Genomic DNA, 72,089 nt, shown 5'->3' on the forward strand with positions numbered 1-72,089 from the left:
AGGGCATGCCGAAGTGATGGTCGGACTAATTGATGTGAATGATAACGTCCCCGGGGTAGAGCTGATGTCCGTATCCAGGATTGTCTCCGATGCGCAGCCTGGGACCGTGATAGCAGCAATCCGAGTAAGGGATCCTGATTCTGGTAAAAATGGGCAAGTTCAGTGTGAAGTTGATATCAATATTCCATTCCAGCTTCAGGGGTCTTTCAGCAACAATTATGAATTGGTTAGAAATGATATTTTGGATCGTGAAACACGTCAATTTGTACTGGAGCAAAGGGCCTCCCTCTCTTGCAACAAATATTGGCGTCAGTTTCTGATGTAAATCTTAATGCGCCGAGATTTACATAGTCCTCATATAATGCGTTTCCGATGGAGAAAAATAACCCTGGTGCTTCTATATTTGCCGTTACCACTGGATCAGAATGGAGAAGTGTCGTATTCTATGCTGGCAAATCAGGTGCAAATCCAAATATGTGTCTGCGTCTTCTTATATCACAATTAAATCAAAGAGTGCGAATATTTATACGCTGCGTTTCTTTGACTATGAACAACTGAAAAATTTCGCGCTTAATGTCCAATCCCAGGATGCTGTATTTCCTCCAGTGAGCAATACTGCCATCTTGAAAGTTATTATCTTAGACCAAAATGATAATGCTCCGATTATTGTTTCACACTTAGTGTGGAACAGTTCATCAGCCATTGTGGCTTTGCGCCAGTCACTTTATCCAGGATACTTGATCACCAAGGGAATCGCAACTGATGCTGATTCTGGCCAGAACAGGCGGTTTTCCTACCAAATGTTGCAGGCCACTGGTCCCAGTCTCTTTAATGTGGGAATACTCTCTGGAGAAATAAGAACAGTCGACGTTTTAAGACCAAGACGCCACCACACAAAGAGTGGTCATAATGGCGAAGAACAATGGAAAGCCGAGCCTTTCCAACACGGCGGACTCTTGTTTTCGATCTTGGCTAACGTTACTGAAAAACCCTCCGTACGAAATCAGCAAACGAGAGATCCTGATTAATTTTCGGATCGGAATGTTTATTTAATCAACATTTTTGGGTCAACTTCCTTTATATTTCTTGCAACCATCATTTTTCTGGACGTGTTGAAGTGCAAACTGGACAGGAATATCAATAATTACCATCCCACAAGTTGTTGTTGCTGCAGACGGAGGAATCCGAATGATGCCCTTAATCGGAGACCTGCCCAAAAATGTTTAAATTATACTGGGGTTGAGCAGGCGCTTCCCATTTCTGAAACTTACCAGTACACTGTCTGCTTATCTCCAGAATGATCCAAAAATTATTTCTTGTTTTTAAAATACTGCGAAGCAACTTTGCCTCTCAATGATTTGACTGTTCGTGACACTAGCGTGAGAAAATGAGTCAGAGTAAATTATATACTCGGGGTGATTGACAATGATTTACCGTTGTGAGGAATTGATCTATTGTGCACTGCAATTCAAATTCCTCTATCCAGATAAACCCCACCCAGATATGTGTAGATAGTAATAGCCTATTTGCTCAATGCTAGTCTACTGAATACCCTCAGTAGAACATATTTCATTCGTGTTCACATAAAAACCTGGCTGTTTCGTGGTTTTAATTTCTGTTTTGCTGAAGTTCGTACCCCGTTTGAACCAATATTTCCCCCAATGACCTTAAATGTAATCGATCACTGAGCTAAAATATTTTTTTCAAAAACGATGCCCCATTAAAATATTCGGTTTTCGATTTGAATATGGTGTGAAGTTTGCAGTTTTTTAATATCACCCTCTTGATAATATATTTTATTCCTAGAAGACTTAAATTGCCTTTGCATGGAATGAGTTGAAGTAAAAAAAATGATTCAATCAATCGTGATCTTTGCTTCTGCCAATACATAATGTCCTGGGCGTTTGGTGAAATCAGTGCTTAAAACAATAGCAGCTGGTTGTGTTTTCTTGATCGACCAGCATGCAACATAAGCAAACCCTTTTTGAGCTGCAATGAACGGATGACTCTTGGAAAGTTCGTACAAACAAAACGTCTTTCTGGAGGCATTTGGAAGAAGTGTTAAAAATGTTTCAATGCCGCATGACCTTGTCATAGGGAATATCATGTATCCAAACTTGGCAATTATAGAACTTTTCTCGTCAGTTGTCGAAAGAGGTTAACCGGATAAATACACCATTAAAGAGAAATTATTGGGGGAATTAGAATAAAATAGGAGTTCAATTTGCAATGTTCAATTAGTAAACATTTGTAATTAGCAAGGGATCTCATTTCATATTATTTATAAATACCGGGCAAAACCAAGGTGTAATTAGCCAAGCCAAACCGAATGTAGTAAAGAATTCTTCAATTAATTTCAAATTCCTCTTAGAAACCCTTGCAAGCTATTTAGCCATGATCTCCATCCACGGCGTCCAACTTAAGGCCCTAGCCCACGGGCCGCCCCGAACTCTGGCAATGCAGCTCTCAAGCCCCAAGCAACTCTGTCCTGTTTGTGGTTATATTTTTTATTATTTGAAGTTTTTGTGCCTGAAACTTTTTGAATAGCTGTTTTTGACTCTTGTCCCATTGGTCCATAAACCTGAACCACAACACAAAGATGTGTTAGTATTAGTAACTTGGATATAAACAAAGTAATGGAAAATGGAATAAACCTTCATATGTAAACCTGAAAGCACCCATGAGGCACAGTAAGACAAGAACATCGACGCCCCTGAACAATGAACATAATATGACAATATGAAGCATTTAGAACATTTCTGATAGAAAGGAAAAAATCAACTGATGAAGATGAAAAATGTCACAGAAAACTCCAATTTAATTTTTCCATTAAATATTATTTTAATTGTCCAGTTAACTTCCACACGCTCGGAGAAAGTACAGTGCTTTTAATTATGTTTCTTTTATGATGCTTTTATATAATTTTAACCTGTTTATATGGCCTGGTTTCAAATAGGAAGATGCATATATATGAAAAGACGAACATGATAGCATTGGCTGTTCCAATGAACCTGTCCCATGCAGTCGTGACGGAACTAGGCATCAAGAGCCCAAGTTCTCCTCCCCGCAATGGTCAGCCATTCAACCTCCAGTGATCAAATTGAATTCAGGTGGCCACAGTGACCAAGCGGTACATTGCTTTCATTCATTCTCGTGATGCCGGTATGGCTGGCAAGGACTCCATTTATTCCCCTTTCTTGGTTGTCCCTGGTGGGCCTTCCTATGGAACCACTGGAATCTTTGCGGTGAATGTGCGCAAACAATGCTTTCTTTGTAGCGATTTAATAAAACTAAAAGGCTTGCTAGGCCACTGCAGAGAGTAGTTAAGAATCAACACATTGCTTTGGAAGTGAAGTTGAATATGTGCCAAACTGGTTGAGGACTGCAATATTTCTACCCTGAAGTCCTTTAATTGTTGGACATTAGTTGTACAAGGACACTGTTGTTCTTTATATTAAATGATGGATCATCCTACACCATCTTTTCACAGGACCCTCTCAAAAATGGTCGTGCATCTTGAAAAAACTCATGTGCGAGAACTCTTGGGTCCCTGTCCTTCGCAGCAGGCTTGGTGTTAGCCCTACCCACGTGCATGGCACTACATTTGTTTACATTAAATTACATCTGTGAGATGCAGGGCAATTCCGTCATCGCACCCAAATAAGCTGGAAGTCTCTTTTATTCATCAAAGGTCCTAGCACTAGCATGGATGTTTGTATTTTCTGCTCGGGGCGTTGGCAGAGTCCTCATTCTCCAAGTATCTAAATTAACTCCAGGCATGGTGTCGAAGGATTGGAGGACTGCTAAAGTTGGGTCATTGTTTTTAAAGGGAGCGAGGGATAGACCGAGTAATTACAGGCCAGTCAGTCTAATCTCGGTGGTGGGCAAATTATTGGAATCAATTTTGAGGGATTGGATAAAGCATCACTTAGAAAGGCACGAAGTAATGAAGGATAGTCAGCATGGATTTGTTAAGGCGAGGTTGTGTCTGACTAAATTGATTGCATTTTTTGAGGAGGTAGCAAGGAGGGTCGATGAGGGTAGTGCATTTGGTGCAGTCTACATGGATTTTAGGAAGGCTTTTGACAAGGTCTCACATGGCAGACTGCTCAAAAAAGTACAAGCCCATGGGATCCAAGGGAGAGTGGCAAGTTGGATCGAAAATTGGCTCAGTGGCAGGAAGCAAAGGGTAATGGTGGACGTGCGTTTTTGTGACTGGAAGGTTGTTTCCAGTGGGGTTCTGTAGGGCTCAGTACTAGGTCCCTTGCTGTTTGTGATATATATTAATGGTTTGGGCTTAAATGTGCAGGGCATAATTAAAAAGTTTGCAGATGATATAAAAATTGGCCGTGTGGTTGATAGTGAGGAGGAAAGCTATATACTGCAAGAAGGATTACATGGACTGGTCAGGTGGGCAGAAAAGTGGCAAATGGAATTCAATCCGGAGAAGTGTAATATAATGCATTTTGGGGAGGGCAAGGGAATACACAATAAATGGCAGGATACTGAAAGGTGTAGAGGAAGTGAGGGACCTTGGGTGCATGTTCACAGATCCCTGAAGGTAGCAGGACAGGTAGATAAGGTGGTTAAGAAGGCATATGGAATACTTTCCTTTATTAGCCGAGGCATAGACTATAAGAGCAGGGACGGTATGCTGGAACTATATAAAACACTGGTTAGGCCACAGCTCGCGTACTTTCTACAGTTCTGGTCACTACATTACAGGAAGGATATAATTGCACTAGAGAGGGTAGAGAGGCGATTTACGAGGATGTTGGCAGGACTGGAGAAATTTAGCTATCAGGAAAGATTAGATAGGCTGGGCTGCTCTCTTTGGAATAGAGGAAGCTGAGGAGGGATTTAATTGAGGTGTACAAAATTATGTGGGACCTAGATAGAGTGGATAGTAAGGACCTATTTCCCTTAGCAGTGAGGTCAATAACCAGACGACATAGAATTAAAGTGATTGGTAGAAGGATTAGAGGGTAGTTGAAGAAAGATTTTTTCTCCCAGGGGCGGTAGGGGTCTGGAACTCACTGCCTGAAAGGGTGTTAGAGGCAGAAACCCCCAGCTGATTTAAAAGTACCCGGATGTGCTCCTGAAGTGCTGTGACCTACAAGGCTATGCACCAAGTGCTGGAAAGTGGGATTAGGCTGAGTGGCTCATTTCCGGCCGGCAATGCGCCGAATGGCCTCCTTCTGTGCCCTAAATTTTCTATGATTCCATAAGTTTCCAACAATGCCAGAATGTACCAAAGAGCCGTTGGAGACTTGGAAAAAAATGTCCGACAGGCTTTTACGATGGAATTCACATGGCATTACATAGAACCTACAAAACAGAAGCAGGCTTTTCGGCCTAACTGGCATTTGCCGGTGTTTATACTTCACTCAAGCCTCCTCCCACTCTAATTACCTCTTCCCATCCTTCCAACGTATCCAACTTGTTCCCTTCTCCCTCATTCATGCATCAGGCCTCCCTTTAAATGCATCAGTGTTATCTACTTCAAGCATTATATGTGGCAGAGAATTCCATATTCTCTCCACTCCCTGTGTTAAGAAATTCCTCTTAAGTACATTATTTGATGTGTTATTAGCTGTCTGATATTCATGCTCCCTTGTTGTGGATTCACCCACAAGTAGCAACAGTTTCTCCACATCCACCTTTCATTATTAAAAAAAACTCCATCAGTTCTCCTCGTGGTCTTCTCTATCCCAGCGAAAATACACTAATAATTTATTGTAAAAATGCTCAATCTTTCCTGATAAGTGGATCCTCTCTATTCTGGGAGCATCCTTACAAATCGGTCCGTCTCTTGCTCCAGTGTGCCTATATCCTTTTTGTAGTGTGGAGACTAGAAGTGCACTCAATACTCCAAGTATGGTCTGACCAAGGTTTTATATGAAATTAAGAATACTGCTCTGTTTTTGTATTATGTTCCTCTGGAAACGAACGCCAGTTCTTGCAGTGTTTGCATTTGTTATGTCTTTATCAGTTAGTACTGCTACTTTCAGCGATTTATGTATCTGTATTCCCTTTTTTCCTGTACTGCATTTAGTTTCTTACTTCCCAGGAAATAAGTGGTGCCTTTATTTTCCTACCAAAATGAACAACTTAAATACTTTACTATATTGAATTTTCTTTGCATTGATCTGCCCACTCTGCAAGTGTTTATGTCTTCTTGTATTTTGATGTACTCGTTCACATTATTAGCTATACATTCCAGTTTTGCTATCATCCGCGAATTTCAACCCTATACCTCCAATTGCTGAGTCCAAAACATTGATGTATATAGTGAACAACAGTGGTACCAGCAAGTTTCCTGTGAGACACTACTTCACAATTTCTGCCAATACATGAAATTTCGCTTAACTCCGAGCTTCTGTACATTGTGTTTGGAGCTATCTTTCAATGCATTCGGCTACCTGTCCCCAGACGCCACATGCCCTGATATTTGTCACGAATCTCTTATGTGGCACCTGATCAAAGGCCTTCTGAAAGCCTATGCATACCACATGCTTGCATTGCTCCCGTCTACTTTTTCTGTTATTTCTTCAAATAATCCAGTAGGGTACGTTTAATTTGACATTCCTTTTAGGGACTCATGGTGAATGTTTTTTGTTATATTTTATATCTCTAGATGTTTCATTACTTGATTTTTCGTAAACATTCTAGTACCTTTCCTACCATTGACTTTAAGTTGACTGGTCTATATTTCGCTGGATTAGTTCTAGCTCCCTTTTGGAAGATAGGAATGTCATTCGTTGTCCACCAGGCCGCTGACACTATTCTTTTTCCCATTGATTTTCCTAATACATGAATACTAGTGCATACGCTACCTTATCCCTATTTACTTTGAATATCCCAATGCTATCCATTTGAATCCAGGGATTTCTCCTCCTTAAATTGGCTATTTTGTCATGTTAAATCTATAGAGTGCTGTACCTCCTCGTCCTGATTCTTACGATCCTCCCGCGAGTCAGGTCGGGTTTTGACTTCGAATTTATAGTGTGACATTAGTGTGGCTGCCAAACAAAACTGTTTGATGGATGCTAGTTTTGACGTATAAATGTACCGCCGGGTTAAAATTTTACTGCACTATTGGTTGAACACCATTTCGAGAAAAAAATTGTCTCCTGCTCCAAATTTCAAACTGAATCCATGATAAGGTGTTACAGCTAACTATTACGCAATTGTTGGCTTGATCACGACCTAGCCAAATTTTCTCTCTGTCGGCAAACGGTGCTCATTAGTCAAACTACGACTGCAAGTTCTGAATATCTCAGTGGGGGTATTTGGTTTCTCATGGAAAAAAATAAGTTTGTCATTATTTCAGTAAGTGAAATCCACAAACATGTTATTTTCAGTTGCTGCACATGTTCATCTATAAGCATATTAACATTATTTTTGTAATAAATAATTCTCTGCAATGCAACAATGTGAGGAAAGTAAACGTATTGCATATAATGCTAACTAAAATAACAGCAAATACTCGAAAGGAATAAGCAAACATTATGCCTGAAGATTATGTATTGACACGCCCTGGTTATACAAACACATTAGCTCGTTGGAAATATTGTCTCATTTATTTATTACTGGCCTGATCATTTTTGAACTCTGATTATGTAAGCTATACACCTCAACCACTGCATTTCAAACAATGAGATAACAATTCATCTAGTCGCTATGCGTGCCCCAAGATTTTCCATGTTCTCTTTTTCCAGCACCAGCTTTACCGAACGGGAAAACACTGATCGCTGCACATAGCAAGCAGAGGAATTCTTATGACCATATCGAAGTTACACACGGAATGAACGCAATTCCAAGTTGCAGCGCATGACATATGCACAGATTTTACGCACGTTAACTTATACGGAGAATCATGATATTGTAAATAAATTACTAACAGGTAACCTCACGAACATCATCCACAAAATATAACTTTACTCTTAACGGATTTCTTTCTGTGATGATCCTCCACTACTGCAGAATGTGATGTATGATATAAAAATATTGTGATTAATGCTGTGGTTATTTTGTCATGCGTAATTAAAGGCTGTCATAAAAAAATCAACTAATAGTTATTTGCCGGCAAGGAAAATGCAAGCAATATAATAAGAAATAGCAAAGCATTCCACAGACAATTCCATAACAAAAGAAAATCAGGCTAGGGATGGGGCCATTAAGGGATACAGACCATAAATTCACAGGTACTGACAGCGAAATGGGACAAATATTAAATAATTATTTTGCCTCAGTATTTACCAGGGAGACTAACATGGCGGGCATGATATTAGAAGAAGAGCTCAAAAAACATATAAACATTTAAGCTAGGAAGGGGAGATATAACTGATAGACTAATCAAATTTAGAGAGGTTAAAACCCCTGGTCGGGATGGATTTTATCCATGCATATTAAAAGAAGTTAGCCAAGAGATAGCAGAGGCGCCATTACATGCATATAAAAAATCATTAGAAAAGAGCATATTGCCAGAGGACAGGCGGACAGCTAATGTGATTCCAATATTTAAAAAAAGGAGATAGAACAAGTCCATGGAACTATAGACCAGTCAGCTTAACCTCGGTGGTAAGAAATGTGATGGAATTGTTAAACAAAGATGTAATAGAAAAACATCTAGAAACCGAAAATATAATAAAGAATAGTGAGCACAGATTTCAAAAAGGAAGGTCATGCTTCACGAAGCTTATTTAATTATGTGAAGAAGTAACAGAAAGACTAGACAAGGGTAATGTAGTTGATGTAATATATTTCGATTTTCAAAAGCCCTTCGATAAGGTACCTCGTAGCAGACTCATGGCTAACGTCAGAGCATGTGGAATCAGGGGACAAGTAGCAGAATGGATAGTAGCTGGCTACAAAACAGAGAGTAAAGGTTTAGAGTAGTTACTTGGACTGGCAAAAGTTGGGAAGTGGTGCTCCACAAGGATCGTTGCTGGGACCACTGTTGTTCACCATTTACATAAACGATTTGGACTCGGGAATCGGATGTACAATTTCAAAATTTGCGGACAACACCAAATTGTGGAGTATAGTTGACACTGAGGATGCCTGCGATAAGATACAGCAAGACATTAATAAACTTGCAGAATGGACGAGTAATTGACAAATGAATTTCAATACATATAAGTGTGAAGTGGCACATTTTGATAGGAAGAATAAGGAGGCTAAATGCTCCTTGCAGAATAAGCGTCTAAATGGGGTAGAAGAGCAAAGGGTTCTTGGGGTGCAGATACACACATGACTAAAAGTAGCAATGCAGGATAATAAGGCCATAAACAAGCAAATAGAGCACTGGGGTTCATTACTAGAGGGATTGAAAAGAAAGGAAGTTATGCTAAACTTGTATGGAACCTCGGTTAGACCACAATTGGAGTACTGTGAACAGTTCTGGTCTGCATATTATAAAAAAATGATATAGAGACACTAGAGAAGATGCAAAAAGGATTCACAAGGATGATACCAGAAATGTGAAGTTATACCTGCCAGGAAAGATTGAACAGGCTGGGGCTCTTTTCTTTGGAAAAGAGAAGATTGAGGGGCGACGTAATAGCGTAGGCATAGGGAAGCTGTTTCCACTTGAGGGGGAGAGCAGAACTAGGGACCATAAATATAAGATAGTCACTAATATATCCAATAGGGAATTCAGGAGAAACTTCTTTACCCAGGGAATGGTTAGAATGTGGAACTCGCTACCACAAGGAGTAGTTGGGGCCACTAGAATTGATGCATTTAAGGGGAACCTAGATAAACGTATGAGGGAGAAAGGAATGGAAGGATATGTTGATGGGGTTAGATAAATAAGGTTGGAAGGGCTCTTGTGGGAATGTAAACACCGACATGGACCTTTTGGGACCAATGGCCTGTTTACGTGCTGTCCCATTCTATGTAATTCTATGTAAAATGTGAAAAGAAGTGAGCCTAAGTAAATGTATGAATGCTTATTATTTCTGTATTAGCAGAGATGCCAGCAAGGCAAATATCTGCAAGCGCAAAGATGAAAAAATGTAACTGCAAGTATATGCAGTTGCATCTCGCTGTTCCCAATCTGTACAAAGATTCTCGTTCATCTGCTCTTAAACTGTGTAATATTGAAAACTTCAAAGATGGAATATGGACTTCACATGATTCTCAGCACCAAAGGCCAAATGTATCAGAACTGCCAAGTGGAGCTTTAACTTGAACAGAGGCTTGCCATACGTTGGTCCTTGTCTGTGTTGATAATCATGATGTGGAGATGCCGGTGATGGACTGGGGTTGACAATTGTAAACAATTTTACAACACCAAGTTATAGTCCAGCAATTTTATTTTAAACATTTACCTGAGGAAGGAGGAAGTCTCCGAAAGCTTGTGAATTTTAAATAAAATTGCTGGACTATAACTTGGTGTTGTAAAATTGTTTACATGTGTTGATAATAAGCATTATTTGGATGCCCAGGTATATATTTCAAAATGATTCAACAGATTCATCATTGTAGGTAAGCAAAGGTGAACTGTATAAAATGTTGCCAAACCAGCACTGTAAATATCACATGAGAGTCTCAAGCCGAGAATATTGGAAGTCACATCATTGTACATGCCAAAGCCATGGAAACTCTGATCTGCTTTCCGTTGTTTGTTGTTGATTGCGTATTATTGACGTATTACAAGATAACACATACTGCTGATCACTGAAATATTGTCAGAAGCAATGAAGATCTACGGGCTGACAATCAGCAACTAGAAAATTAAGGCTCTGTACCAGCCATTCTTAGGAAAATATACACAGCCCAGAGCACCTATCAATCGCATGGATCTGACTAATATCATTCAATTCACCGACCTGGAAAAGGTGCTTGCTAACAACGCGCTCATCTATCAGGAAATACAAGGACGCATTGAATGTCTGAGTATGACAGCAAAGCAAGATGGTGCCACAGGCCTACATGAAGGAATCTGACACCTTCCACCTGCATTATCTGTGATCAATATTATTCAAAAACTGACGTGTCAAAACATCCCTATGCGGAGTCCCGTCAGGAAGCAATAGAACAGACATGATGGTCATGCTCATCAAAGCACCGTTTCGATGAATGGATCATGAATGGAGGCCTGTGACCAGCGGTATGCCTCAGGGATCGGTGCTGGGTCCGCTGTTATTTGTTATTTATATTAATGATTTGGATGAGAATTTAGGAGGCATGGTTAGTAAGTTTGCAGATGACACCAAGATTGGTGGCATTGTGGACAGTGAAGAAGGTTATCTAGGATTGCAACGAGATCTTGATCAATTGGGCCAGTGGGCCGATGAATGGCAGATGGAGTTTAATTTAGATAAATGTGAGGTGATGCATTTTGGTAGATCGAATTGGGCCAGGACCTACTCCGTTAATGGTAGGGCGTTGGGGAGAGTTATAGAACAAAGAGATCTGGGAGTACAGGTTCATAGCTCCTTGCAAGTGGTGTCACAGGTGGATAGGGTGGTGAAGAAGGCATTCGGCATGCTTGGTTTCATTGATCAGAACATTGAATACAGGAGTTGGGATGTCTTGTTGAAGTTGTACAAGACATTAGTAAGGCCACACTTGGAATACTGTGTACAGTTCTGGTCAACCTGTTATAGAGAGGATATTATTAAACTAGAAAGAGTGCAGAAAAAATTTACTAGGATGCTACCGGGACTTGATGGTTTGACTTATAGGGAGAGGTTGGATAGACTGAGACTTTTTTCCCTGGAGAGTAGGAGGTTAAGGGGTGATCTTACAGAAGTCTATAAAATAATGAGGGGCATAGATAAGGTAGATAGTCAAAATCTTTTCCCAAAGGTAGGGGAGTCTATAACGAGGGGACATAGATTTAAGGTGAGAGGGGAGAGATACAAAAGGGTCCAGACGGGCAATTTTTTCACTCAAAGGGTGGTGAGTGTCTGGAACGAGCTGCCAAAGGCAGTAGTAGAGGCGGGTACAATTTTGTCTTTTAAAAAGCATTTGGACAGTTACATGGGTAAGATGGGTATAGAGGGATATGGGCCAAGTGCAGGCAATTGGGACTAGCTTAGTGGTATAAACTGGGCGACATGGACATGTTGGGCCGAAGGGCCTGTTTCCATGTTGTAAACTTCTATGATTCTACATCTGAGCCATACTTCGTGAGCCCCCTTCTCTATGCCTTGTGGTACCCACACTGAGCCCATAACATCACTCGTGAGAGGTCACTAAAATTGTTTAATGATGCACCACTTTAAAGGCGGTAAAATATATATGTAGTATTATAAAAGTGTGGGCAATTCAATACAAATGAACGCATTTAATTTATGATTTATGGTTAAAGATTTAGCGTTGAATAAAATAGAAGCTTTGTAGCAACCATTGCACGACATTAAAAGCTGAAACTTCTTATTCAGCACCCTTCATTCTAGCTTAGATATTCAATGGTTCTTTCTCCACCGATGCAGCGATCTAGCACTTTCTGTTTTTATTTCATAGTCCAGCATTCGCAGTATTTTCCTTTTGATCTGGAATATTGTTAGCCGGAAAAAATGAACACGTTGTGAAGCATGTGAATCTGAAGTCGTTTAGGCATGTATAACATGCAACTTACTGCCAACATGTTTTTGGAACATTAATTGTAATGATGAGGAACATCGCACGGAGATAATGGAAACATTATGAAGATGAAAACTTTCACGTAATATCCCAATTTTGTTCCTGGAGTCGCACGGCATTGCAATTGCTTAAAATTGTCTTCAGTATTTGGACTAACAGTCCTCACCCTTTGGATGCAATTATACCACATTATAAAGGCCTGTGTTGGTGGAATGCAAAACCCAGTTTGCAAGATGCAATTACACTGTGGCCTACCATTAGCAGTCGGCATGCAGTCCCAGGTTATGTTGGCATTTTGGTGTAGCTGCGCACCCGGAATTCCTTGGCAGGCGCGTGGCAGTTGCATTCCAACTGCATCTTGATTTTACTTTTTAAGTTTTAAGTAATTGCTATCATGCACAAATGCTGTACAAGGTACCTTTTAGCCTGATTCTAAATAAGAACATGCTAACATGAAATAACCGACAGGAAAAAAAATGCGTTCATGATGTCTTCAATATTAGTTGAGCTATAAAGGTACATACAAATGGAAACTTAAAAGAATGACAAAGAACTATACTTTCACATGTTTTGACGTTTTATAATGACGTTAAATCAAGTTAGGGATTTTTTGATGCGGTTATGCATCAACGTTTAGGAGGCAGATTAAACAGCTAAGAAAACGAAAAAAAAATCCAGTCAGTAAATGTTCAATGCAGACTATTGGAAAATATAAAAAGTTAAGGTTTTGCCTGTACCAGGGGCTGCCAGAACAGGCACAAGACATCAAGAATAGATACGGAACTTGATGCATTAAGGTGATCAGTTACATTAATTGGAACCCACTAACATCTCACCAGGAACATCATAGAATCATAGAATCGTTACTGCAAAGGAGGCCATTCGGCCCATCGAGCCCGTGTCCGCTTTTGTAAGAACAACCCAGTTAGTCTCATTCCCACACTCTTTCCCACTAGCCATGCAACTTTTTTCCTTCATGTATTTATCCAATTCCTTTTTGAAAGCCACAATTGAATCTGCTTCCACCAGCTTTTCAGGTAGCGAATTCCCGATCATAACTACACCCTGCAGAAAAAAGGTTTTCCTCACATCACCATTGGTTCTTTTGCCAATCACCGTAAACCTGTTACCTCTGGTTCTCGAACCTTCCACCAATGGGAACAGTTTCTCTTGATTGACCTTATCTAAACCCTTCATGATTTTGAACACTTCTATCAAATCTCCATGTAACCTTTTCTGCACTAAGGAGAACAAGCCCAGCTTCTCCAGTATCTCCACATAACTAAAGTCCCTCATCCCTGGAATCTTTCTGGTAAATCTTTTCTGCACCTTCTTTAAGTCCTTCCCACTCTTCCTAAAGTGCGGTGCCCAAAATTGGATACAATACTCCAGTTGTGGCCTAACCAGTGTTTCATAAACGTCCATCGTGACTTCCTTGGTTTTGTACTCTATGCCTCTATTCATAAAGCCCAGGATCTCGTATGCTTTTTTAACCGCTTTCTCAACCTGTCCTGCCACATTCAAAGATTTGTGCACATATACCCCCAGGTCTCTCTGTTCCTGCACCCCTCTTAGAATTGAACCATCTAGTTTATATTGCCTCTCCTCATTCTTCCTTCCAAAATGTATCACTTCGCAATTCTTTGCATTAAATTTCACCTGCCATGTGTCCGCTCAATCCACCAGCCCGTCTATGTCTTAATGAAGCCTTTTACTATGCTCCTCACTGTTTACTACACTTCCAAGTTTTGTGCCACCTACAAATTTTGAAATTGTGCCCTGTTCAAAGATATAAACAGTGGATGTCCAAAGGGACTTAGGGGTTCAGGTACATAGATCATTGAAGTGTCATGAACAGGTGCAGAAAATAATCAATAACGCTAATGGAATGCTGGCCTTTATATCCAGAGGGCTGGAGTACAAGGGGGCAAAAGTTATGCTGCAGCTATACAAAACCCTGGTTAGACTGCACCTGGAGTATTGTGAGCAATTCTGGGCACCGCACCTTCGGAAGGACATATTGGCCTTGGAGGGAGTGTAGCGTAGGTTTACTAGAATGATACCCGGACTTCAAGGGTTAAGTTACGAGGAGAGATTACACAAATTGGGGTTGTATTTTCGAGAGTTTAGAAGGTAAAGGGGTAATCTGATCGAAGTTTGTAAGATATTAAGGGGAACAGATAGGGTGGATAGAGAGAAATTGTTTCCGCTGGTTGGGGATTCTCGGAGTAGGGGACACAGTCTAAAAATTAGAGCCAGAACTTTCAGGAGTGAGATTAGAAAACATTTCTACACACAAAGGGCGGTAGAAGTTTGGCACTCTCTTCCGCAAACAGCAATTGATGCTCACTCAATTGCTAAATTTAAATCTGAGATAGATAGCTTTTTGGCAACCAAAGGTATTAAGGAATTTGGGCCAAAGGCAGGTATATGGAGCTAGATCACAGATTAGCCATGACCTTATCAAATGGTGGAGCAGGCACGAGGGGCTGAATGGCCCACTTATGTTCCGATGTTCCTACATTCCAATGTACACTCAAGTCGAAGTCATTAATATATATCAAAAAAGCAGTGGTCCTAGTACGAACCCTGGGGAAACACCACTGTATAACTTCCTCCAGTCCAAGGAAACAACTGTCACTTAGCCAATTTCGTGCCGATGCTGCCACTGCCCTATTTATTCCATGGGCTTCAATTTTGTTGTCAAGCCTGTTATATATTACTTTATCAAACGTCTATTGAAAGTCCATATACACATCACCCGCATTGTCCTCATCAATGTCTCAGTTACCTCATCAAAAAACTCAATGGAGTTAGTTAAACATGATTTGCCTTTAACAAATCCGTGCTGAGTTTCCTGTATTAATCCACACTTATCCAAGTGACTTTTAATTTTCTCCTGGATTATCGTTTCTAAAAGCTTCCCCACTACCGAGCTTAAACCCACTAGCCTGTATTTGCCAGGTTTACACTTACACCCGTTTTTGAACAAGGGTGTAGCATTTGCAATTCTCCAGTCCTCTGGGACTACCTCCATATCTAAGTAGGATTGGAAGATTATGGCCAGCACCTCTGCAATTTCCACCTTTACTTCCCTCAGCAACCTAGGATGCATTCCATCTGGACCGGGTGACTTATTTACTTTAAGCATAGCCAGCCTTTCTAATACCCCCTCTTTTTCAACCTTTAGCCTATCCAGTACCTCAACTACCTTCCCTTTTACTGTGATTTCGGCAACATCTTCTTCTTTGTTAAAGGCAGATGTAAAGTACTCACTTAATACCTCAGCCATGCTCTCTGCCTCCAAGCTTAGATCTCCTTTTTGGTCCCTAATCGGCCCCACCCTTCCTCTTACTATCCTTTTACTATTTATAAGCCTATAGAAGACTTTTGAATTCCCCTTTATGTTAGCCACCTGTCTATTTTCACATTCTCTCTTTGCCCCTTTGATTCCTTTTTTCACTTCTTCTCTGCATTTCTATATTCAGCCTGCTTCTCACTTGTATTATTAACCTGACATCTGTCATTCGCACCTTTTTCCTGCTTCATCTTACGCTTTATCTCTCATTATCCAGGGAGTTCTGGATTTGCTTGCCCTACCTTTCTCCCTCATGGGAATGTACCTAAACTGTACCCGGGCCATTTCCTTTTTAAAGGCTGCCCATTGTTCGATTACAGTTTTGCCTGCCAATCATTAATTCCAATTTACCCGGGCCACTTCCGTTCTCAACCCACTGAAATTGGCCGTCCTGCAATTAAGTATTTTTACTCTAGGTTGCTCCTTGTCCTTTTCCATAACTAATCTAAACCTTATGATACTATGATTACTGTTCCCTATATGATCCTCCACTGACACTTGCTCCATTTGATCCACCTTATTTCCCAGAACCAGATCCAGCCATGCCTCCTTCCTCCTTTGACTGGAAACATACTGATCAAGAAAGTTCTCCTGGACGCACTTCAGAAAAGCACATCATCAGTTTTCTTTCCTATGTCGTTGGTACCCACATGGACCACGAATTCTGGCTGTTCCCTTCCCCCAGCAGAATGTTCTGCACTCTCTCCGTGAAGTAGTTTACCCCGGCATCAGGGCAGCAATACACCATGCAGGACTCACATCGCCTGACTGTCCGCCTGACTATCGCATCCCCTATGACTACTGTATGTCGACACTTCACTGTCCCCCTGTGCAGCCGTTTGCCCAATGAATCCATGCTCAGTACTCCAGTTTTTCGAGGTGTCATCACCCTCACTAGTATTTGAGAGTGACACACACCCAGAAGATTCCTGTACCGCCTACCTCTTCCTACCCTTTCGACTGGCCACCCACTTGCTATCCTGAACTCTTCCTGGCTGCGGGGTGACCACCTCCTGGAACCGACTATCCAGGAAACCTTCAACCGCCGCTACGCTCTAGTGTGACGCCAGCTGCCCCTTTAGCTCAGAAACCCTTAGCTTGAGCTCGAGCGACTGGAGGCATTTCTTGCACACGTGGCCCTCCAAGGCACATGAAGCGTCCTGAAGTTCCCACATGGCGCAGGAATTGCAGGCAATGGGACTTAGCTGCGCGTCCATTATATTTAGAAATATTTATTTTTCTAAACTGCCTTTAGATACTCGATTATTATTAATTTACTTCCTGTTTACTTACCACGATTAACTTACATTTTATTCCGGGTCTCTCAGAGTCCTTCCCTCACTACACATGATTCCCTCTCTCACCAAATTCTCAAGTTTCCACTCGGTTGGCAATACACTCCGTTCGCAATGCTCTCTGTGAGTCAGCGCGTATCACAGCACTTTGGAGATTGGATGAGAATTATTAAGAGCCGCTTTTCAAAGCGTTAATTAGCCTTTCCCATCGTTGGAGGAAGAAGGATGGAGGGTGGATTAGTTAAGCACAGTTTTGCCCATGGTTACCTCTATATACTTCTCAATAATAGGAATAATCTACGCACTGTTCCGTCACTACTGTTCGCAATCGGATTGTTTATCTCAACATTACAGGTGATTTGCTGCTCACACTATAAGACACATATTCATGTCACTCACAGTACTACTAAGAGAAGGCACAATATTAAGGTAATTTATACGTGTTAACAGAGCTGGCAGGAGTTGAAACTCGATGGTAATTTGGCGACGCTTTCCTTGGGCATGGAAATAAAGAAGATGCAAGAGTCGGGCGCAATCTAGAAGATATACGAACGGACTATTATGAAGTGCTCAACCCGAACATAAATTACCCACACTAACTCGTTAAAAATGTTTGAAGTTAATTAAAGATGTCTAACATTTGACTATCTGACTGGAAGTAGATTGTTCTACCAATGGAACAAGCATGCTCTCGAGATTATTGGTATTTCATTAACTGAAAAAATACTGTTGCTTGTGCATTGGCAGCAGCTGCTCAGAATGTAGAATACAATTTATTTGGCTCAGAATTAATTTCGTGCACTAGAAATGAGGAAAATAAGTATAGTGTATTTAAACATATTTAAACTAAAGCAACTACTCGAAACTGCAGTATGAGCAAAATGTATCCTTTCAGAACAAATATCAAAGTGTCATTTTGAATATTGCAACTAACTGATTACAAACGCTGCCTATTTTTTCAGACCTTACACTGTGCAGCCCAATAGAAGGAGTACTGCTCACATGAGAATGTGACAATGAAATATTGACGACTGCTGGTGTCACAGATGTAACTGTAAAGAACCGCAGGATTTGGTCTGCCTACATTATGTCCATTTGAAATAAAATGCAATTGGAAAATCAGCTAATATTATTATGGGCTTTTATCTGAAGATTTTAATTGCACACTTCTAAATATAATTCAGTATAAATCTTTTTAAGCAGTCCAGCTTTAAGAACCGTTGCTGCAGTTATTGGTTGAGACACTTTGTGTCGCTGTCTACCAATAAGGAGCTGAGACGCTGCAATAGATCTACCTCCTCCTCTGGCAGGGAAACAGAACAGAATCGGAGAGAGAAACAGACTGTGCCTGCGTTTATGCTGTGCGGTCGCACTCAGAAAAAAAAGCGCTAATTGAATTTGCGTTTCATGGCTCATTATTTAAATAGTCGACATATCGTTTTGGTGCCAGAGATTAATTAATATTAGTGATTTGCAGATATTTTGAAATGTTACAACAAATCCAGCCTTAACAATGGCGAATGTACTGAGAACCGCGGCGTCTTTTATTTTCCTGCTTTGTGTGTCGGATCTGGTTTCGGGACAAATTCGCTACTCGATTCCCGAGGAGCTGGAGTATGGGGCCTTTATTGGAAATATCGCTGAGGATTTAAGGCTAAACGTTTGGGAATTATCGGCCCGCAAGTTTCGGATGGTCTCCGATGACAGAAAGCAATACATGGAGGTAAATCTGGAAAATGGGATTTTATTTATTAATGAAAGGATCGACAGAGAACAGATTTGTGGACAAATCCCTACCTGTTCCCTTTCTTTTCAAATAGCGCTCGATAATCCATTGGCAATGCATCGTGTCGCAGTGGAGATAATAGATGTAAATGATAATTCACCTAGCTTTCCGAAGAGTGAATTTTCCTTGCAGATCAGTGAATTAATTGCGCCAGGGGCGCGCTTTCCTCTCGAGAGCGCGCACGACCCAGATGTCGGTACAAATACAATCAGCAGTTACCAGATCAGTCCAAACGAACACTTCGGCCTCAATTTACAGACAAGAAGCGATGGGAATATAATTGCTGAAATATCAATAGAGAAACCCTTGGATCGTGAAGAGCAGCCAACCTTTCATCTTGTCCTGACAGCCTTTGATGGTGGGATTCCCCGTAAAACCGGCACTGCCCAGATTCTCATCACTATTATGGACGCGAATGATAACGCACCTGTATTTGATCATCAAATATACAAGACTAGTGTATTAGAAAATGCTCCCAAAGGTTGGTTAGTGATAAGAGTCAATGCTGCTGATTTAGATGAAGGTACAAATGCTGAATTAGCATATTCTTTCACCAGTCACACGTCGCAAAGGGCTCGTGAGTTGTTCAGATTGGAAGCGGTAACTGGAGAGATCAGAGTTCAAGGAGTACTGGATTTTGAAGAAGCAAATATTTATGATCTTGGCATAGAAGCTATGGATAAAGGCTGGTCTGCAATGACAGGCCATGCTAAAGTTATGGTCCGACTAATTGATGTGAATGATAACGTCCCTGAGGTCGAATTGACGTCGATATCCAGTACGGTCCCTGAAAATGCGCAGCCTGGAACCATGATAGCTGCGATCGGTGTACGGGATGCAGACTCTGGTGAAAATGGGCAAGTTCACTGCAAAGTTGATCTGAATATTCCATTTAAACTTCGGAAGTCTTTGAGCAACAATTATGAATTGGTTACAAATGATACTTTGGATCGTGAAACGACACCACTGTACAACATTTCTATTTCAGCCTGGGACAGAGGGTCTCCTCCTCTTGCAACAATTAAAAATATATTGGTGTCAGTTTCTGATGTCAATGATATTGCGCCGAGGTTTACACAGCCCTCATATAATGTGTTTCTGATGGAGAACAATAGACCTGGTGCATCTATATTTGCAGTTACCGCTTTGGATCTAGATTTGGATCAGAATGGAGAAGTGTCGTACTCTATGCTGGAAAATCACATGCAATATATGCCTGCGTCTTCTTATATTACAATTAACTCGAAGAGTGGGAATATTTATGCTCGGCGTTCTTTTGACTATGAACAACTGAAGAATTTCCAGATCAAAGTCCAAGCCCAGGATGCTGGATCTCCCCCACTGAGCAGCACTGCCATCGTGAATGTTATTATCTTGGACCAAAATGACAATGCTCCGATTGTTGTTTCACCCTCAGCATGGAACATTTCATCAGCCATGGTGATTTTGCGTCAGTTACTATATCCAGGATACTTGATCACCAAGGTAATCGCAACTGATGCCGATTCTGGCCAAAACGCGCGGCTTTCCTACCAAATGTTGCAGGCCACTGATCCAGGTCTCTTTAGTTTGGGACTACTCTCTGGTGAAATCAGAACAGTCCGAAGTTATAAGGACCAAGACGCCACCACACAACGAGTGGTCATAATGGTGAAGGACAATGGACAGCCGAGCCTCACCAGTACGGCCACAATCTTCTTTTCAGTATTGTCCAATGTTACTGAAAAACTCTCTGTACTAAATCAGCAATCCAGAAATTCCAAGCAGTTTTCGAATTGGAATGTTTATTTAATCATCATTTTTGGGTCAACTTCCTTTATATTTTTTGCAACTATCATTTTTCTGGTCGTGCTGAATTGCAAACAGGACAGGAATACCAATCATTACAATCCCACAAGTTGTTGTGGCTGCAGGCGGAGGCATTCGAATGATGCCTCTAATCGGAGAGCTGCCCCAAAAGGAATTTTTAATTATACTGGGGCTGGTGAGACGCTTCCCATTTCTGAAAGGTATCACTACGCCGTCTGCTTATCTCCAGAATCATCCAAAAGTGATTTCTTGTTTCTAAAACCCTGCGAGGCAACCTTGCCTCTCAATGATTTGAATGTTCGTGACACCAGCGTGAGAATATAACGCATGGCAAATTTTATATCGGGGGTGATTGGTAATAATGCACTGTTCTGAGGAGTAGACCTATTGTGCACTATAATTCTGGATAAACCCCACCCAGACATGCGTAAATAGTAATTGTAATGCCTGTTTGCTCAATTCAAGTCTTCTGAATGCCCTCAGTAAAACATATTTCATTAGCGTTCTCGTAAATTGCTGGCTGTTAATTTGTTTTAATTTCTGTCTTGCTAATGTTCGTACCCCGTTTGAACCAATATTTCTCCCAATGACCTAAAATGTAATCGATCACAGAGCTAAAGGTTTTTTTTCCAAAAAATATGCTTCATTAAAATATTCGGTTTTAGATTTGAATGTGGTGAGAAGTTTGCAGTTTTTCAATAGAAATCACCCGCTTGATAATATCACATTTTATTCCTAGATGACTTACATTGCTTTTGTATGAAATAAGTTGAAGTAAAAAAAATGGATCAAATTAAACGTGATCTTTGCTTCTGTCAATGCACAATGACTCGAGCATTTGGTGAAGTCAATGCTTAAAACAATAGCAGCAGCTTATGTTTTGTTGATCGAGCAGAATGCAACATAACCAAATTATTTTTTATCTGCAATGAACGGATGATTCTGGTAGAATTTGGAAGAAAAGTGTTGAAAATTTTTCAATGGATTATCGTCTCGGCATAGGGAATATTAAGTATCCAAACTTGTCAAATTTGGAACACTTTATCGTCAGTTATCGAAATAACTTAACTAGGCATATACACCACTAAAATGACATTATGGGGATAATTGTAATGAAATAAAGGTTCAATTTGCAACTTCGAATTACTAAATACTTGTAATTTGCATGGGATCTGATTTTATATTACTTATATATACTCGGCAAATCTAAGGTTTAAACAGTCAAGCCAAACCAAATGCAGTAAAAAATTCTCCACTTAATCTCTATTTCCTCTCAGAAATCCTTGAAAGCGGTTTAGCCATGATCTCCATCCAGAGTGCCCAAAGTAAGGCCCTAGGCCATGTGTGGGCCCCGAATGCTGGCAATCCGGCTTTCAAAACCGAAGCAACTCAGTCCTGTCTGTGGTTATATTTTTTATTATTTGGTTCGTCCTGTTTGAAGTTTTTGTCCCTGAATCTTTGTAAAGAGTTGTTCTAGATTCTTGTCCCAGTGGTTCAAAAATCTGAATCATAACAACAAGAAGCATTTGCAATAGCAACACGGATATAAACAAAGTAATGGATACATGGAGTAAAACATCATATGTGATCCTGAAGGCTTCATCGTATGCACCCATGAGACACATTAAGACAAGAACGCCGACACCCCGAAGGATGAAAAAAATATGGCATTATAAAGCATCTAGAACATTTTTGATAGAAACGAAGAAAAACAACCGGTGAAGATGAAAAATGCCACAGTGCATTCCAGTTTCGTTTTTCCATTAAATACTATTTTACTTGTCTAAAAATCTTCCGCTAGCTCGGAGAAACTAAAATACTTTCAGTTATGTTGCTTTATAATGCTTTTATATTATTGTAACCTCTTTATATGGCCTGGTTGCAGATAGGACGATATTTACATAAGAAAAGACGGATATGAAAGGATTTGCTGTTCCAATGAACCTGATCCATACAGTCATGTCGGAACTAGACATTATGGGCCCAAGTGTTCCCTTCTACTTCAGCCATGTGAACTTTTGGGCGAGGCAAAACACCAGATTAAAAAATACCCAGAACAATGCGTGGGGAACAAATCTATAAATCGAGTTCAGGAAATCAAATTGAGTTCAGGACATCACAGTGACCATGCAACATTTCTTTCATTCATTCACGCGATGTGGTTATCGCTGGCAAATACTTCATTTATTGCCCATTCCTGGTTACCCTGGTGGAGGCCATCCTCTGGAACCGTTGCAATCGGTGCAATGAAGGTGCTCCCACAATGCTTTCTTTATAGTGATTTAATAAAACTAAATGTCTTGCTGGGCCACTTCAGAGACCAGTTAAGAATCAACACGTTGCTTTGGAATTGGAGGCAAGTGAAATACTATACTGGGTGAGGACTGCAGTTTTCCTTCTCTAAAGGACACTAATTGTTGCACATAAGTTGTACAAGGACAATATTTTTCTTCATTGTATTTTATTCATTCATGGGATGCGGGCATCGCTGGCAAGGCCAGCATTTATTGCCCATCCCTAATTGCCCTTGAGAAGGTCGTGATGAGCTGCTGTCTTGAACCGCTGCAGTCGGTGTGGTGAAGGTTCTTCCACAGTGCTGTTACGTAGGGAGTTCCAGGATTTTGACCCAGCGACGATGAAGGAACGGTGATATATTTCCAAGTCGGGATGGTGTGTGACTTGGAGGAGAACGTGCAGGTTGTTCTGTTCCCATGTGCCTGCTGCCCTTATCGTTCTAGGTGGGAGAGGTCACGGATTTGGGAGGTGCTGTTAAAGAAGCCTTGGCGAGTTGCTGCAGTGCATCCTGTAGAAGGTACACACTGCAGCCATGGTGCGCCGGTGATGATGGGAGTGAATGTTTAGGTTGGAGGATCGGGTGCCAATCAAGCAGGCTGCATTGTCCTGGATGGTGTCGAGCTTCTTGAGTGTTGTTAGAGCTGCACTCATCCATGCAAGTGGGGAGTATTCCATCACACTCTTGACTTGTGCCTTGTAGATGGTGGAAAGGCTTTGGGGAGTCAGGAGGTGAGTCACTCGCCGCAGATTACCCAGCTTCTGACCTGGTCCTGTAGCCACAGTATTTATGTGGCTGGTCCAGTCGGTGTGGTGAAGGCAGCATTCTGGCTGTTTCTGTTCAATGGTGATCCCCAGAATGTTGATCGTGGGGATTCGGTGATGGTAATGTCGTTAAATTTCAAGGGGAGGTGATTACACTCTCTCTTGTTGGAGATAGTCACTGCCTGGCACTTGTCTGGCCCAAATGTTACTTGCCACTTATGAGTCCAAGCCTGGATGTTGTCAAGGTCTCGATGCATGTGGGCATGGACTGCTTCATTATCTGAGGGGTTGTGAATGGAACTGAACATTGTGCAATCATCAGCGAACATCCCTATTTAATCACTTTATGATGGAGGGAAGATCATCGATGAAGCACGTAAGGATGGTTGGGCCTAGGACACTGCCCTATGGAACTCCTGCAGCAATTTCCTTGGGCTGAGGTGAATTGCCTCCAACAACCATCTTCCTTTGTTCTCAGTATGACTCCAGCCACTGGAGAGTTTTACTAGGGCTCCTTTTTGCCACAATCGGTCAAATGCTGCCTTGATGTCAAGGGCAGTCACTCTCACCCCACCTCTGGAATTCAACTCTTTTGTACATGTTTGGACCAAGGCTGTAATGAGGTCTGGAGCCGAGTAATCCTGGCAGAACCCAAATTGGGTTTTATAATTGCTTGTCCTTGCCCTTCACCATCTCTTCATAGTACCCTCTCAACAATTGTCGTGAATCTTTAAAGACGTGTGCTATAATTCCTAGGTCACTGTCTCTCTCAACAGGCTTGGCGGTAGCCCTACCTAGGTGCATGATACTACATTTATTTACATTAAATTACATCAGCGAGATGCTGGGAATTCTACCATCATATCCAGATAAGATTGTAATCTGTTTTCATCATGAAAGGTTCTAGCACTAGCATAGAGTTTTTTTATTGTCTGCTCGGGAGAGAATCTTATCATGCTTGCTTACACCATTGATCAGGACTCATCGCTCAGTACTTTTAAAACTAAATATTTAAAGCACAAAGATGAATTCATCATTCTCCAACGACCTAAATTTACTCCAGATAAGTTTCTAAAAAAACCAGAATGTACCAAGAAGCCGTTGGAGACTTAAAAAATGATAGGCCTTTAGGATGGAATTTACATAACATTACATCGAATCTACAACACAGAAACAGGCTGTTCGGCCTAACCTATCTTTGCCGGTGTTTATACTCCACTAAAGACTCGTCCTACTCTAATTACGTCTTCCGATCCTGCCACCTTATCCAAATTTTTCCCTTCTCCCTCATGTGCGCATCAGGCTTCCCGTTAAATGCATCAATGTTATCTGCTTCAATTACTAAATGTGGCATGGACTTCCACATTCTCACCACTCGCTGTGTTAAGAATTGACTCCTAAGTTCCTTATTTGATGAGACAGTGGCTATCTTATACTCTGCTCCCTTGTATGGACTCACCCACAATTGGCAACAGTTTCTCCACTTCCAACTTATGAAACCCCTTCATTATTTTAAGAACCACTATTATTTCTCCTCTTAGTCTTCTCTTTTCCAGAGAAAAGAGCCACAGCCTGTTCAACCTTTCCTGTTAGCTGGATTATCTCTGCTTTTTTATACTGTTCCTTTAGAAACGAACACCAGTACTTACAATGTTTGCATTCGTTACATCTTTGTCAATTAGTACTGCTACCTTCAGCGATTTATCTATCTGTATTTTATTTTCTCCTGTACCCCATTATTTTCTTACGTTCCAGGGAATAAGTGGTGCCTTTATTTTGCTATCAAAATGAACAACTTAAAACTTCATTATATTCAAATTTATTTGCATTGATATGCCTACTCTGCAAGCTTTTTTCTATCTTCCTGTATTTTGATATTTTCCTCTATATTATTTGCTATCATCCGCTAATTTCAACACCTTACCTCCAATTCCTGAGAGTAAATCATTTATGTACATGTTGAACAAGAGTAGTCCCAGCACGGCTCCTTTTGGACACTACTTCCCACTTTCTACCAATCCAAGGAACTCTCCTTAGCTCCTAACTTATGTACTTTGTATTTGAAGCCATCTTTCAATCCATTTGGCTAAATGGCCCTTGACACCACATGCCATGATATTTATCATGGGTGTCTTACGTGACCTGATCAAAGGCCCTCTGAAAGTACATGTACAACACATGCTTGCATTGCCCTTGTCTACCCGTTCTGTTATTACTTTAAACATTTCAGTAGGGTTCATTAACAGTAATGAAAAAAATAATGTCAGTAAAGAGTGACAAATTCCAGGACCAGATTGGTACCCTCCCCGGGTTTTAAAGGAAGTAGGTGTGAACATTGCAGAAACCCCAACTATAAACTTCCAAAGTTCTTTCGAGTCAGGAAACGTCCCATTCGATTGGAAAATTGCACTTGTCACTCCACTATTTAAGAAAGATGAGAGAGGGAAACCAACGAATTATATACCTGTTAGCCTAACATCTGTTGTCGGGAAATTACTGAACACTGAACACCTTTACATTTTTCAGTTTATCAGAGTCAGCATGGATTTGTAAAGTGTAGGTCATGCCTGACAATCCTACTTGAATTTTTGAAGAGATGACTAAAGTAGTGGACAGGAGAATGTCTATGGATATTGTTTATATAGATTCCAGAAAGCATTCGATAGAGTCCCTGATAAGAGGCTGTTAGCTAAAGTTCAAGCTCATGGAATTGATGGCAAATGTTTGACCCGGTTAGGAAATTGGCTGAGCAGCAGGAAACAGAGAGAAGGGATAATGGGCAGGTACTCAAATTGGAACGATGTGACTAGTGGCGTCCCACAGGGATCTGCATTGAGGCCTCAACTATTAATAACGACTTAGATGATGGGATAGAGAGCCACATATGCAAGTTTGCCGATGTCACAAAGATAGGCAGCATTGTAGCAGCGTAGATAGAAGCATAACATTACAGAGAGATATTTATAGATTTAGTGAATGGGCAAAAGTGTGGCAGACGGATTTGAATGTAGGCAAGTATGAGGTCATCCACTTTGGATCTATCAGTGTAGTAGATCAGAGTATTTTCTAAATGGTAAGAAGTTCGAAACAGTGGAGGTCCAAAGGGACTTAAAGATCCATGTAAATAGATCGTTACAATGTCATGCAAAAGTACAGAAAACAATCAAGAGGGTTAATAGAATGCTGGCCTTTATATCTAGAGGGCTAGAATACACGATGGTAGAAGTTATACTACAGCTATACAAAGCCCTGGTTAGACCACGCCTGGAGTACTCTGTTTAGTTCTGGGCACCACACCTCAGGAAGGACATAATGATCTTGGAGGGAGTGCAGCGTAGATTTACTAGAATGATGCCTGTACGCCAAGGGTTAAATTGCGAGGACACATTATAAAAACACGGGTTGTACTCATTGGAATTTAGATGATAAAGGGGTGAATTGATCGAAGTTTTCAAGCTATTAAGGGGAACTGATAGGGTACTATTTCTGTTGATTGGGGAGTCTTGGGCTAGGGGTCATTGCCTAAAAATTAGAGCCAGAACTTTCAGGAGTGAAGTTAGGAAACACTTCTACACACAAAGGGTGGTTGACGTTTGGAACTCTCTTCCACAAACCGCAGTGGATGCTAGCTCGATTGTTAATTGTAAATCTGAGATGATAGATTTTTGTTAACCAAAGGTATTAAGAGGTATGGGGGTAAGGCTGGTATATGGAGTTAGATCACAGATCAGCCATGATCTCGATGAATGGTGAAACAGGCTCGAGGGGCTAAATAGCCTACTCCTGTTCTGATCTTCCTATGTTCCTATACGACCTTACATTTAGAAATCCACCCTGACTGTTCTTTGTTTTATTCTATATATCTAGAAGTTTTGTTATTTGATCTTTTAGTGACCATCCTATTATCTTCCCTATCAGTGATGTTCAGCTGGCTGCTCTATATTTGTCTGGATTAGTTCCATCTCCCTTTTGGAAGATAGGAATTACATTAGTTATTCTCTCGTCCAGTCCTCTAACAGCGATCCTTTTTCCATTATTTTTTTTTAATATATGGATTTTAGTGCCTCTGCGATCTCATCCCTTGTTTATTTGAAAATTCCAATGCAATCCATTTCCACCTGGGGATTTCTTCTCCCTAGTTTGACTATTTTGTCATGCTAAATCCAGATTGCTGTATCGCTCTTACTGATTGCCACGATCCTCCCGCGATTCAGGTCAGGTTTTGACTTCGAATTAACATGTGTAACGTTAATGTGGCTGCCAAACAAATCTGTTTGACGGATGCTGTATTGATGTATAATTTTACCTCTGAGTTAAAGTTTTACTACACAATTGGTTTAACACAATTTGGAGCCAAAAATTGTCTCCGGCCTCAAACTTCAAACTGAATCCATTACAATGCGTCACAACCGATTATTACGCAATTCTACCACCTAGAAGAACAAGGGCAGCAGGCACATGGGAACAACACCACCTGCACGTTCCCCTCCAAGTCACACACCATCCTGACTTGGAAATATATCGCTGTTCCTTGATCGTCGCTGGGTCAAAATCGTGGAACTCCCTTCCTAACAGCACTGCGAGAGAACCTTCATCACACCGACTGCAGCGGGTCAAGAAAGCAGCTCACCACCACCTTCTCAAGGGCAATTAGGGATGGGCAATAAATGCTGGCCTTGCTAGCGACGCCCACATCCCATGAATGTATTTTAAAAAAGCTTAATCACGATATAGCCAAATTTACTCGCTATACTCAAACGGTGCACATTAGTCCAAAAGTGACTGCAAATTCTGACTATCTGGGTGGAAGTACTGGGTTTTGCCAATGCAATAAACAATACGTTTGTTATTTTTTCCTTAAGTTAAATCTACATGCCTGTTCTTTTCAATTGACGCCTATATTTAGCTTAGCGCATATTAACATATTTTGGTAGTAATTAATTCTGTGCAATAAAATAACGTGAGGAAAGTGACCATATTGCATATGATCCTAACTAAAATAACAGCAAATACTCGAAAGGAATAAGAAAAAATTGTGCCTGCAGATTAGGTATTTCAACGCCTTGGTTATACAAATGCATTAGCTCGTTGGAAATATTGTCTAATATATTTATTAGTGGTCCGATCATTTTCCAACTGTGATTATGCACGCTATATACATCAACCATTGATTTACAATCCATAAGATAACAATTCATCTGGCAGCTACGCGTGTCCCAAGATTTTCCTTGTTCTCATTTTCTGGTACTGGATTTACCTAACGGGAAAATACTTACCGTGACGCTCAATATAGCGAACCGAGGAATTATTGCTCCCAAATCGAAGTTGCACACGGTCTAAAGGCAATTCCAAGTTATATACACTGATTTTCCACATGTTAATGTTTACGGTGAATAGAACATAAGGAAATAAGAAATCGGAGCACCGGTAGGCCAGACGAGCTCTCGAGCCTGCTCTGCCATTCAATGATATCATGGCTGACCTCCGACTTCAACTCCACTTTCCCATCCTAACCCCATATTCTTGGTTACCCTCAGTGTCAAACAACTATCGATCTCAGTCTTGAATATACTCAACAACTGAGCATCTACAGCCCTTTGGGGTAAAGAATTCCAAAGATTCACAACCCTTTAGTGAAGAAATTTTTCCTCACCTCGGTCCTAAATGGCCAACCCCTTGTCTTGAGACTTTGACCACTAGTTCTAGACTCTCCAGCCATGGAAACAGCCTGTCATCATCTACCCTGTCAAGCCCTCTAAGAATTTTATACATTTCAATGAGATCACCTTTCATTCATCTAAACTCCAGAGAATATAGGCAGATTCTACTCAATCTCTCCTCATAGGACAACCCTCTCATTTCAGAAATCAATCTAGTGAACCTATGTTGCAACCACTCTAAGGCAAGCAAATTCTTCCTTAACTAAGTAATCCAAAACTGTACACAATACTCCAGGTGTGGTCTCACCAGAGCTCTACATAATGGCAGCAAGACATCCTTACTCTTAAACTCCAATCCCCTGGCAATAAAGGCTAACACACCATTTGCCTTCCCAATTGCTTGCTGTAACTGCATGTGAACTTTCTGTGATTTGTATAAAAGGACACTCAAATCCCTCCGAATACCAACATTTCTTAGTTTCTCATGTTTTAAAAAATAGTCTACCTTTCTATTGTTCCTACCATAGTGGATAATTTCACATTTCCCCTCATTATACTTGATCTGCCACTTTCTCACCCACTCACTTAACCTGTCCATATCCCTTTGCAGACACTTTGCATCCTCCTCACAGCTAACAGCTTTGTATCATCAGCATGCTCGGATACATTACACTCGGTACCCTCACCTAAGTCAGTGATATATATTGTAAACAGCTGAGGCCCATGCACTTGCGGATTCCCACTCGTTACAACTTGCCAACCTGAAAATGAACCATTTATTCTGACTCTCTGTTTTCTGTCCGCTTACCAATTCCCAATCCATGCTAATATATTACACCAAATTCCATGAGCCCTAATCTTGTCTAACAATCTCTTTTGTGGCACCTCATCGAATGCCTTTTGAAAATCCAAATATATTGCATCCACTGCTCCCCCGTTAACTAAACTGCCAGTTGCATCCTCTAGAAATTCTAATAGATTTGTAAAACACGATTTCTCCTTCATAAAACCGTGTTGACTCTGCCTAATCATATTATGGTTTTCTGAGTGCACTGTTACCACGTCCTTGATAATAGATTCTAGCATTTTCCCTACTACTGATGTCAGGCTAACTGGCCTATAGTTCCTTTTTTTCTCTCCCTCCTTTTTTGAATAGCGGGGTTACATTTGCTACTTTCCAATCCACGGGGGCCGTTCTAGAATCTAAGGGATGGGAGTATCACGTTAACTTCTGAGAACAAGAAAAACATTTCAAAAATTGTGTCACATGACTGCCCAATCTCTGGATGATTATTTATTTACACATGAATGATAAACAGGTGAGGAAGAATAAACTTTAGTCAATATACCCATTTGTTAAGTAATTAAATCAGATGAAGTTAAATAGGCTGATCACAAAGAAGACCCACCAAAATAGGTCAACATGTTGTTTCTTCCACTCCAAAATAATTTTATATTGAGGCTGTTACAATAAGTGATCAACATGATTCTTGGTTCGTTTGGCAGGATATGGACTCTCAGATAATTTGGAGAAGATTTAAGGCCCAGATTTTAGTATATGAACACTTAAAATATTCTTCCAAAATTAGAACCATAAAATCGAATCATTACAGCACAGTAGGAGGCCATTTGGCCCTTTGAGCCTGTGCCGGCTCTTTGTAAGAGCAATTGAGTAAGTCCCATTCCCCTCCTCTTTCCCCGTAGTCCTGCAAATATTTTCTCTTCAAATATTTATCCAATTCCTTTTTGAAAGCCACGATTGAATCTGCATCCACCACCCTTTCAGGCAGTGCATTCCAGATCATAACTACTCGCTGCATAAAAAAGTTTGCCTCACGTCGCCTTTGGTTCTTTTGCCAATCACCTTAAATCTGTGTCCATTAGTTCTCGACCCTTTCGCCAATGAGAACAGTTTCTCTGCAATTACTTTATCTAAACTCTTCATGATTTTGAATATATCAATCAAATCTCCTCTCAACCTTCTCTGCTCTAAGGAGAACAACGAGCTTCTCCAGTTTATCCACGTAATTGAAAACCCTCATCCCTGGAACCATTCTAGTAATTTTTTGTGCACCCTCTCTAAGGCCTTCACATTCTTCCTAAAGTGCGATGCCCATAATTGAACATTATACTCCAGTTGTGGCCGAACCATTGTTTTATAAGGGTTCAACTTAACTTCCTTGCTTTTGTACTCTATGCCTCTATTTATATATCTCAGGATCTTGGATGCTTTTTTAACCGCTTTCTCAACCTGAGCTGCCATCTTCTCTGCAATGAATCCCCACCTTGAATAAACCTATTGAGTGATAGTGAACTTTCCACATGCGATCCAGTGGCAATAAAGGGGTACATTGGTGACTCTGGGGTTGTTATCCTAGATTACATCACACGTAAGGTCATGTAATGATTCATAGGGAAAAAGGACTTGTCCAAAGAATCAATTATGTGCTTGGGCACCTGGAATGGAACCCAGCAAGTCCTGGAAATTTGTCGACCTATAGTCTCATTATTTTCTCCATTACAATTTTTTTAAACTTATCTTGAATTTAATCTTTGTTTTGTTGATGCAACACATTACTTTAATCCGGCACCATTCCAGAATCTATTTCATCATTCTGTGCGGGAGTCTCATGTTGAAGGAAGAGAGCCAAAGGTCAACCATGGCTCAGTGGGTAGCATTCTTAACTCTAAGTCAGAATGTTGTGAGTTCAAATTCTACTCCAGCGACTTGTGCACAACAATCCTTACTGACACTCACAGTGCAGTATAGAGGGAGCATCGCACTGTCGGAGGGGCAGTACTGAGGGAGCACTACACTGTTTGAGATGCTGTCATTCATATGAGATGTTAAACCGATGCCCTGTCTTCCCTCTCAGGTGGGCATAAAAGATCCCACAGCATTATTTCAAAGAAGACCAGGGAGTTTTCCCTTGTGTCCTGGCCAGTGTTTATCACTAAAACAGATTATGTCATTGCTATTTGTGGGGCCTTGCTGTGTGCCAAATGGCTGCTGCGTTTCCTATATTACAACAGTGACTACATTTCAAAAGTACTTCATTGGCTGTAAAACGCTTTGGGACATCCTGAATTTATGAAGGCGCTATATAAATGCAAGTTTTTTCTTTCTTTTTTAGTGGGTTGCCTCTACAGTAACTGAAGAGTTCTGTACACGGATGTGGAATCCCTGAGATCACAGAACGATGTAATGCCATGGGATGGGGAGATGATTGTGGAAACATTCTTTTCTTCTAACAGGGCTAAATTTATGTCAGAAAGATTTCAAAGAGAATAAGCTCAGAGTGTTCAAAACCTCTTTACCAATCCCATGAGCCTCTGTGAATTTTCCTCCGTTGGCTGTAATTGATTTTCAGCGCTTTGGTTCCAGTGAGGAGAATTACAGCAGGAAATGTGCGGTTATGAAGGAACATTAAGGGCTCAGTGGCATTCAGCAATATGCTGCACCAAGCAAGGCAATTCTGGTCAACAAATATCTCCTTGGAGCAGAATATAAAAACATAAGAACATTACAAATAGGAGCAGGAGTAGGCCATACGATCCCTCGAGCCTGCTCAGCCATTCAATCCCAACTTTACTTTCCTGCCTGATCCCCATATCCCTTGATTTCCTTAGAGTCCTAAAATCTATCGACCTCAGTTTTGAATATATTAGCGACTCACCTCTCTGGAGTATAGAATTGCAAAGATCCACAGCCCTATGAGTGAAGAAATTCCTCCTCAATCTCAGTATTAAATGGCAGACCCTTTATCCTGTGACTATGCCCTCTAGTTCGAGATTCTCCAGCCAGGGGAAAGAACTTCTCTGCAACTAACGTCTCAAGACCCCTCCGAATCGTATATGTTTCAATGAGATCACTTCTCATTCTTCAGAACTCAAGAGAATGTAGTCCCATTCTACTCAACCTCTCCTCATAGGACAAACCACCCATCCCAGAAATTAATCTAGGCATCCTTTTTCGCACCAACCCCAAAGGCAAATATATCCTTCCCTATATAAGGAGACCAAAACTATATGCGACACTCCAGATGCGGTCTCACCAATGCCCTGTAACAATTGTACTAAGACTTCCTTCCTCTTGTAGTTCAACTCCCTTGCAATAAAGGCCAACATGCCATTTGCCTTCCTAATTGCTTGCTGTACCTGCATGATAACTTTTTGTGTTTTTTATACCAGGACATCCAGGTCTCTCTGGATACCAACATTTAATAGTTTCTCACCATTTAAAAAAATATTCTGTTTTTCTATTAATCCTAGCAAAGTGAATAACCTCACATTTCCCGACATAAAAGTCCATCTGCCACTTTCTTGCCCACTCACTTAACCTCTCTATATCCCTTTGCAGACTCTTTGTGTCCTCCGCACAGCTTTCCCACCTAGCTTTTGAATTGTTAGTAAACTTAGATACAGTACACTCGGCCCCTTCATCCATGTCATGAATATAGATTGTAAATAGCTGAGGCCAAAGCACTGATCCTTGCGGTACCCCGCTACTTACAGCATGCTCACCTGAAAATGACCTGTTTATCCCTACTCTCTGTTTTCTGTCCATTAACCGATCCTCTATCCATGCCAATATGTTACTCCCGACCCCATGAGACCTAATTTTGCGTAACAACCTTTTATGTGGCACCTTATTGAATGCCTTTTGAAAATCAAAAATACTACATCGACTGGTTTCGCTTTTTATACGCTGCTGCATGTAGTATTTTAAACCGTGGACAATTCACTACAGATGGACGCATTTAATTGATGATTAATATTTTAATTTTGAACGGATGTTTCTCTGACTGGAGAGATGTATGCAGTTGGGTCTCTAGGGTTCGGTATTCGGACCGTTGCCTTTCTTGTTATATATAAATGACCTTAACTTGGTTATAGAGAGTACAATTTCGAAGTTTGCAGATGATACAAAACTAGGCAATGAAGTAAATAGTGTGCAGGATAGTAGCAGACTTCAGTAGGACATAGACAGACTGGTGAAATGGGTAGACACATAGCAGATACAAATTAATGCAGTTAAGCGTGAAGTGATTCACTTTGGGATGAACAACAAAGAGAGGAAGTATAATCTGAATGGTACTATTTTGAGGGGTTGCAGACGGATCAGGGGATGCATACTCACACATCTTTGAAGGTGGATAGGCAAGTTATTGAGGTGGTTAATAAAACGTATGGGATAAATGGCTTTGTAAATAGGGGCATTGAATACAAATAAAATGAATTCATGCTGAACATTCACAAATCATGGTTAGGCCTCAGAAAGAACATTGTGTACAATTCTGAGCACCACACATTAGGAAGGATGTCATGGCCGTGGAGAGGGTACAAAGAAGGTTTACCAGGATAATCCCAGGGATGAGGAACTGCCTATATTTAGGGAACTATATGCCAATTAGCTTAACATTGGTGGTAGGAAAGATAATATAATCCACACTCAAAGATGTAATAGAAAATCATCTAGAAACCGGAAATATAATAAAGAATAGTCAGCACGGAATTCAAAAGGCACCTTCATGCTTGACCAATCTTATTGAATTCTTTGAAGAAGTAAAGGGTAAGGAAGTATATGTAATGTATTTGGAGTTTCAAAAGGCCTTCGATAAGCTACTGCATAGTAGGCTCGTGACTGAGGTCAGAGCATGTGCAGCCAAGGGCAAGTAGCAGAATGGATAGCAAGCTGGCTACAAAACAGAATCATAGAATCATAAAATCATAGAAAGTTAAGGTACAGAAGGAGGCTACTTGGCCTATTGTGTCCATGCCAGCTGAAAAAGAGCTATCCAGCTTAATCCCACTTTCAAGCACTTGGTCCCTGTAGGTTACGGCACTTCAAGTGCACATCCAAGTGCTTTGTAAATGAGTTGAGGGTTTCTGCCTCTACCATCCTTTCAGGCAGTGAGTTCCAGACCCCCACCACCCTTTGGGTGAAAAACTCGCCTCCAATCCTTCTACCAATTATTTTAAATCTACACCACCTGGCCACTGATCACCCTGCTAAAGAAACTAGGTCCTCCCGTTCCACTCTATCTAGTCCAGTCATAATTTTATAAACGTCAATGAAATCTCCCCTCAGCCTCCTTTGGTCCAAAGAAAACAACCCCAGCCTATCCAATCTTTTCTCATAGCTAAAATTTTCCAGCAATGGCAACAACTTCATAAATCTCCTCTGTACCCTCCTAGTGGAATTACATCTTTTCTGCAACGTGGGACCAGAAGTGTATGCAGTACACAAGCTGTGGCCGAGCCAATGTTTTATACAGTTCTAGCATGACCTCCCTGACCTTATACTCTATGCCTTGGTTAAAAATGGAAAGTATCCCGTATGCCTTTTTAACGACCTTATCTATTGTCCTGTTACCTTCAGGGATCTATGGACATGCACTCCAAGGTTCCTTTGTTCATCTACACTTATTGTTATCCTTCCATTTATTGTGTACTCCCTTCCCTTGTTTGCCTTCCCCAATTGCATTCCCGCACAATTCTCTGGATTGAATTCCATTTGTCACTTTTATGCCCATCTGACCAGTCCATTGATTCCTTCCTACAGTCTACAGCTTTCCTCCTCACTATCAACCACATGACCAATTTTTGTATCATCTGCAAACTTCTTTATCAAGCCCCCCACGTTCAAGTCCAAATCATTAATATATAGCTTAAAAACTAAGGGACCTAGAACTGAGCCTTGCAAACCCCATTGGAAACAGCCTTCGAGTTGCAAAAACACCCGTTAATCTTTATCCTTTGCTTCCTGCTGCTGGGCCAATATTGGATCCAACTAGCTGCTTTCCCTTGAATCCCATGGGATTTTACTTTTTTCACCAGTCTGCCATGTGGGACTTTGTCAAAAGTCTTGCTAAAATCCATGAACATTCCATCAAATCCATTAACCTCATCGATCCTCCTTGTTACCTCCTCAAAAAATTCAATCAATTTAGTCCAACACAAACTTCCCTTAACAAATCCATGCTGCCTACCCTTGATTAATCCGTACTTTTCTAAATGGTGATGTATGCCTGTTCCTCAGAATAGATTGCAATAATTAGCCCACCTCCTAGGTTAGCCTGATTGGCCTATAATTACTTGATCTATCTTTTTCTTCCTTTTTTAACAATGGTACAATGGTAGCAGTCCTCCAATTCTCCAGCACTATGTCTTTAGCCAGGGAGAAATGAAAAATGTTGGTCAAAGCCTCTGCTATTTCCTCCCTTGTTTCTCTTAACAGCCTAGGATACATTTCGTCCGGGCCTGGTGATTTATCTACTTTCAAAGATGCTAAACCCTTTCATACTTCCTCTCTCACTATGTTTATCATATCTAATATTTCACACTCCTCCTCCTTAACTACAATCTCTGCATCACCCCCCTCTTTTGTGAAGACAGATGCAAAGTATTCATTAAGAATCTTGCCCACATTTTCCACCTCCACACATAGGTTAAATTTTGGCCTCTAATAGGCCCGACACTTTCCTTAGCTACCGTTTTGCTCTTTATGTATTTATAAAATATTTTTGGGTTTTCCTTAATTTTACTTGCCAGTATGTTTTCATGTGCTCTCTTTGCTTTCCTAATTTCCTTCCTAATTTTACCCCTCTAGGCTTTCTGCAGTATTTTGCTCTCAGTGTATGACATAAGCTTCCCCTTTTTGCCATATCGTACCCTGTATGTTCCTTGTTATCCAGGGGGCTCTAGATTTGGCAGTCCCATCCTTTATCCTTTATCATTGTGGGAACATGTTTACTCTGAACCCCATGAATCTCCACCTTGAATGCCTGACACTGATTTGCCTTCAAGTAGCTGTTTCCAGTCCACTTTTGCTAAATCACTTCTCAGCTTAGTAAAATTGGCCTTTCCCCAATTTAAATTTTTTACTCCTGTTCTATCTTTGTACTTTTCCATAACTATGCTAAATCTTACTGAATTATGATCACTACCACCAAAATTCTCTCCCACTGATACTCCTTCCACCTGCTCTGCTTCATTCCCTAAAACTAAATCCAGAACTGCCCCCACTTTTTGGACTTGCTATGTACTGGCTTAAAAAGTTCTCCTGAATGCAATTTAAGCATTCTGCACCCTCTATACCTTTTGCACTGATTGTATCCCAGTTAATATTAGGTTAGTTGATATCCCCGACTATTACTGCCCTATTGTTTTTGCACTTCTCAGAAATTTGCCTACATATTTGTTCTACTATCACTCTATGACTGTTTGGGGGTCTATAGTACAATCCCAGAAGTGTGACTGCCCTTTTTTTGTTCTTTAGCTCAACCCATATGGCCTCATTTGATGATCCTTCTAACATAGCATCCCTCCTCACAGCCGTAATTGTTTATTTAACCAATATTGCCACCCCTTCCTTTTATATCGCCCCCTCTATCTCATCTGATAACCCTGTAAACAGGGATGTCTTATGCTGTAGGGTGACCACCTCCTGAAACATGCTATCTATATAGCTCTCAGCCTCACGGATGCACTGCAGTGATGCCACTTGCTGCTCAAGCTTCGAAACATGGAGTTCGAGCTCCTCCAACTGATGACATTTCCTGCACCAATGGTTGTGCAGGACATGGGGAGCATGCTGGAGTTCCCACATGGCACAATATGTGCATTCCACGGGTCTGAGCTGCCCTGCCATGCCTCGATTTATTACATTATTATATTATTATTCCTGAACCTCTTTAAGCCATGTTTCAGTAATAGCTAGGATACCAAACTTCCACATGTCTATCTGTGCCCTTAGCTCATCTGCCTTATTCACTGTACTCCTTGTATTGAGGTAGATATCTTTAAGCCCTACCAAACTCCTTTGTTGTCTAGTTTCTAATCTTTGTTTCCTCTGCCTTCCAAACTCAATTACTAATTTTCTGCCTCCCATTTCCAGCTGTGCTTCTCTCCTTCTGAATCTACGCTCAGGTTCCCAACCACCTGCCAAGCTCGATTAAACCCGCCCCAACAGCACTAGTAAACCTCCCCGTGAGAATATTGGTCCTGGCCCTGTTGAGGTGCAACACGTCTGGCTTGTACAGGTCCTACCTCCCCCCAGAACCGGTCCCAATGCCCCTGGAATCTAAAGTCCTCCCTCCTGCATCATCTCTCCAGCCAAGCATTCATCTGCTCTATCCTCCTATTTCTACACTCACTAGCGTATTGCACCGGGAGTAGTCCGGCAATTACTACCTTTGAGGTCCGGCTTCTTTATCTCTTTCCTTACTGCTTAAAATTTGCCTGCTGGGCCTCATCCCTCTTTCTACCTATGTCTTTGATACTGATATGGACCGCGACCTCTTGCTGTTCACCCTCCCTCTCCAGAATATTCTGCGGCCGCTCAGTAACATCCTTAACCCTGGCATCAAGTTGGCAACATACCATGCTGGAATCATGTCTGCAGCCCCAGAAACGCCTGGCTGCTCCCCTAACGATAGAATTCCCTATCACTAGCGCTCTCTTGACCTTTCTCCTCCCACACTGTGCAGTTGAGCCACCCATAGTGCTATGGTCTTGGCTCTGGCTGCACTCCCCAGGTTAACCCTTTCCCCACCATTATTCTGAATGACAGTTAGAGAGTGAGATGCCCTCAGGAGACTCCTGCACTACCTGCCTGGTCCTCCTTGTCTGTCTGGCTCTCACCCAGTCCCTCTTTGACTGCACTCTCTTATGCTGTGGGGTGACCACCTCCTGAAAGGTGTTATCTATGTAGTTTTCACCCTCGCGGATGCACTGCAGTGATTCCAGCGACTGCTCAAGCTTCGAAACCCGTTGTTCGAGCTCCTCCAGCTGATGACCCTTCCTACAACTATGGTTGTCCAGGACACGGGACGCGTCCTGGAGCTCCCACATGGCACAAGATGTGCAGTCCACGAGTCTGAACTGCCCTGCCTTGCCTCGAATTATTATAATATTAATTATAGTTAATAGAAATAAACTTAAAGACTTAAAAAATCACCAGCAACTCACCAATCAGCTCCTTCCCTTGTGCTGATGTCACTTTGGGTTCTTTTCTCTCTCTCTCCGTGAGGCTCGCGCTCGGACTCCCGCCTTTTTATGGGCCTTCCTTCTCCTCTGCTCAGCTGCCTCAGCTGCTCTCCGGTCTCTGACTCCTGACCTTTTATGGGCAGAGCGTAGGGGCTAAATTTAATTATTCAGACTGTGAAAAAGTGGGAAGTGGTGTTCCACATTTGATCAGTGCTGAGACCACTATTGTTGACCATTTACGCAAACAATTTGCCCTCGGGAATAGGAACAAAAATTTCAAAATTTGCGGATGACACCAAAGTGTTTTCATTTCAGATTTCTAGCATCTGCAGTATTTTATTTCTTTGGTTCATTTGTTTAAAACAAGTCAGCGAAATGTAATTAGCATTGCAATTAGAAGTAAGAAAGGTGGTGCAATTAATACTGAGGAGGACTACGACAAAATACAGAAAGATACTAATAAACGTACAGATTGGGATTGTAATTGGCAAATTAATTTCAATATAGATAAGTCTGACGTAGCACATTTTGGTTGGAAGAATAAGGAGGCCACATATACCTTGGAAAATAAGAGTCCAGATGGATTTGAGGAGCAGAGTGATCTGGGGCTACAACTGCACAATTCATTAAAAGTAGCGACGCAAGTTAATAAAGCCATCATAAAGCAAACAAAACATTGGGGTTCATTTCTAGATGGGTAGAATTGAAAAGCAGATGATGTATTTAAGGGGAAGCTAAGTACGAGGGACAAAGGAGTAGAAGGCCATGTTGATCGGATTAGATGAAGAAGGGTGAGAGGAGGCTTGTGTGGAGCATAAGCATGGAGCTGATGGGCCGAATGACCTGCTTCTGTGCTGTACATTCTATTTAATTATATGTCACATGACATATAATGCCACATAATAGCCTTGTCAGCAAGATTGTAGCCCATGGAATAAAAGGAGCAGTGGCAGCATGGATATGACATTGGCTGAGTGACAGGAAACAGAGAGTAATGTTGAACGGTTGTTTCTCGGATCGGAGGAAGGCATACAGCGTAGTCCCACATGGTTCGTACTAAGACCACTGCTTTTTTGATATATCCTAATGACTTGGTCTTGAGGTACAGGGCACAATTTCAAATTTTGCAGATCGCACAAAACTTGGAAGTGTAGTAAATAGTGAGAAGGATAGTAATAGTCTGCAAGAGGGCATAGACAGGCAGGTGGAATGAGCAGACACATGGCAGATGAAATTTAACGCAGAGAAGTGTGAAGTGATACATTTTGGCAGGAAGAACGAGCAGAGGCAATATAAACTAAATGGTACAATTCTAAAGGAGGTGCAGGAACCGAGAGACCTGGGGATATATGTGCACAAATCCTTGAAAGTGGCAGGACAATCTGAGAAGTCTGTTAAAAAGGGGTATTGGTTGATAGATGTAAAACACTGGTTCGGCCACAACTGTTGCATTTCTTCCAATTTTGGACACCACACTTTAGGAAGGATGTGAAGGCCTTAGAGAGGTGTAGAAAAGATTTACCGGAATGGTTGCAGAGATGAGGGACTTCAGTTAAGTGGATAGACTGGAGAAGCTGGGGTTGTTCTCCTTAGCAGAGAAGGTTGAGAGGAGAATTGATAGACTTGTTCAAAAACACGAAGGGCTTAGATAAAGTAAATAAAGGCGAACTGTTCCCACTGGCAGAACGGCCGAGAACCAGAGGATACAAATTTAAGGTGACTGGCATAAGAACCAAAGGCGACATGAGGAAAAACTTTTCCAGATCATAACTACACAGCAAGTTGTTATGATCTAGAATGCGCTGCCTGAAACGGTGGTGGAAGCAGATTCAATCGTGGCTTTCAAAAATCGTGGCTTTACACATTCACCTGAGGAAGGAGGAAGCCTCCGAAAGCTTGTGGATTTTAAAATAAAATTGTTGGACTCTAACTTGGTGTTGTAAAATTGTTTAGGGCTTTCAAAAAGGAATTGGATAAATACCTGAAGGGAAAAAAATTGAAGGGCTCCGGTGAAAAAACGTGGAAATGGGCTAACTGGATTGCTCTTACAACGAGCTGCATGGGCTCGATGGGCCAACTGGCCTCCTACTGTGCTGTAACCAATCTATGATTCTATGATCATATGTAATTATATGTAATGTGGAGAGATTGGAGAAGCTGGGTTTGTTCTCCTTGGAGCAGAGAACGTTAAGAGGAGACCTAATTAAGGTGTTTAAAATAATGTGGGGTTTTCATCGAGCGAATAGGGGAAAACTGTTTCCACTGGCAAGTGGGTCGATAACCAGAGTTCATAGATTTATAATAATTGACAAAGCAACTAGAGGCGAAATGGGGAGAAATTGTTTCACACAGAGGGTTGTTAACATCTGGAACGCACTACCTGAAGGGGTAGTGGAAGCAGGTTCAATTGGAACTTTCAAAAGGCAATTGGACATGTACTTGAAGAGGGCTATTTTGCAGGGTTAGGGGGAAAAAACTGGAGAGATGGACTAAATTGGACAGCTCTTTCAAAGCTGCTCTCATTATTAGTCACAAAACAGTGATTTAGAATCAATTAGACTTTCAATTTTTCAGATCCTAATCAACAGACTTTCCAATCATTGGAGGAAACAGCATAAGCAATGAAATAGTCAACCACAGTTTTGTCCAAGATCCCTCACTACATTTATCAACAGTAGAAATAATCTATTTATTTATTTTTCACTGTAGCTCCCAATACGAAATCGGGCTTTTCTCTCAACATTACACACAATTTGCTGCTCACATTATTAGCCACAAAATCGTGTCACTCGCAATATCACAAAATAAAGACATGGTATTAAATGCATTTATTCCTGTTAAGAGAGCTGACAAGGGTTGAAAATTAAGTGAAGAATTACCCTATTTTACCAACTAAGTGTTAATTTGGGGCCGATTTTTATTCGTCTTGGTAACAATGAAGATGCAATTGGAGCCAAGCTTCGGGCGCAATCGCTGCTAGAAGATGTTCGAACGGACTATTATGAAGTACTCGACCCGTACGCAAACTGCCCAAACTAACTAAATGACGAATATGAGTATACAGTACACAAACGTATTTAATCTAAATCAACTACTCGAAAACTGCAATGTAACTTAAATGTAGCACATATATCAAACCGTGTTATTTTGTATAATGCAACTAACTGATTATAAACACTCTAATTTTTGCAGATCTTACGCTGTGCAGCGCAACAGTAGGGTTACTGATCACATGACGATGTATCAATGAAACATTAACGACTGCTGATGTCACGGATGTAAATTTAAGGAACCACGCGATTTTGGCTGCATACATTATGCCGATTTAAAAGAGAATGCAGTTGAAAAATCAGCTAATATTATTATGTGCCCTTGTCTGAGGATTTTAATTGCGCATTTCTAAATATAATGTAGTATAAATACTTTTGATGCAGTCCAGCTTTAAGAACCGTTGCTGCAGTTATTGGTTGGGACACTTTGTGTCGCTGTCTACCAATAAGGATTTGAGACGCTACTGGAGATCTACCCCCTCCTCCGGCAGGGAAACACAGAACAGAGTGGAAGAGAGAGAGAGACAGACTGTGCCTGCGTTTATGTTGTGCGGCGGTTTTCAGAAAAAAGCGCTGATTGAGTTTGTATTTCTCGGTTCAGTATTACTATTTAGATTTACAGTCGATTTACCTTTCTGGTACCAAAGATTACTGTTAGTGATTGGCAGATATTTGGAAATTTTACACCAAATCCAGCCCAGAACAATGGCGAATATAATCAGCAGCGGGTTGTCTGTTATTTTCCTGCGTTGTGTGTCTGACTTGGTTTCGGGACAAATTCGCTACTCGATTCCCGAGGAGCTGGAGCATGGGGCCTTTGTTGGGAATATCGCTGAGGATTTAAGATTAAACGTCTGGGAATTATCGGCCCGCAAATTTCGGCTGATCTCCGATGACAGGAAGCAATACATGGAGGTAAATCTGGAAAAGGGGATTTTATTTGTCAATGAAAGAATCGACAGAGAACAGCTTTGTAGACAAAGCTCTACCTGTTTCATTTCTTTTCAAATAACACTCGATAATCCTTTGGAAATGCACCGCGTTGCAGTGGAGATACTAGATGTAAATGATAACTCACCTACTTTTTCGAAGGACAATTTTTCTTTACTAATTATTGAGGTAATTGCTCCAGGTGCGCGTTTCCCTGTCGAGAGCGCGCACGACCCGGATGTCGGCACAAATACAATCAGGACGTACCAGATCAGCCCAAACGAGCCCTTCAGCCTCAAAGTACAGACAAGAAGCGATGGGAATATAATTGCTGAATTGTTATTGGAGAAACCCTTGGACCGTGAGCAACAGTCAACCTTTCATCTTGTACTGACTGCCATTGACGGTGGGATTCCGCATAGATCCGGCACTGCCCAGATTCTCATCACTATTATGGACGCGAATGATAACGCACCTGTATTTGATCATCAAATATACAAGACTAGTGTATTAGAAAACGCTCCCAAAGGTTCGTTGGTGATAAGAGTCAATGCTGCTGATTTGGATGAAGGTACAAATGCTGAGTTAACATATTCTGTCACTAGTCACACGTCGCAGCGCGCTCGTGAGTTGTTCAGGTTGGACCCGGGAACTGGAGAGATCAGAGTTCAAGGAGTACTGGATTTTGAAGAAGCAAATATTTATGAACTTGGCGTAGAAGCTGTGGATAAAGGCCCATATGCAATGACAGCTCATGCCAAAGTTATGGTCGGACTCATTGATGTGAACGATAACGTCCCCGACGTACAGGTAACCTCGGCATCTAGTACGGTCCCCGAAGATGCGCAGCCTGGGACCGTGATAGCTGTAATCAGTGTAACGGATCAAGATTCTGGCGAAAATGGGAAAGTTCATTGTGACGTTGATATGAATGTTCCATTTAAGCTTAAGAAGACTTTGAGCAACAATTATAAATTGGTTACAAATGATATTTTGGATCGTGAAACCGCCCCGCTGTACAACATATCAATTTTAGCCTGGGACAGAGGATCACCTCCTCTTGCAACACGCAAAAATATATTGGTGTCAGTTTCTGATGTAAATGATAATGCGCCGAGGTTTACACAGTCCGCATATGATGTGTTTCTGATAGAAAACAATACACCTGGTGCTTCTATATTTGCCGTTAGCGCTTTGGATCCAGATTTGGATCAGAATGGTGAAGTGTCTTATTCTATGCTGGAAAATCAGATAAAAGATGTGACTACGTCTTCTTATATTACGATTAACTCGAAGAGTGGAGATATTTACGCGCTGCGTTCATTTGACTATGAAGAATTGAAGAATTTCCAGATCAAAGTTCAAGCCCAGGATGCTGGATCACCCCCACTGAGCAGCACTGCCTTCGTGAATGTTATTATCTTGGACCAAAATGACAATGCTCCGGTTATTGTTTATCCCTTAGCGTGGAACAAATCAGCATCAATGGAGATTTTGCGCCAGTCACTTTATCCAGGATATTTGGTCACCAAGGTAATTGCAACTGATGCAGATTCTGGCCAGAACACGCGACATTCCTTCCAAATTTTGGAGGCCACTGATCCCAGTCTCTTCAGGGTTGGGCTTCTCTCTGGAGAAATCAGATCAATCCGAAAATTTAAAGATCAAGACACTACCACTCAAAAGATGGTCATCTTGGTGAAGGACAATGGGCAGCCGAGCCTCTCCAGCACGGCCACAATCTTCTTTTCAGTCTTGGCTAATGTTACTCAGAATCTCTCTGTAGGCAGTCCCCAACCCAGAAATCCTGTGCGCCTTTCGGAGCTGAATGTTTACTTAATCATTATTTTTGGGTCAATTTCCTTCATATTTCTTGTAATCATAATTTTTCTTATCGTGCTGAAGTACAAACAGGACATGAATACCAATCATTACAACCCCACAACTTGTTGTTGCTGCAGACGGATGAATTCGAATAATGCCTCTAATCGGAGACCTGCCCCAAAAGAATTTTTCAATTATACTGGGGCTGGTGAGACGCTTCCCATTTCTGAAAGGTATCACTACACTGTCTGCTTATCTCCAGAAGCATCCAAAAGTGATTTCCTGTTTCTAAAACCCTGCGAACCAACATTACCGCTCAATCATTTGAGTGTTCGTGACAATGTCGTGAGAAAATAACAAAAAGCAAATTTTATACAGGGAGTGACTGGTAATAGTTTTCTGTCGTGGGCACTGAATGTATTGTGCACTGCTGTTAAATTTCATCTATCAGACTGAATCCGTACCCAGATATGCGTAGATAATAACAGTGATGCCTGTTTGTTGTCTGTCACTTTTCTGAGTGGCCTCAGTAGTACTTATTTTACCAGTGTTTCCATAAATACCTGCTGTTTTGTGGTTTTAATATCTGTTTTGCTGAAGTTCGTACATGTTTTGAGCCAACATTTCCCCCGATGATTGTAACTGTAAACGATCGTGTAGCTAAACGTTTGCTTCTCATAAGCTATTTTACATTAAAATATTTGGCTTTAGATTTGAACATGAGAAGCTTGCAGTTTTGCAATAAACATCTCCCGCTTAAAATGAGCACATTTTATTCCTAGAATATTTACACTGCTTTTGGATGGAATAGATTAATGTTAAAATTAGATCAAGTGACCGTGATCTATGCTTCTGCCAATGCATGCTGTCCTGGGTGTTTGTTGAAATCAATGCTTCAAACAATAACAGCAGCTTGTGTTTTCTGGAGCGACTAGCATGCGACATGAGCGAGATCTTTTTATTTGCAACGAACAGATGTCTCTTTGAGAGTTCGTACAAACAAAAATATATTTCTGGAGGCATTTGGAACAAAAGTGGTGAAAATTGTTCCAATGGCGCATCGCCTTGAGATAGGGGATAGTATCCAATCTTGAAAATTTGGTAGTTGCTCTCGTCAGTTATCCGAAGGGATTAAACGGACAAACGCACTAGGAGAGTGAAACTATAGCGGGTAATTGATATAAAATAGAATTTCATTATTTCAATGTCCGATCACTATTTTTAATTAGCAAGTGTTCCCAATTTACATTATATATATCGGACAAATTCAAGGTAGAAATAGGCGAGCCAAATCTAAGATACTAAAGATCCCTTCACTTAATCTCGAGTTCCTCTTATAAACCCTTGCAAGCTGTTTTTCAATGATCTCCAACGGTGGTGTCCAACTTGAGGAACTTGGCCAAGCACAACCCCGAGCCCTGACAATCCAATTTTCAAATACCAAGCAGCTCAATCATGTGTGTGGTTATATTTCTTATTAGTTGCTTCGTCCTGTTTGAAGTTTTTGGGCCTGAACCTTAGAAAAGAGCTGTTATAGACTCTTGTCCCATTGGTCCATAAACCTGAATCACAACAGCAAGATGTGTTAGAATTAGCAATTTTAATATAAAGTAATGGAAATATGGAATAAAACTTTATATGTGACCTTGAAGGCTTCATGGTATGCACACACGAGACACAGTGAGATAAGAACGTCGACGCCCCCAAATGATGAACATAACATGGCATTATGATGCATCTAGAACATTTTTGCTGGAAAGAAATAAAAACAACTTATGAAACATTGGAGAATCGAAACATCGATAACATATAATGGAATTTCACTATATTTTTTTCAAGAATTATAAATAATTATCATCACAGAGACATGACAGAACATACTGACAGGAACCTATGACTTGAAGATGGAAAATATCACAGTGCATTCAAATTTCGTTTCCATTAAACACTATTTTACTTATGTAAAAAGCTTCCAGTCGTTCGCAGGAAGTGTAATCCTCTCAATTGTGGCGCCTTTGTAGTACTTTTATATTATTTTAACCCGTTTATATAGCCTGGTTTCAAATAGGAAAATGCGAACATATGAGAAGACCCACTGGAAATAACTTACTGTTCCAATGAACTTGCGCCATACAATCATGACGGATCTTAGCAGCATAAGCGCCAGTTTTCGCTCCCATCGTCAGCCATGTAATGTCATGAGAGAGGAAAACACAAGATAAAAAAATCCTAGGCTAATTCGCTAGATGAAATAACTAAAGCGATCAAATTGATTGCGGGAGATCACAGAGATCATGAGATACATTTCATTGATGCATTCTCGAAAATAGGCTTCATTTATTGCTCATTCTCGATTTGCTGGTGGGCCTTTCACTGGAACCGCTGCAATCAGTGGGGGGAAGGTACTCCCACGATGCTTTCTTTGTTGTGGTTTAATAAAACTGAATGGCTTGCTGGGCCATTTGGGAAAGTGGAGTCACATTGCTTTGGGAGTGGAGTCACATATATTCCAGACTGAGTGAGGATTGCGGTTTTCATTCCCTAAGGGACATTAGTTGCTGGATTTTTATGGCAATCTAAGAGCTTCATAGTCTCAAGATAAGGGGTCGGCCATTTAGGACCGGGATGATGAAGAATTTTTTAACTCAGAGGATTGTGAATCTTTAGAATTCTATACCCCAGAGGGCTGTGGCTGCTTAGTCGTTGAGTATATTCAAGACTGAGATCCATAGATGGTTGGACGCTAAGAGAATCAAGGGATATGGGAGTAGGGTGGGAAACTGGAATTGAGCCAGAAGATCAGCCATGATTTATTGAATGGCGGAGCAGACTCAAGGGGCCGTATGGCCTAATCCTGCATCTATGTTTTATGTTCTTATATTCATGGTCTCTTCTACTGATACCAGAGTTTTATTTCCAGACGTTTTGAACTGAATTCAAATTCTCAAACTGTCATGATGGGATTTGATCTCACATTTTCTGGATTATTAGTCCAGGCCTTTGGATTACTAGTCAATAATGTAACCATTACACTAGCATACATAGTCACCATCACACCTACCTTCTATACGTAGTGATATCAGCCACAGCAAAGAGTTGTCCATCTCCCTTTTGAATGGTTGCAAAGAGCCCGCCCTCACAACATGAGCCAATAACTTATTACAAGTGTCAATAATCCTCTGCATGAATAAAAACATGCGGATATCTAGCCTAGTTCTATGCTTAAGTAGATTATTTGCACGTTTTCCCTAACATATCAAGTTCAAATAGTATGCCCGTACAAACACAGTCTAGTCCCTTCTTAAGTTAAATACTTCGATTTAATCATGCCAACATCTATGCTTTTATAGTGTACAAAGATGCAGTTTGCTAAGAATATGGCATTCACCAAAGCCTTTAATCTAGGAATCATTCTAGTGGTTCTTCTTTGAACCTTCTACTGCGCCTTTATATCACTCACGATTTGAGGGGGCTGAAAGTGGACATAGTATTCCAGATGAGTCCTAACCAGGTCGTGTACAAGGACACAATTGTTCTTCCTGTTGTATGATGGTTCATCCTTGCCCTACATCCTCTCAAGACTGGTTGGGCATCTTCAACGATTCATGTGCTATAATTTCTAGTTCCCTGTCCCTCTCAATAGACTTGGCGTTGAACCTACACACGTGCATGACACTACATTCTGTAACAGATCCGGCCATGACACCAAATGGTAATCAATGTCTCATTTATTAATAGTCAAATCAAACATGTAAAAGTATCAACTATTAGAAAACAAAGATCAAAAGAATATTACTCCATTTGATCACTGGGCAGAGGCCATAATTAAGTTGGCGACTTGGTCATTTCAAGTTTTTCAACAGTGAGGTAGTCTTCTGAGAGTCAGGTGCTCTTCTGACTGCGGTGTCATGATCAGACAGCTATTTGTTCTTCCAGCAGTTTGGTGGTCTTCAATGATTTCTACGCCCTGACCTCAAAAGATGTGGGGTTTTTATGACCCCCCGGGCAGGAACCTCACACCATATGTGGAACAATATTCATAATACCCTTATAGATTAGATGGAATTGTTTTTCAAAGAATTATAGATTTCCAGCTTGTTTTAACATTGCTCATTTAACCACAAGACCCTTTGCAAGGTTGTTTATCAAGGCAGCCAGTTTGTTTGAACCCACTCCCCACATATCTGGTCATGGTCCTGATCTTATCTTTGTATTATTGTCCCGCTTTTTGGGTCATTGTTCCCCTTTCATCACCTAGCTGCCTTGCATGACAATGAGGGTGACAAATGTCAGTAACTACTCATGCAAACATACAAGTTAAGAGCAGGAGTAGGCCATTCAGCCCATCGAGCCTAATCTGCCATTTGATAAGATCATGGGTGATCGGATTGTGACCTCAACCCTAATTTCCTGAATACCTACTATAATCTTTGATTCCCTTCTTAATCAGGAATCTATCTAACTCAGCCTTAAAAATATTCAATGAACCTGCCTCCACCGCTCTCTGGGGCAGGGAGTACCACAGACTCACGACCTTCTGAGAGAAAATATTTCTCCTCATCTCCATCTTAAATGGGAGAACCCTTATTTTCAAACTGTGTCCCCTAGTTCTATTCTCTCCCACAAGGGGAAACATCATCTCAGAATCTATCCTTTCTCTATCTTCCATGTTGGTGGGGCAGTTCGATGGAACCACGTTGACTGAATTCTATCAACCTGCACCCTATTTGGTCTTGGGAGACCAGTGAGGGGCAGTGAGCCTTAACTTCGTGTTCAACGGAATGCTGCCTGGGCTTGTGAAATTAATTACACTCAGGCCGACCAGTCATGTGGATACATGATTGCCAATATCTATGACATGCGGTAACATCCCAATGGCAAGGCAATCATATTGCTCACCGAGGAAGTGGGAAATACCGTTACACAATCACCGAGATAATCTTCAGACATGGAGTCAGGGCGTTTCCATTAACACGGTCAATGAGATGTGGAATCCTCCCCCATGAGTTCGAACTAGGGTCCCAACGGGTCGCCCCCATAACTATAGTTGATCATGTCGTCACCAAACTGAAGATCCGTGGGGACTTGATGGAGAAAGCATTACAGGCTGTAAATCGATTTGGGCACACCACGCCTGCTTCATCATTCAGTCTTAAAAGCGTCTTGGGTAGAAGTGTTACCTCTCAGAAATATCTGGTCAAAATGCAGCAAGGTAACAAGGAAATAGAGAGAGGTATGCAAACCCTAAATCATGGTAGGAGAATGTCTATAATACTGGTGTCACAAAGATCGGTAGGAAAGTAAGTTTTGAAGAGGACATAAGGAGTCTGCAAAGGGGTATAGATAAGTTAAGTGAGTGGGCAAAAAATTGGCTGATGGAGTATAATGTGGGGAAATGTGAACTTGTCCACTTTGGCAGGATGAATAGAAAAACAGTATATTATTTAAATGGAGATAGATTGCAGAACCCTAAGGTAAAGAGGGACCTGGGTGTCCTAGTATATGAATCACAAAAAAATAGTATGCAGGTACAGCAAGTGATTAGGAATGCAAATAGAATGTTGTCATTTATTGCAAGGGGAATGGAATGTAAAAGTAGAGATGTTTTGCTGCAGTTGTGCAGGACATTGGTGAGACAACATCTAGAATACTGTGTGCAGTTTTGGTCTCCTTATTTAAGAAATGCCATAATTGCTTTGGAGGCAGTTCAGAGAACGTTCACTCGACTAATTCCTGGGATGAGGGGGTTATCTTATGAGGAAAGGTTGGACAAATTGGGCCTGTATACTCTGGAGTTTAGAAGAATGAGAGGTGATCTTAGTGAAACATATAAGATCCTGAGGGGACTAGAAGGGTTAGATGCTGAGAGGATGTTTCCCCTTGTGAGAGACTAGAATTAGGGGCCACAATTTAAAAACAAAGGGTCTCCCATTTAAGAGTGAGATGAGGAGAATTTTTTTCTCTCAGATGGTCTTGAGTCTGTGGAGCTCCCTTCCCCAGAGAGTGGTAGAGGCAGGGGCATTGAATATTTTTAAGGCTGATTTAGATCGATTCCTGATTGACAAGGGAGTCAAAGGTAGGTAGAGGGGAAAGTAGGGTTGAGGTCACAATCAGATCAGCCATGATCTTATCAAATGGCAGAGCAGGCTCGAGGGACCGAATGGCCTACTCCTGCTCTTAATTCATACGTTCGTAAGTTCGTATCATTCTAGTGTAGCTTTTCTGCATTCTGTCTAAGGCCTTCACCGATCTTCTAAAGTGCAGTGCCCAAAACTGGACACAATACTTCAGTTGCGGTCGAAGCAGTGTTTTATAAATGTTCATTATAACTTCCTTGCTTTTGTACTCTATGCCTCCATTTATAAAGCCCAGGTCCGGAAGCTTTATTAACCGCTTTCTCAAAATGCCCTGCCACTTTCAACCATTTGTGCACATATACCCCCCAGATCTCTCTGTTCCTGGACCCCTTTTAGAATTGTGCGCTTTAGTTTATATTGCCTCTCCTCGTTCTTCCGACCCAAATTTATCACTTCGCGTTTTTCTGAGTTAAATTTCATCTGCCACGTGTCCGCTCATTCCACCAGCCTGTCCTTATCCTCTTGAAGTCTATCACTATCCTCCTCACTGTTCACTACACTTCTAAGTTTTGTGTAAACTGCAAATTTGGAAATTGTGCCTTGTACACCCAAGTCCAAGTCATTATTATATATATATATATATATATATAACTGCTGTATGTGGGAGCTTGTTGTGAGCAAATTGACTGCCGCGGTTCTCTACATTACAACATCGACTACAATTTAAAAGTACTTAACTGACTGTGATCGTGAAAGGTGCTACAAGTTATTTCTTAAATGCAAGGTAATGTAGCGGTGGATATTGACTGGCGATTAGAAATTGATTAATAGAATATCGCTTTGTCTAGTAAAATGATTAAATATTTCTACCTCTTGTTCTTCTCCAAATGGCTTAGGAGAATGTAGAGTTGATTATTTATGCGCTCGTCATCGGGTTGTACAGTTTCATAAATCTGGACAACAGGAAGTAGATTTTCTTTGCCATCTTTATGTACAGTATTACAATATTTTTCTTTAAAAAGCCAACGAGGCGCCTTTTCGTCCAGCAGAGGGCACCTGCGTCGATATTATTCAAGTTATTTTTATGCTTTTATTCTCAAGGATGATGAAGACAAATTTGCCTTTGCACAATGAAAAACGATTTCAATTGAACTAACAAGTACGCACTTCGAAGTGATATATAGTAGAACTAACTACAGGGTTGTTTCTGTTCTAGCCGAAGAAAGATTCTTAACTCTGAATTCAAAACAGCATCAACTTCGTCAACAATGCAATATTTTCGTTTCTGACACCAGCCACTCTTGTGGCCCTTCTGGAGAGTTTGTCAAAATAATGGAATTAACGGTGGTGTTTCGCTCTGGGTTCCTACCGACTATGGACGATTATGCGACTTATATCACAATTGAAAAGAAGATGCATCTTCAACCCATCGTCTCTGAATTGAATTTGAGTCGTGGACTCAGGATGGTGCAATAGTGTGTTGACCAGCAAAGCGGCCAAGTCTTTTGTGAAAATATGTTTAAAAAATTCCGGGGCACATTGCAGCACTATTGATATAAATTCCTATCCATAAAATAAAGAGAACGCATCAACATATGTTTTGCATTTCACGTACTATGAATACGAATCATATTTACTAAATGCACAGAGCTTAGTGAGGTCCGATGTCTCCAGCAAAGATGAAATCTGCCTATACATTTAACACTCAATCTTGCGATAAGAGGGAGCTGATATTTTTTATTCATTCGCGAGTGTGGCGTCGCTGGCAAGACAGCATTTATTGCCACTCCCTATGGGGCCTGGGAAAGAGATGGTGTGCCTTCCAGTTGAACCGCTGCAATCTGAACCGTGATGGTACTCCTGTTGGGTAGGGAGTTCCGGAAATTTGACAATGCGATGATGAAAAAAGGAGTATAAATGTCCCAGATAGGATGATGTGTGACTTTGAAGGGAGTTTGGAGGTCACGGTGTTCGCATGCGCCTGCTGCCCTTGTCCTTCTAGGTGGAAGAGATCACAAGTTTTGGAGATACTCCCGAAGAAGCTTTGGCAAATTGCTACAGTGCGTTCTGCAGATAGTACATACTATAGCCACAGAACACTGGTGATGGAGAGGGTGGGTGTTTAGACTAATGGACAAGGTGCCGATCAAGCGAACTGCTTTGCCCTGGATGGTGTTGACCTTCTTGAGCATTGTTGCAACTATATCCATCCAGGCAACTGAAGAGTTTTTGTTCACTTTCCTGACTTGGGCATCGTAGGTGGTGCTGAAGTTGTGGGAAGTCAGGTGAAGAACCAATCGCCGCAGAATACCCAATTACCAAAATCTCAGGCTGTAAACATTGATAAAATGAGAGGGAGCACTTCAAGCTTTCTGTTTTTGGATCAAAATGATTGGCGCATAATTTGCTTTGAGCAGCGAACCAACAATGCTCGCCCCTTCGTACATTTATACTAATCCATTAATTTACTGCAGTCTTTCGACCATTCTCTCCGCTCGAGCAATAAGATTGCAACATTTTTGACACCTGGAGAACAGTTACTGCAAGCTGCAATATAAAATCCAGGAAGTGAAATGTACAACACTAACATCATTTGTAAAAACAGTTATAGACAGATAAAAGAAGAGAGGGTAAGAAATATTCGAAATAAATGAAAGAGACAGAAGGAAAAGTTTAAAAATTATTACTTTTAAATTCTTTATAAAAAATTAACGGCCAAAAACGATTAAAATAAGGAGTAATGAGACTCCAGATTTTTTCAAAGTTAATTTTTAGCTACTGGAGGCCATTAAGATATACCGTGATGTTAAAACTTAGTTGGCACCTGGTATTTTTAAGCGTACCTTTTTTTGAGGCGATATTAGTTACTTTCCAGCTGGGCAGAAGAGCAAGTTGATGCTGGTCTATTGATTCTGTTGATTGCAGCCGGCGATATCCTTTCAAGGCGAAGCTGACAGATCGTCAGCGAACCAGGAAGAGAAAGTTCTGGATTTCTGCGTTTGTTTGCACATGTGCGAACGCGGAACGTTCTCTTTTATTTGGCCACTAACAACCGTGAACGCTGTTGAGCTCAACCTTCTATTCAAAGCAATTTCCGGCTCATTATATTTAATTTCATTTTTACGCATTAATGAAAAGTTCCAGTAAAAAGCTTTCGAGTTTGCTTCTGTTTAAATGGATATTGCAGAAACTGAACATTGGCTTTTTGGGATTACTGAGCTCGCCATACAAATTCTTCCAATGTACCTATTTTTGAAAATATAAAATGTACAGACGTAATACGGACATTGCAAGGAATTTTTATTAAATGCTTTTAAAAGTATTGCATTTGTATAACGAATTTTAAAACAGTCTTGCTTTAAGAAAAGTTTGCTGCAATTATTGGTTCAGGTTCATTGTCTCACTGTCTACCAATAGGAATTAAAGACGTTATAAGAGATCTACCCCGCCTGCACCATAATATGCAGATCAGAATCGAAGGCAAATCGACACAGTGCATTATTTATGCCGTGTAGCAATGTTTAGGAGACAATTAAGGTTGATATTTTGAATTTTTGGATTCAATACGGTGTTTTGATACTAAAGGGCTTGGTCTGTGGCGTGACAAACTTTTCTCTGTAAGCAATTACCAGACATTTGGCTTACGTGAAACTGCATTCAATCCAGAGCAATGGCGAATACACCCAGCGGCGGGGGCGTCATTTATTTTTTATGTCACGGACCTGGATTTCGGATTGGCTGCTCGTTTCGCGAGGAACGGGAGATTGGTGCCATTTTTGGAAACATCGTTCACGCTTTAGGAATTATCCCTTCGGAAGTTTCGGCTCCTCCCTAATGACGGAAATGTGGAAAAGAGCATTTCATTTGTTAAAGAATCGACAGAGAAGATTTTGTATGGAAACACATGCCTGTTCCATCTTGCTTGAAGTGGCGGCCGAAAACCCTTTCCAATTGTTTCCTGTTGAAGTAAAAATATTAGATGTCAATGATAATTCACCCATTTTCTCGAAAAGTAGATTTTCCTTGCAGCTCTCTGAGCTAATTGCACGTTGCGCGCGCTTCCATTCCAGAACGCGCACGACCCGGATATGAGTACAAACACTTTCAGCACTTACCAGACAAGTTCAAAATAACACTTCGTCCTGGAAGTGCAGACAAGAGGCGATGGTAGCAAAAGGGCTGAACTGTTGTTGGATCGCGAACAATTTCCGCTGGAAAGACTGCTACTGCAAAGAAAGAAAACAGGAAGCAGTGGAAATATTTCGCAATGCATGTTTACTTGTTTGACTGCTAGAACCCATTTGTTGGTGGTGCTGAGATTGTCAACAGCCTGAGACAATATTGCCAGTGAGATCCGAAAGTGGCATGTTTTTGAACCTCTTTTGTTTAATCATATCTTATGACAGCAGTTCCAGCACAGGCGGAGGCCATTCAGCCCATCGTGCTTCTCCAGTCTCTCCACATAACTGAAGTCCATCATCCCTGACATCATTCCAGTAAATCGCTTCTGTACCCATTCTAAGGCCTTGACATCCTTCCTAAAATGTGGTGCCCAGAATTAAGCACAATATGTCAGCTGATGCTTAACCAGTTTTTTATATAAAGGTTCAGCATAACTTCCTTGCTTTGAAAGAGATTTCCAATTAATCCCATTCCTCTTCTCTTTCCCCGTAGCCCTGTATTTTTTTCCTTTCAAGTGTTTATCCAATTCCCTTTTGAAAGTTACTATTGAATCTGCGTCCGCAACCCTTTTAGGCAGTGCATTCCAGATTATTGCAAATCAATGTGTAAAATAATATTTCCTCACTTTGCATCTGACTCTTTTGCCAATCACCTTAAATCTGTGTGCTCGGGTTACTGACCCTTCCGCCACTGGAACCAATTTCTTCTTATTTGTTCTGTCAAAACTTTTCACGATTTTGAACAATTCTATCAAATCACCCTTAACCTCCTCTGATCTAAGGAGAACAACCCCAACTTCTCGAGTCTCTCCACATAATTGAAATCCATCATCCCTAGCACCATTCCAGTAATTCGCTTCTGCACCTTCTCTAAGGCCTTGATATCCTTCCTAAAGTGTGGTGCCCAAAATTGAACACAATACTCCAGCTGAGGCTTAACCAGTGTTTTATAAAGGTTCAGCATGACTTCGTTGCATTTGTACTCTCAGCCTCTATTAATAAATCCCAGGGTCCTACATGCTTTTTTACTAGCCTTCTGACCTTGTCCTGCTGCCTTCAAAAATGTGTGTATGTGCATACCCAGGTCTCTCTGTTCCTGTACCTCTTTAAAATTGTACCATTTAGTTTATATTGCCTTGCCACATTCTTCCTACCAAAATATATCACTTCACACTTCTCTGTGTTAAAATTCATCTGCCAAGTGTCTGCCCATTTCACCAGTCTGTCTATGCCATCCTGTAGTCTGTTACTACCCTCCACATTGTTTGCTACCTTTCTGAGTTTTGTTTCATCTGCAAACTTTGAAATTGTACTTTCTATACAAAAGCCCAGGTCATTAACATATATCCAAAAGAGCAGTGGTCCTAATACTTATCTTGAGGAGCACCACTGTACACTTGCCTCCAGTCTGAAAAGCAACCATTCACAACTACTCTCTGCTTTCAGTCCCCTAGCCAATTTTGTACCACGCTGCCACTGTCACTTTAATCCCACGGGCTTTAATTGTGCTGACTGGTCTATTATGTCTTATTTTTTCAAATGTCTTTTGAAAGTCCATATATACAACATCAACTGCACTACCCTCATCAAACCTCTCCGTTACTTTATTCAATAACTCAATCAATTTAGTCAAACTCGAATTCCTTTCGCAAATCCATGCTGAATTTCATTAATTACCCTTTGCTTTTCCAACTGTCAATTTATTTTTTCCTTGATTATTGTCTCTAAATGTTTCCCCACTACTGACGTTAGGCTGACTGGCCTTTAATTGCCAGGTGTACCCCACTCTCCTTTTTTGAACATAGGTATAACGTTTTCAATCATCCAGTCTTCAGGCACCATCCCCATATCTAAGCAGGATTTAAAGATTGTGGACAAAGCCCCCACAATTTCCACCCTTACTTCCCTCAGTAACTACTGTGAGGCACTGCCAATCTTTTAAGTACCACCTCCTTATCTATTTTTATCCGATCTAATATCGCTACAGCCTCCTCTTTTGCTGATTCAATGGCAGCATTCTCTTCTCTAGTGAAGACAGATGCGAAGTATTCATTCAGTGTGACAAGCACAGTGACTAATGGCTTCATAAATGATCTGGAGGTAGGCGTCACAAGCACAGTGGCTAATTTGTAAGATGATACAATGCCAATGAAAGTGGTAGACTGCAAAGGTGAACTATAAGTATAAGCTATATAATGATCTGAATATACCTGGGAATTTGGCAGAGTGAAGGCAGATGAAATTCAATGCCAAGAAATGCAGAATGCTTCACCTGGGTGTGGTGGTGGTGGTGGGGGGGGGGGGGCGGTGAAGTATCTGTACTACTTAGAAACAACACATCAGCAATAGAAAAAATGGACCTAAGTAATAGTAGGATAGAAGCATGCAGTCATGTGACAGGGCAATGTCTATGTCAGTGATTTATATGGACTTCCAGAAGGCATTCGACAAAATCCCTCATAAGAGACTGTTAGCTAAATTTAAAGCTCGTGGAATTGAGGGCAAATTATTGACCTGTTTGGGAAATTGGCTGAGCGGCATGAGACAGAGAGTTGGGATAATGGGCAGGTACTTGAACTGGCAGGATGTGACTAGAGGCGTCCCAAGGGATCTGTGTTGGGGCCTCAACTATTCAATGTATTTATTAACGATTTAAAGGACGGGATAGCGAGCCATGTATCCAAGTTTGCGGATGAAACAAAGATAGGCAGCATTGTAAGCAGTGTAGATGGACACATAAAATTAGAGAGATAAGTTAATGTAGGCAAGTATGAGGTCATCCACTTTGGACCTAAAAAGCATAGATCAGAGTACTTTCGAAATGGTGAAAAGCTCGTAACAGTGGAGGTTAAAAGAGACTTAGGGATGCATGTCCACAGATCATAGGGACAGGCAGATCAGGAAGGCAAATTCTTGGCAGAAAGGCTGGTGTGGAAAGGTGGGGTTCCATTTCATGGGACAATAGCACCAGTACTGGGCAGGAATGAGCTGTTTCACTGTGACGGGCATCACTTGAACCAGAATGGGACCAGTGTCCTATCAGAAAGGATAAATGGATCTGTCGTAGGACTTTAAAGTAGTAAAACGGGGGAGGGATCTAGTGAAAATAACATAAACCTGAAGGTAAAATAAATAGGAGATGAGAATAAAGGTCAGATGAAGGTAAGTAACACGGATAACATGAAAGTTCAGGGAACAAATACAGTTATGAAACATCAATGCAAAATGGCTGTTAATAATAAAGTGAAGGGAACAATTATTAAAAACAAATTCAGTTGCCTGTACAGCAATGTGCACAGCATTCAAAACAAAATGAGGGAACTGGAGGCAATAATTTGTAAAGATGAGACAGATGTATTCTGGATAACAGAAACATGGCTACACAAAGAACAACGATGGCTAAATATTGCAGGATAAAACGTATTTAGAAAGGATAGGAAAGAAAGGGGGCGATGGAGTAGCTGTACAGATTAGAGGCAACATAATTGCAACAGAAAAACGGAAATAAGTAATATTAAGATGGAAATATGAAGGGGAATAGGAAGAGGTTATGAAGGATGTCAAAACAACAATTTGGAAAGCAAAGAGGAACTTCGAAATTAAATTATTAAGGAATATTCTGCAGGACAGTTCTTCCAAGTTTGGCACTGGTCCTCAGATTTTGGTGTGGAGGTCTTTGTGGGGTCCATTGGACTGGGTGTTCCTTTTTCATATCCTGATTCATTGCTTAGGCCACAGCTAGATAGTGCAAACAATTTTATTCTTGTTTATCGTTGTAGCCGTTTGACACAACCAAGTGACTTGCTAGGAAATTTTGAGAACAATTAAGAGTCAACAACATTCGTGTGGGACTGGAGTCACATATACGCCACACTGCGTAAGGACAGGCAGCGTGTTTCCTTCAGTGAACGACACTAGAGAAGCAGTTGCATTTTTAAATTCAACTGGAAGCTTAGTGGTTACTTTTGTATTGACATCAGCTTTTTATTTGCATTTTAAAAAAAAATGAATTCAGTTTTTCAAATTCCCTCTGCAGGATTTGAAATCACGTTCTCTGGATTATTAGACCAGGAGCTCTGGATTTCTAGTCCAGTAACATAACCACCTCACGATTTTACCCAGTGTTTGACTGTCCATTAGCTTTCTCAAATGGATGCGTCAGGGCTGCACATCTTTGCTCTGAACAGTTGATTGCTGGATCGCTAAGCTCTCTGTATAGGTTACTGCGCGTTGTGCTTAGCATGCTGGTGGATCTTTGTTACAGCTTCACTTGATTAGTGCTTCAAATAAGTTAAAAGGTATATTCGAAACACGTTCTAACCCAAAAAGAACACCAATTAAATATTTTAATATGACGAATTTCTGAATTACATAAGCGTTGACTGCATAATTCAGCATCTTCATCAGATGGAAATATGTTCAAAGATGTTACTTTTGCGTTAGAAACGTTTCGAATATCTTGTTTTCGTCTGCTCGACAAATATTCAGTTCCCAAACGATCAAAATTCTACTGAGGAATTGTATCCCTGAAATTAGGTGCAACTATACGTCTCAACTGTGAGTGTTAGCTCGCATTCACCAAAAAGGCATATATGCAAGCGCAAACTTGCAGAACTTAAACGCCTAAAATTATAAATAGCTAACATGCTTGTAATGCGAAAACTGTCCTTGTATGCATTAAATGATGAACAATTTTCCAATAGAATTAATGTCACCAATCCTTCATTCATTTTATTCTGTATTCGTTCAGTCCCAGTGTGACTTATGTTATTCGCTACCTTCTCTTGTTTTATTTCAGGAAAGAAGCAAACTCTTTTCAAAAAAATAAGCACCCACTTCATTGGGGGTGCAGTCAAAGAATTGCATGGTGTTTGTGCTGGCTACCATTATTCCATTCTTGACCGTTCCTTGCTTTGATTTCAACTTATTAACTTGAGAGCATAGTTTCTTTTCTTGGTTGGCTCGGAATTTACCCGTTGATTTTTCTCCTCAATGAGAAATAATGTTGCTTGAGCAAATGTTGTTTTTTGTTAATCATAAAAGTGAATGCAGGAACAGAGAGAACTGGGGGTACACATACAAAAATCTTTGAAGGTGGCAGGACAGGTCGACAATGCTGTTAAAAAGCATACGGGATTCTTGGCTTTATAAATAGACGCATAGAGTACAAAGGCAAAGAATTTATGGCAAACCTTTATAAATCACTAGTTAAGCCTCAGCTGGAGTATTGTGTCCAATTCTGGGCACCACACTTTAGAAACGATGTCAGGCCTTGGAGAGAGTGCAGAGGAGATTCACTAGAATGGTACCAGGGATGAGGGACTTCAGTTATATTGATCAACTAGAGAAGTAGTGATTGTTCTCCTTCCAGCATGAAAGATTAAGAGAAGTTTTAATCGAGTTGTTCAAAATTATGAGGCGTTTTGATAGAGTAGATTGGGAGAAATTGTTTCCACTGGCAGGAGGATTGGTAAGCAAATCACAACGGTTTAAGACAATTGTCAAAAAAGAACTCGGGAGCAGATGAGGAGATTACTTAACCAAGCGAATTGTTATGATCAGGAATGCACTGCCTGAAAAGGTGGTGCAAGCAGATTCAACATTAACTTTCAAAAGGGCATTGGATATATACTTGAAAAGGAATTTTAAAAAGTGCAGGGCTACAAGGACAGAGCAGAGGCGTGGGACTAATTGGATAGCTCTTTCAAAGAGCCGTTACATGCGCCATGGGCCGAATGGCCTCCTTCAGTGATGTATGATCCTATGATAACATTGATGAACTGTATTCCACATTCGTTGCGTGGCTATCTACGACCTGTTTATAATAGCTGCAAAGATCCATATTAAGCTTAAAAGCGCTGCCTTATATAACGGAGAATCCGTGTGCTTCTCAATTATTCTTTTGGATATTTGTCACTTTAGGATTTTGTATGTTTAATTTTGCAAAAACCAACGATATTGCAGTAAGAGCGTTTCTTCGAATTTTCTTCAACTTCTCCTGAAAGCAGTTGGGCATCTTAATATGTGTTTCGCTCCCAAGTGCACGCTGTTCTATTGATATAGCACGTTCAACGTTTAAACATGTCGCTATGTGATCCGTAGAAGCATAACCAGATAAGGAAAATGGACGCAATGCCAAGAAAGGAGATATTCGGAGGATCGGCCAAAAGGTCGGTAAAAGAGGTCGGTTTCAACGTGAGTTTTAAAGCAGGAGATTTAGATGACGGGATGGTGAGATTTAGGGAGGGGACTTAAGCGCATTAGGGTTAGATGTCTGAAGGCACCGTTCCCAAAGGCAGGGCAAAGGGATTGGGGAATGCACAACACGCCAGGGGGGAATGAACGCAGTGTTCACAGATTGTTGCAGGACTGGAGGTGGTTACAGAGATAGGGAGAGTCCAGGCCATCAAGTAATTTAAACATCAGAATGAGAATTTAAAATTTGAAGCTTTGGGTCCATCTCTGGAAGGATGTAACCGGAAATCAAAGGTGAGCATTGCACTCCACAGATACAGGACTGAGACTCGTGCTTATAGCATAATTCCAGGCCAAATAACATTTTTCTGTAACTATTGAGCTGATCAAGGTTGATTCAGAAAGGTGAGAGCCCTGGTTCGACAACATCTGGACTACAATGTACAGTTCTGGGCACTGGGCCTTAGAAAGAATACATTAGCCTTGGAAGGAGTGCAGTGCAGTTTCCAAGGAGACATTTCATAAACTAGGCTTGTATTCCCTGGAATATAGAAAGTTAAGTGGTGATTTGATTTGAGGTTTTAAAAAAATTCTAGGGTAGATAGAGAGAAACGTTTTCCGCTGTTGGGGAGTTTAGGACAATGAGACATAACCATAAAATTAGATCCAGGCAAATCAGGAGAGGAGGTAGGAAACCCTTCTTCACGCAAAGGGTGGTAAAAGGTAGACTGAATTCTCTCCCACAAAATTCTCTCCCGCAAACAGCAGTTAATGCTAGCTCAATTAATAATTTTAAATCCGAGATGGACAGATTTTTAACGCCAAAGTGTATTAAGGTGTAAGGAGCCAAGGCGGGTAAATGGAATTAGGATATAAGTCAGCCACGAGCTCATTGAATGGCGGAAACGGCTCGACGGGCTGAATGGCCGATCCCTGTTCTCATCTTTCTAAGGCGAGGGATGTTGGTGATGAGAGGGTGAAATACTTTCTATTTCGGATGCCTTCAGCTAGCATCGAAGCACTCGAAATCAGTAATGACCTCATCAGATTCACAGTAATGCTTCCTCTACGCTGTAATTTCAACCACAAAAGAGTATTTTTTTAATTAATTAATGGGATCTGGGCGTCGCTGGCGAGGCCGGCATTTATTGCCCCTAATTGCCCTTGAGAAGGTGGTAGTGAACCGCCTTCTTGAAACGCTGCAGTACGTGTGGTGAAGGTTCTCCCACAGTGCTGTTAGGAAGGGAGTTCCAGGATTTTGACCCAGCGACGATGAAGGAACGGCGATATATTTCCAAGTCGGGATGGTGTGTGACTTCGAGGGGAACGTGCAGTTGGTGTTATTCCCATGTGCCTACTGCTCTTGTCCTTCTAGGTGGTAGAGGTCGCGGGTTTGGGAGGTGCTGTCGAGTTGCTGCAATGCATCCTGTGGATGGTACACACTGCAGCCACTGTGCGCTGGTAGTGAAGGCAGTGAATGTTTCGGGCGGTGGATGTGGTGCCAATCAAGTGGGTTGCTTTGTCTTGGATGGTGTCGAGCTTCTTGAGTGTAGTTGGAGCTACACTTATCCAAGCAAGTGGAGAGTATTCCATCACACTCCTGACTTGTGCCTTGTGGATGGTGGAAAGTCTTTGGGGAGTCAGGAGTTGCTTCACTCGCCACAGAATACCCAGCCTCTGACCTGCTTTTGTAGCCACAGTATTTATATGGCTGATCCAGTTAAGCTTCTGCTCAATGGTGATCACCAGGATGTTGATGGTGGGGGATTCGGTGATGTTAATGCCATTGAATGTCAAGGGGCGGTGGTTAGACTCTCTCTTGTTGGAGATGGTCATTGCCTGGCACTTGTCTGGTGCGAATGTTACTTGCCACTTATGAGCTCAAGCCTGGATGTTGTCCAGGTCGTGCTGCATGCGGGTTTGGACTGCTTCATTATTTGCGGGTTTGTGAATGGAACTGAACACTGTGCAATCATCAGCGAACATCCCCATTTCTGACCTTATGATGGAGGGAAGGTCATTGATGAAGCAGCTGAAGATGATGGGGTCTATGACACTGCCCTGAGGAACTCCTGCAGCAATGCCCTGGGGCTGAGATGATTCGCCTCCAAAAACCACTACAATCTTCCTTTGTGCTAGGTACGACTCCAGCCAATGGAGAGTTTCCCCCCTGATTCCCATTGACTTCCATTTTACAAGGGCTCCTTGGTGCCACACTCGGTCAAATGCTGCCCTGATGTCAAGGGCAGTCACTCTCACCTCACCTCTGGAATTCAGCACATTTTTCCATGTTTGGACCAAGGCTGTAATGAGGACTGGAGCCGAGTGGTCCTGGCGGAACTTAAACTGAGCATCGGTGAGCAGGTTATTGGTGAGTAAGGGCCGCTTGATACCACGGTCGACGACAACTTCCATCACTTTGCTGATGATTGAGAATGGACAGGACATCCCTGTGCAATTTTCCACATTGTCGGGTAGATGCCAGTGTTGTAGCTGTACTGGAACAGCTTGGTTAGAGAAGCAGCTAGTTCTGGAGCACAAGTCTTCAGCACTACAGCCGGGATGTTGTCGGGGCCCATAGCCTTTGCTGTATCCAGTGCACTCAGCCGTTTCTTGATAACACGTGGAGTGAATCGAATTGGGTGAATACTGGCTTCTGTGATGGTGGGAATATCGGGAGAAGGCCGAGATGGATTATCCACTCGGCACTTCGGGCTGAAGATGGTTGCAAACGCTTCAGCCTTGTCTTTTGCACTCACGTTCTGGACTCCACCATCATTGAGGATGGGAATGTTTGCAGAGCCTCCTCCTCCCGTTAGTTGTTTAATTGTCCACCACCATTCACAATTGTATGTGGCAGGACTGCAGAGCTTTGGTCTGATCCGTTGTTTGTGGAATCTCTTAGCTCTGCAGATAGCATGTTGCTTCCGCTTTTCAGCATGCATTTAGTCCTGAGTTGTAACTTCACCAGTTTGGCACCTCATTGTTCGGTACGCCTGGTGCTGCTCCTGGCATGCTCTTCCACACTCCTCACTGAACCATGGTTGATCACCTGGCTTGTTGGTAATGGTAGAGTGAGGAATATGTCGGGCCATGAGGTTACAGATTGTGCTGGAATACAATTCTGCTACTGCTGATGGCCCACAGCGCCTCATGAATGGTCAGTTTTGAGCTGGTAGATCTGTTCTGAATCTATCCCATTTAGCATGGTGGTAGTGCCACACAACACATTGGATGGTGTCCTCAGTGCGAAGACGGGACTTCGTCTCCACGAGGACTGTGCGGTGGTCACTCCTACCAATACTGTCATGGACAGATGCATTTGCGAAAGGTAGATTGATGAGGACGAGGTCAAGTAAGTTTTTCCCTCGTATTGGTTCGCTCACCACCTGCCACAGGCCCAGTCTGGCAGCTATGTCCTTCAGGGATCGGCCAGTAGTGGTGCTACCGAGCCACTCTTTGTGATGGACATTGAAGTCCACCACCCAGAGTACATTCTGTGCCCTTGCTACCCTCAGTGCTTCCTCCAAGTGGTGCTCAACAAGGAGGAGGATTGATTCATCAGCTGAGGGAGGGCGTTAGGTGGTACTCAGCAGGAGGTTTCCTTGCCCATGTTTGACCTGATGCCAAGAGATTTCATGGGGTCCAGGGTCAATGTTGAGGAGTTCCAGGGCCACTCCCTCGTGACTGTATATTACTGTACTGTCACCTCTGGTTGGTCTGCCCTGCCAGTGAGACAGGACATACCTAGGGATGGTGATGGAAGAATCAGGGACATTTGCTGAAAGGTATGTTTCTGTGAGTATGGCTGTGTCAGGCTATTGCTTGACTAGTCTGTGGGACAGCTCTCCCAATTTTGGCACAAGTCCCCAGATGTTAGTGAGGAGGACTTTGCAGGGTCGACTGAACTTGGTTTGCCTTTGTCGTGTGCGATGCCTAGTGGTCCTTCTGGTTTTATTCTTATTATGACATTTTTTAAGCGATATTTTACAACTGAGTGGCATGCTAGGTCATTTCAGAGGGCAATTAAGAATCAACCACATTGCTGTGAGTCTGGAGTCACATAAAGGCCAGACCGGGTAAGGACGGCAGGCTTCCTTCCCAAAAGGACATTAGAGAACCAGATGTGTTTTTACGACAATCCGGTAGTTTCATCCGGTACTGATACTAGTATTTTTTCCAGATTTTATTTAATTAATTGAATTTTAATTAATTGAATTTAAATTCCCCAGCTGCCGTGCTGGGGTTTGAATTCATGATTCTTGGATTATTGGTCCAGGCTTCTTGATTACCAGTCCAGTAACATAACCACTTTGTTACCCTGCCCCCATGTTTGCTGAACTAACGCCACAATTCTAAATTTGGAATTCAAGCTGTGTTCTCTTTGCAAATGTAGGAATTAATGCTCAATTAGAGGTATGTTTGAGCAGCTGGTTCGTACCCTGCTTAGGTTTATCCCCCCCCGCCCCCGCCCCCGCCCCCGCCACCTATTCCTTAATTGCATGAGATGTTTGGCGACCAATGTAATCCTGGCCAATAACTACCTGATATACGAGCATGAATTCTTCAGTCGCGCTTTGGTAAACCCCTACATCAGAAGATGAAACTACCAGTATAAATTATCTCGTAGTTCAATAGCGTTTGGATATGTTTATCGTGAATTTTACGCTTGGTGATTGCAGCTGAATCCACCAATGCCATCATGCTGTGCATTAGTGTAGTGCTTTTCTCTTGGTAAGATTCTCCTCGTTGGTCTGATGGGAATTATGGAACTACGATTCAAAGAAATTACAGTCCTACCAGTAATATGTTTCTTCCTAGTCAAAGAAATGTGAGGCATTGAAATTGCTATTAGCGGCAGCCAGTCATGCAATTAGAACCGAAGAAAAGCCACGAGTCAAGCAAGTGTTGTCCATTGCTTTCCAATCCTTAAATGTTATAGTTTGAATCAAATTACTCTTATTTTCCAAAAAAATTGATAAAAATGCTTACATCATATGATTTACCTAACTTACAGTATCGTTATAATGTGTTTATTTCGGTGAAAGTGCATTTCCTTGCAAATGATATTATTATTTTGTATAACTGGAAAATTACAAATGCAAAAACGGGTTCAAAACGTTCCGGTAATTAAAATATATACGACAATCCTTGTGTATATTTGCCTGTATACAGGGGAATTTTGATTGCGCAGTATTAAATATAGAGACTCTTTGGAATTATAAGTGAGGAAAAGCAGTTCAGCTTTAAGAAACGCTTGGTGCAATTATGGGTTCGGACTCGTTGTGTCGCTGTCTACCAATAAGGAACCCAGGCGCTGTAAGGGATCTACCCCCTCCTCCATCATTGCTAAACACAGAGCAGACGCAAAGGGCAAGGCAGTCGCTGCCTGCGTTTAAACCGTCGAGTCATGTTAAGAAAGACCGCTCATGCCTAGATGTTACGTTTACCGGTTTAATATCGGCATTTTGATGCATCAGACAATCCATTTGGTCGTACAACAAGCCAGATAAAACAAAGGGATTTACGGACATTTTGGTACATTTAAAGAATGATCTAATCCAGAACAATGGCAAATGCACTCAGTCGCGGCTCGTCTTTTATTGTCCTAATATGTATCTGTGAACTAGTTTTTGGACGAATTCGATACTCGATGCCCGAAGAACTGGAGCCCGGTGCCTTTGTTGGGAGTATCGCCGAAGATATAGGCCTAAGCATCCGGGAAATGACAGCTCGCAAATTTCGGCTAGTATCTGATGACGGCATGCAATTATTGAAGATAAAGGTGGAGGATGGCATTTTAGTTGTGAACGAGAGAATCGACAGGGAAGAACTCTGTAGACAAAGCTCAACCTGTTCTATTTCTTATGATGTAGCAGTAGAAAATCCTTTGGAAATGTACCGCTTTGAAGTGGAGATATTAGATGTAAATGATAACTCGCCCAGTTTTACGAAAAATCGATATTCTTTGCAAGTTTCTGAGTTAACAGCAGCCGGAGCGCTCTTCCCTCTGGAGAGCGCGCAGGATGCAGACGTGGGTACAAACACAGTCAGGACTTATCAAATCAGCACAAACGAGCACTTCGGCCTGAAGATACACAGCAGAAGTGATGGGAGTAAAATTACAGAACTGCTATTAGAAAAACCCTTAGACCGTGAGCAACTGTCGACCTATCAACTGATACTGACGGCCATTGACGGTGGGATTCCTCACAGATCTGGCACAGCAGAAATTATTATCACTGTACTGGATGGCAATGATAACGCGCCCGTTTTCGATCATCAAATATACAGGGTTAACGTAATAGAAAGCGCACCTAAAGGAACCTTGGTGATTATAATAAACGGTGCTGATTTAGACGAAGGAACAAATGGCGAGGTAAAATATTCTTTAACTGGCCACGTGCCTCAGAGTGTTCGGGAGTTGTTCAAATTGGACCCAGAAACTGGACAGATTAGACTTCAAGGACAACTAGACTATGAGGAAAAAAATGTTTATGAACTTGAGGTACAGGCTGTGGACAATGGTGTCCCCGCATTAGTTGGACGTGCCAAAGTTCTTATTGGAGTAATTGATGTTAATGATAATGCCCCGGAGGTAAAGCTGACCTCGGTATCCAGCATGGTACGTGAAGATGCTGCACTCGGGACTGTAGTCGCTATAATCAGTGTAGTGGATCGCGATTCTGGTGAAAATGGAAATGTCCGGTGTCGGGTACCTACGAATGTCCCGTTTAAACTTCAGAAGTCTTTGCCGAACCAGTATAAGTTGGTAGTCAGCGAAACACTAGATCGCGAAACCACTCCGCTATACAACGTCTCTATTTCAGCCTGGGATACAGGATCGCCCCCTCTTTCAACAAATAAAACCGTCCTCATTTCGGTTTCTGATATAAATGATAATGCTCCACGGTTTACACAGTCTCCATATAACGTGTTCCTGATGGAGAACAATGCTCCTGGTGCATCGATATATGCTGTTACCGCTTTGGATCCTGATTTGGGCAAGAATGGCGAGGTCTCGTATTCTGTTTTGGAGAGTCGCATGCAAGATATTTTTGCGTCTGGAGACGTTACTGTTAACTTGGAAACTGGGCGCATTTACGCGCTGCGCTCCTTTGACTATGAAAAACTGAAGAATTTCCAGATCAAAATTCAAGCTCATGATGCTGGAGTCCCCTCTCTAAGTAGCACCGCCATCGTGAATGTTATTATCTTGGACCAAAATGACAATGCTCCGTTAATTGTTTCACCTTTACAGCGGAACAGTTCAGCGGCAGTGGGGATTGTGCCTCAGTCAGCATATTCAGGATACTTGGTTACCAAGTTAATTGCTACTGACGCAGATTCCGGACAGAACGCACGACTTTCCTACCAGCTCATAGAAGCTACAGATCGCAGCATTGTTAGTGTGGGATTTCTCTCTGGAGAAATAAGAACAACCCGAAAGTTTAGGGACCAAGATGCCCTTACACAGAGACTTGTAATTTTGGTGAAAGATAATGGGCAGCCGGGCCTCTCCAGTACGGTGACAATTCTCTTTTCAGTCCTGGCCAATTTTACTGAAAATCTCGCTGAGCGACGTAACAGACCCAGAACTCCTGACTATTTTTCAGATCTAAATTTGTTTTTAATCGTAACTTTGGGGTCAACTTCCTGTATATTTCTCTTAATAATAACTTTGCTCGTCGCTGTGAAGTGCAAACAAGACAGAAATATTCACGGTTACACTTCCGGAACGTGTTGCTACAGACGGAAGAATCCCACTAATGCCTTTAATCGTAGACATGTCCCAAGAACAACTTTAAATTACAACGAGAATGGTAAAACGCTGCCCATTCGGGAATCGTATAATTATACCGTTTGTCTGTCTCCGGAGTCCTCCAAGAGTGATTTCTTGTTTTTAAAACCCTGCCATCCGACCTTGCCTCTCGATGATATCAACGTTTGTGACACCAATACAGGAAGATAATTTAGGTAGCCAATTTGTACTGCAATTGACATGCATTCACTTTTGCGAGGTGTGCGTCTATATACAAGCACACAGAGTGAAAGAGAGAGATTTTGATGTATATCCATGGAGATGGATAGTGCAGCCCAGGTATTTGTATAAAATGACGCATATAATATAGATGCATTCTCATCAATATCATTTTGTGATTGTAATTAACGTTAGCTTAGAAACTGTGCTTTTTCGGTGTTTCATCTGTTTAGTTGAACTGCAGAAAAGTCTGATATTGACACCTTCCAATAGCACCACGACAGAAAACAGTTCTTTTACAGGGGGCTAGCCTTTGTTTTCTGTAGTATACGTGGTGCTTTGATGCACTTGGCTTCACTGTTGCTTGTGATGAAATTTTGACGTTTTCTTTATTAAATGTCGTCCGTTTAGAAACATTCCGCTATCATTTTAAGGTAAATGTATTGAGCTTCTTTGGAATCTGCTGAGCGAACTAGCACATCGTTGGTTATCTAAAACTGTGACTAAATTGGAGGAGAGAAGGATCTTTCTATTTGTTGCTGGGATGTGGGCGTCTCTGGCGGGACAGTACATTTTGTTCTTCCCCAGTTGCGCTGAGACTTTAAAAAAATATTAATTCTGGGTAATGGGCTTCATTAGCAAGGACAGAATTTATTGCAAATCCCTAGTTTTCTTTGAGAAAAAGATGGTAAGCCTTATTCTTGAACCCATACAGTCCGTGTGGTGAAGGTATTCCGACAGGGCTGTTTGGTAGGAAATTCCAGGATTTTGATCCAGCGACAATGAAGGGACCGCGATGTATGTTCAAGTCAGGACGGTGTGTCACCTGGACAGCAATTTGGAGGTGATGGTGTTTCCATACACCTGTTATCCTTACCCTTCTCGGCGGCGAAGGTTGAGGATTGTGAGGTGCTGTCGAAGAAGCCTTGGCGAGTTGCTGCAGTGCAAGCTCTAGATGTCATAAATTGCAGCCATGGTGTAGAGGAGGGAGTGGGAGGGATTATTAGGAGTCAATAACAAAACGTAGGACTACAGTCACATCTAGAATCCCATAGGTTGCAAGTTCGCTTCCATGATAAAACATTACTCAACCAGTTAGATTTTCAACACAATCCAGCAGCTTTCACCGAATGTTTGTTGTAATCAGCATACCAAACGTATCACACGCATTTGTTTTCAGTTGCAATGCGTTTTAGATAGTTGTTTTCTGGTGAACTATTGTGCGCATAGATTCACAAACACATACATTTCCTAGAAATTTTGAAAAATTCATCATTACCATCTGCGTCTGTGTTTAAAGGAAGGAACGCCATACTGTCTGGAACTTCCAGCTTCTCTGGAACTCCGTTCTTGTTCTGCCTTTCCTACAAGAGCGGATGGGATCACCTACATAACATGAAATGCTTCTGAAGAAGCTCCAAGAGGAAGTAGTACCACTGGAATCATGGACAGGCTTTCCTCTTGACTTTACTTAAGAATGTAAAAGGTCCCGAAATTTTATCTAAGAGTGCCTGCTCTTTGCCATTTTGTCTGCCAACGCCAACCATTTTACAGTTGTGTTTTCCACTTATAGAAGGGAACTGTTGTCGTCTTGGTAACTGAGTGCAACTTTCGTGGCAAGCATGGAAGAAGTGGTTGAGGGGGCTGTAATTGTACGAGTTAATATTCTCTAGTATTTTTCTGATAAAAATCTGAAAGTAAATTGGTTTAAATAGCTAGTTGTTCCATCCGTCGTGTTTTATTCTCTGAGGACTGTATTAGCATGATTACATCAGGTTAAAAAATAATTCACTAAAAATTGTTTTGTACATTCTTCAGAGTACACATGAATTTGGCTTGAATCTTCTTGTCCTGCATTTTGTTCCATAATAATGCAATAGGAACCATGCATTGTGAACTCAGACCATAGTCAGACTGTTTAGGGTGAAAGAAATCCCAGTGTCCCTGTTCATTTGCTGTGCAACTGAACACAACAGCTTTCCAGTTTGCTTACAGTAAGAATCAGCGTGCTAATGTTAAAAGAACAATGAAACACACCACCGTATCAAACAAAAGTGATGCCTCCACCCATAAAAGTAATCTATCTCCTTCTGAACCCAGTAATTATGCTTTTTAAAGAAAGGGTCAGTCTCACCTTCAAGAACGGTTCAGTCTCAGATGAGAAAGCTTTATGAAGCAAACAGTTTCGCATCAGGATCTTGCTTAAAGTTGGCTACATTCTTTAATCACAAGGTTTTTAGGGGGAAGCTATGTATGTACATTAGGAAAAAAAGAATCGAAGGTTATGCTGATAGGG

The 72,089-nt window shown here is 41.4% G+C and overlaps 3 protein-coding genes across 3 annotated transcripts in view; all 3 read left to right on the forward strand.

The window, feature by feature from the left end:
• Positions 1-18,592: 18,592 nt before the first annotated feature.
• LOC137332054 (protocadherin-10-like) lies at positions 18,593-21,991 on the forward strand. Its single transcript, XM_067995780.1, has one exon. It carries the CDS (start codon positions 18,767-18,769, stop codon positions 21,170-21,172), a length of 2,406 nt encoding a protein of 801 aa, XP_067851881.1. The 5' UTR covers positions 18,593-18,766; the 3' UTR covers positions 21,173-21,991.
• Positions 21,992-43,310: 21,319 nt separating this feature from the next.
• On the forward strand, positions 43,311-46,072 carry LOC137332055 (protocadherin-10-like). The gene has a single exon (XM_067995781.1). It carries the CDS (start codon positions 43,311-43,313, stop codon positions 45,714-45,716), a length of 2,406 nt encoding a protein of 801 aa, XP_067851882.1. The 3' UTR covers positions 45,717-46,072.
• A 21,146-nt stretch (positions 46,073-67,218) lies between these two features.
• The window catches only part of LOC137332299 (protocadherin-10-like), a 5,740-nt gene continuing 869 nt past the window's right edge, over positions 67,219-72,089 (forward strand). Inside the window, exon 1 of the mRNA XM_067996011.1 lies at positions 67,219-72,089. This exon is cut by the window's right edge and continues 869 nt beyond it. Within this exon, the coding sequence (XP_067852112.1) occupies positions 67,382-69,784 (2,403 nt within the window). The 5' untranslated portion in view covers positions 67,219-67,381 and the 3' untranslated portion in view covers positions 69,785-72,089.

The sequence above is a fragment of the Heptranchias perlo genome, chromosome 14 (assembly GCF_035084215.1).
Source record: "Heptranchias perlo isolate sHepPer1 chromosome 14, sHepPer1.hap1, whole genome shotgun sequence".
Taxonomy (NCBI): Eukaryota; Metazoa; Chordata; class Chondrichthyes; order Hexanchiformes; family Hexanchidae; genus Heptranchias; species Heptranchias perlo.

Excerpts from the sequence above, each read along its gene's own strand:
- LOC137332054 (XM_067995780.1), top strand. The coding sequence starts at position 18,767 with ATGGCGAATGTACTGAGAACCGCGGCGTCTTTTATTTTCCTGCTTTGT.
- LOC137332055 (XM_067995781.1), top strand. The coding sequence starts at position 43,311 with ATGGCGAATATAATCAGCAGCGGGTTGTCTGTTATTTTCCTGCGTTGT.